General features: G+C 29.8%; 5 protein-coding genes and 10 non-coding genes across 15 annotated transcripts; 9 read left to right on the top strand and 6 right to left on the bottom strand.

Annotated features, from left to right (window-relative positions):
- The first annotated feature begins 4,884 nt into the window (after positions 1–4,884).
- TRNAL-UAG lies at positions 4,885–4,964 on the top strand. Its single transcript has one exon. It is a non-coding gene; the product is annotated as a tRNA-Leu (tRNA).
- Positions 4,965–8,755: 3,791 nt separating this feature from the next.
- TRNAL-UAG lies at positions 8,756–8,835 on the bottom strand. Its single transcript has one exon. It is a non-coding gene; the product is annotated as a tRNA-Leu (tRNA).
- Positions 8,836–11,533: 2,698 nt separating this feature from the next.
- Positions 11,534–11,613, top strand: TRNAL-UAG. Its single transcript has one exon. It is a non-coding gene; the product is annotated as a tRNA-Leu (tRNA).
- A 3,791-nt stretch (positions 11,614–15,404) lies between these two features.
- Positions 15,405–15,484, bottom strand: TRNAL-UAG. Its single transcript has one exon. It is a non-coding gene; the product is annotated as a tRNA-Leu (tRNA).
- Positions 15,485–18,182: 2,698 nt separating this feature from the next.
- On the top strand, positions 18,183–18,262 carry TRNAL-UAG. The gene has a single exon. It is a non-coding gene; the product is annotated as a tRNA-Leu (tRNA).
- Positions 18,263–22,053: 3,791 nt separating this feature from the next.
- On the bottom strand, positions 22,054–22,133 carry TRNAL-UAG. The gene has a single exon. It is a non-coding gene; the product is annotated as a tRNA-Leu (tRNA).
- A 2,698-nt stretch (positions 22,134–24,831) lies between these two features.
- TRNAL-UAG lies at positions 24,832–24,911 on the top strand. The gene has a single exon. It is a non-coding gene; the product is annotated as a tRNA-Leu (tRNA).
- A 3,791-nt stretch (positions 24,912–28,702) lies between these two features.
- On the bottom strand, positions 28,703–28,782 carry TRNAL-UAG. The gene has a single exon. It is a non-coding gene; the product is annotated as a tRNA-Leu (tRNA).
- A 2,698-nt stretch (positions 28,783–31,480) lies between these two features.
- Positions 31,481–31,560, top strand: TRNAL-UAG. Its single transcript has one exon. It is a non-coding gene; the product is annotated as a tRNA-Leu (tRNA).
- Positions 31,561–35,351: 3,791 nt separating this feature from the next.
- TRNAL-UAG lies at positions 35,352–35,431 on the bottom strand. Its single transcript has one exon. It is a non-coding gene; the product is annotated as a tRNA-Leu (tRNA).
- Positions 35,432–39,184: 3,753 nt separating this feature from the next.
- Positions 39,185–42,376, top strand: LOC106343457. Its single transcript, XM_013782678.1, has 11 exons — positions 39,185–39,466; positions 39,558–39,683; positions 39,752–39,820; positions 39,889–39,993; positions 40,386–40,440; positions 40,986–41,059; positions 41,270–41,353; positions 41,437–41,577; positions 41,674–41,739; positions 41,818–41,927; positions 42,012–42,376. The coding sequence occupies exons 1-11, from the start codon at positions 39,377–39,379 to the stop codon at positions 42,178–42,180; spliced, it is 1,089 nt and encodes a 362-aa protein (XP_013638132.1). The 5' UTR covers positions 39,185–39,376; the 3' UTR covers positions 42,181–42,376.
- A 10,130-nt stretch (positions 42,377–52,506) lies between these two features.
- LOC106343141 (adenine/guanine permease AZG1) lies at positions 52,507–54,781 on the top strand. The gene has a single exon (XM_013782277.1). It carries the CDS (start codon positions 52,793–52,795, stop codon positions 54,515–54,517), a length of 1,725 nt encoding a protein of 574 aa, XP_013637731.1. The 5' UTR covers positions 52,507–52,792; the 3' UTR covers positions 54,518–54,781.
- Positions 54,782–57,010: 2,229 nt separating this feature from the next.
- LOC106292619 (phosphoglucan phosphatase LSF2, chloroplastic) lies at positions 57,011–58,827 on the top strand. Its single transcript, XM_013728238.1, has 4 exons — positions 57,011–57,371; positions 57,916–58,121; positions 58,200–58,370; positions 58,452–58,827. Exons 1-4 carry the CDS (start codon positions 57,092–57,094, stop codon positions 58,653–58,655), a joined length of 861 nt encoding a protein of 286 aa, XP_013583692.1. The 5' UTR covers positions 57,011–57,091; the 3' UTR covers positions 58,656–58,827.
- Positions 58,828–62,827: 4,000 nt separating this feature from the next.
- On the bottom strand, positions 62,828–64,342 carry LOC106292572 (superoxide dismutase [Mn] 1, mitochondrial). Its single transcript, XM_013728184.1, has 6 exons — positions 64,016–64,342; positions 63,761–63,807; positions 63,540–63,665; positions 63,394–63,450; positions 63,202–63,279; positions 62,828–63,108 (listed from the first exon to the last, which is right to left on the bottom strand). Exons 1-6 carry the CDS (start codon positions 64,308–64,310, stop codon positions 63,016–63,018), a joined length of 696 nt encoding a protein of 231 aa, XP_013583638.1. The 5' UTR covers positions 64,311–64,342; the 3' UTR covers positions 62,828–63,015.
- Positions 64,343–64,521: 179 nt separating this feature from the next.
- LOC106292801 (reticulon-like protein B16) lies at positions 64,522–66,095 on the top strand. Its single transcript, XM_013728457.1, has 5 exons — positions 64,522–64,873; positions 65,132–65,312; positions 65,386–65,527; positions 65,624–65,693; positions 65,788–66,095. The coding sequence occupies exons 1-5, from the start codon at positions 64,729–64,731 to the stop codon at positions 65,952–65,954; spliced, it is 705 nt and encodes a 234-aa protein (XP_013583911.1). The 5' UTR covers positions 64,522–64,728; the 3' UTR covers positions 65,955–66,095.
- The last annotated feature ends 5,994 nt before the right edge of the window (positions 66,096–72,089 follow it).

The raw sequence follows: 72,089 nt of genomic DNA on the forward strand, positions 1-72,089 counted from the left end.
TTTCACTGTAAATGTTACATATTATATCTAAAACTATATGTACACATTAAAGTTCAATTTCATTATCTTTAAAACTATTTGACCATAATTTTTTATAGCTATCATATAAATAAGTAACAAATTCTTATATTAGTCACATATTTTCTAAATCTAGATAATATATTGGCACATTGATTTAAAAGTAATTCAAATCAAGTAGCAGAGAGCACTAAACCGTTTATGTGACTTTGTTTTGAGAAATGAATACATCATGCGTGCTTGAAAGCTTGTTTTTATAAATATAACATACACATAAAAATATGGTACATAAGATCGTATTTGATACATTCTTTTTTTTTTTTGTAAAACATACTTCTTTAAAAAAATATAAATCTCTTCATTGTTAACATAATAAAAAAAAACATAAATTTATTAAAATGAGATTATGATAATTTAAATTTAACTGAAATATTTTAATATTTGACATCTAAAATAAATATTAAATCCAATATAACAATTAAATAATTGATGGAAATTTTTGTATGTCCAGATAGAAACTAATCACACTATCCCTTCCCTGATTATTTTTTTTTTCAAATCAAATTCTATTTCATCGAAGCTTGAATTCCATCTGTTTTCTATATAATAAATCTGGAAAAATTTGACTTTCATCTATTTAAATAAATTTTTAGATATCATTTTGAAATGTAAAATGTGTTTACCTTTTTCCACAAAGTTTTTGACGCTGGGAATGGCTTCATGGTTTTGGTAATAATGCTCTGATCTTGCACATTGTTGTGAAATATTAAGGCTAAAAAATGTACTATGATAAAATCTTCAACTTGGATCGTGTAGAAAGAATCATGGAAAATTGATTTCCGAATAAAAGAAGAATGGACTTTTAAAAAGATCTTTGCCACACTCAAACCAAACTAAAACAACAAAGAAGCTGAAACTATTGAGAAAAAAAAGAAAGAGAAACAATAAATCGAGGAGATGGAGCAGTTCACGTAGGGAGTTTGAAATCTTTTTCTTTTGAACGTGTCGGACAGTAAAAGCGGTTGTTTGAGAAAAAATAGGATTCTTTTTTTTGATAACTTTAGATTTCCTTAGATACATAATTATTTGAAACTAAAAAAATGTTTTTTTAATTTTGTAATACAATAACACATGTCAAAATTTTGTTGGCTTGGTGATTTGTGCTTTAGTATATAAGAGATTATGGAGTTTTACTAAATTAATTGACAAAAAATATAACAATTTCCATATACCATGAAAGAGAGTTTAACATACATTAATACAAATTTAGAATGTCGTTAGAAAATTTAGATCAAAAATAAAAATATAAGCTTTATTATATAGAGCGTTTAACGTAAAACTCAATATTTTCGTAGGGGTTAGTTAACAAATAGATTTTGAGAAAGAATAAAAAAATATAACAAAATTGCTTTAATACATAGTTGCCTCCTGTACTAATATATGATGATGGTCAAAGAGGTTTGGAACCTTTGTTGTCTCCATTTCTCTAGATAATAGCGATATTATAATAGTTAGTCCACTAATTTAGGGAGTATATGAAGTTTTACTAAATTAATTTATAAAACATTGAATGATGCTCATTTACCATGAAAGAGAGTTTAACATAAATTAATACAAATGTAGAATATGATTATAAATTTTAAAACAACACTAAAGATTATAGGCTTCAGTATATAAAGTGTTTACCAAAAACTCAATATTTTTGTAGGGTTGCATAATCATGCACTAACATATGATGATGTTCAAAGAGGTTTGGAGCCTTTGTTGTCTCCGTTTTTCAAGAAAATAGTGATTTTATTGTTGTTATTCCATCGATTTAGAGAGTATTATGAAGTTTTACTAAATTAATTTATAAAAAAATTATAACGATTCCCATATACCATGGAAAAGAGCTAAAATACATTAATACAAATGTGGACTGTTGTTAGAAATTTTAAAACAACACTAAAGATTATAGGCTTCAGTGTATAAAACATTTACCAAAAACTCAATATTTTCGTAGGGATTATTAGTTAACACGTTGTGAATTCCGTATTTTTGAAAAATAATACGACAATATTGTTTTAATGCATAGTTGCATCCTGCACTAACATATGATGATGTTCAAAGAGGTTTGGAGCCTTTGTTGTCTTTATTTTTCAAGAGAATAACGATTTAATGGTGGTTATTCTACCAATTTATGGAGTATTATGAAGTTTTACTAAATTAATTAATAAAAAATTAAAAATATTTCCATTTATCACGAAAGAGAGTTTAACATACATAAGTACAAATGTAGAATGTGGTTAAATTTTTTAAAACAACACTAAAAAATATATGCTTCAGTATATAGTGCGTTTAACGTAAAACTCAATATATTCGTAGCAATTTATACATAGATTTGGAGAAAAATTCAAAAAATATGAAAATATTTTTTAATGGATAGTTGCATCCTGTACTAACATATGATGATGTTTAAAGAGGCTTGGAACCTTTGTTGTCTCTATTTTTCAAGAGAATATCAATTTTATAGTGCTTATTCCACTGATTTAGATAATATTATGAAGTTTTACTAATTAATTGATAAACAAATTAGAATGATTATAATATATTATGAAAGAGAGTTTAATATACATTAATACAAATTTAGAATGTCGTTAGAAAATTTAGAATAACAATAAAAAATATAAGCTTCAGTATATAGAGAGTTTAACGTAAAACTCAACATTTTCGTATGGGTTAACACATAGATTTTGAAAAAAATTCAAAAAATATAACAATATTGCTTTAATACAAAGTTACCTCCTGTACTAATATACGATGATGGTCAAAGAGGTTTGGAACCTTTGTTGTCTCAATTTCTCTAGAGAATAGAGATTTTATAATAGTTAGTCCACTAATTTAGGGAGTATATGAAGTTTTACTAAATTAATTGATAAAAAAATTGAACGATTCTCATTTACCATGAAAAAGAGCATAAAATACATTAATACAAAAGTAAAATATGGCTAGAAATTTTAAAACAACACTAAAGATTATGCTTCAGTATATAAAACATTTCCCAAAAACTCAATATATTTCGTAGGGGTTAACACATAAATTTTGAGAAAATTTCAAAAAATACGACAATATTGTTTTGTGTATAGTTGTATCATGCACTAACATATGGTGATGTTCAAAGATGTTTAGAGCCTTTGTTATCTCTGTTTTTCAAGAAAATAGTGATTTTATTGTGGTTATTCCATCGATTTATGGAGTATTATGAAGTTTTATTAAATTAATTGATGAAAAATTATAACGATTCACATATACCATGAAAGAGAGCTTAAAATACATTAATTCAAATGAGAAATGTGGTTAGAAATTTTAAAAAGACACTAAAGATTATAGGCTTCAGTATATAAAACATTTACAAAAAAACTCAATATTTTCGTAGGGGTTGTTAGTTAACACATAGATTTTGAGAAAATTTCAAAAAATATGACAATATTGTTTTAATGCATAGTTGCATCCTGCACTAACATATGATGATGTTCAAAGAGGTTTGGAGCCTTCGTTATCTCTATTTTTCAAGAGGATAGCTATTTAATAGTGGTTATTCCACCGATTTAGAGAGTATTATGAAGTTTTACTAAATTAATTGATAAAAATTAAAACAATTTTCATGCATCATGAAAGAGAGTTTAAGATACATTAATAAAAATTTAGAATGTGGTTAATTTTTTTGAAACAACACTAAAAAGTATATGCTTCAGTATATAGTGCATTTAACGTAAAACTCAATATATTCGTAGCAATTTATACATAGATTTGGAGAAAAATTCAAAAAATATAATTTTTTTAATGGATAGTTGCATCCTGCACTAACATATGATGATGTCTAAAGAGGTTTGGAACCTTTGTTGTCTCTATTCCTCAAGAGAATATCGATTTTATAGTGGTTATTCCACTGATTTAGATAGTATTATGAAGTTTTACTAATTTATTTAGATAGTATTATGAAGTTTTACTAATTAATTGATAAAAAAATTAGAATGATTCTCATATACCATGAAATAGAGTTTAACATACATTAATACAAATTTAGAATATCGTTAGAAAATTTAAAACAACAATAAAAAATTTAAACTTCTGTATATAGAGCGTTTAACGTAAAACTCAACATTTTCCTAAGGGTAACACATAAATTTTGAGAAAAATTCAAAAAATATAACAATATTGCTTTAATACATAGTTTCCTCAAGTACTAATATATGATGATTTTTAAAGAGGTATTGAACCATTGTTATCTCCATTTCTCTAGAAAATATCGATTTTATAATGGTTAGTCAACTAATTTAGGGATTATACTAAGTCTTACTAAATTAATTTATAAAACAATTGAACAATGCTCATTTACCATGAAAGAGATTTTAGCATACATTAATACAAATATAGAATATAGTTACAAATTTTTCTTCAGTATATAAAGTATTTACAAAAAACTCAATATTTTCGTAGAGGACACATAGATTTTGAAAACAATTCAAAAAATATAACTATATTGCTTTGATATCTTGCATATTTCTAATGTTTTATCCATTCACCCATGTGCATTTTGATCATATAGATTAGGATTTAGCCATGTTTAGGTTGCATTTTGCATGCATGAGTCCTTATCAGGTATTGGAGTGCCACATGGAGTTCTTGGAGACATTTGGGTGCAATTGGAGTCCCAAAGAAGTGTTTAAAGTGATTATTGGGCGAGCACCTTACCGGAGCGACCAGTCCGGAGCGATTCCGTCAAGTCACTCTGATCTCCCTATCAGAGCGACCTTACCAGAGCGACTTTAAAATTTGAATCTCGACGATTGAGTAAAAACTTGTTAGTATTATTTTGAACAAGTTGCCGCTATGGTGAAATTGGTAGACACGCTGCTCTTAGGAAGCAGTGCTAGAGCATCTCGGTTCGAGTCCGAGTAGCGGCATAATATCTTATAAAAGAGATATTATAAGTTTTATAATCAAATTAATACCCGACTTGTTTTCTAAAATCGGGTAAAACCTAGTATTAATTTATTAATTTTTAACAAATTTTTTATGATTTTTTCAATTTTAGAGCATATATTAACTCATATATCTTTTTCGGTCGTTTCAATTGTACTACTAATTTATTTTTTAACTTTATTAGTTAATTTAGATGAAATCATAGGATTTTTTGATTCATCAGATAAAGGAATCGTAATTACGTTTTTTGATATAACAGGATTATTATTTACGCGTTGGATTTATTCAGGACATTTTCCATTAAGCAATTTATATGAATCATTAATTTTTCTTTCATGGGCTTTTGCAATTATTCATATAGTTTCCTATTTTAATAAAAAAAAAAAAAATCACTTAAACGCAATAACTGCGCCAAGTGCTATTTTTATTCAGGGTTTTGCTACTTCAGGTCTTTTAAACAACATGCCTCAGTCTGCAATATTAGTACCAGCTCTCCAGTCCCAGTGGTTAATGATGCACGTAAGTATGATGATATTAGGCTATGGCGCTCTGTTATGCGGATCATTATTATCAATAGCTCTTCTAGTCATTACATTTCGCAAGGTCGGATCTACTTTTTGGAAAAATAATATGAAAAATAAAATGTTATTAAATGAATTATTTTCTTTTGATGTACTTTACTACATAAATGAAAGAAATTCTATTTTACTACAACAAAATATTAATTTTAGTTTTTCTAGAAATTATTATAGATATCAATTGATTGAACAATTAGATTATTGGAGTTTTCGTATTATTAGTCTCGGATTTATCTTTTTAACCGTCGGCATTCTTTCAGGAGCTGTATGGGCTAATGAAACATGGGGTTCATATTGGAATTGGGATCCGAAAGAAACCTGGGCATTTATTACTTGGACCATCTTCGCAATTTATTTACATATTAAAACAAATAGGAATGCTCGAGGTATAAATTCTGCAATTGTGGCTTCGCTAGGTTTTCTTTTAATTTGGATATGCTATTTTGGCGTCAATCTTTTAGGAATAGGTTTACATAGTTATGGTTCATTTACATCGAATTAACTAAAACATTAAAAAGAAAAGAATCCAAATAAAAAAAATAGCATCTATATATAACTTCATATAAGTTAAGAAATCTAATTTAGTTTTAGTAGTAAATCATCAAGAACCTTTTGAATCAAGTAGTACAATGATTCAAAAGGTTCTCACAATACAAAAAGCAAAGACTTCTTATTATAATTCAATTTAATGTTTTTTTTTATTTCCTGAAAACTATCCATAAAAATAATTAGATAAAATGGATTCGACCTTGTCACTTGCTAATGAGAGCACAAAATCAGGATAAATCCCAATACCAATTATGGGTAGAAGAATAGAGATTGAAAGAAATAACTCTCGGGGTCCAGAATCAAAAAAAGAAAAGTTTTTGGCATTAATTAACTTGTATCCATAGAACATTTGACGTGACATAGATAATAAATATATAGGAGTTAATATCATTCCAATTGCCATTACAAAAATAATTAAAATTTTTGAAATTAAGAAATATTTTTGGCTGGTAATTATTCCAAAAAAAACGATTAATTCTGCAACAAAACCACTCATGCCCGGTAATGCAAGGGAAGCCATCGATAAGATAGTGAACATTGTAAATATCTTTGGAATGGAGATAGCCATTCCACCCATTTCATCAAGATAAACAAGCCGGATTCTATCATAACTAGTTCCTGCCAAGAAAAAAAGTGCAGCGCCAATAAATCCATGAGAGATTATTTGTAAAATAGCTCCATTAAGCCCAGGATCCGTTATAGAACCAATACCTATAATTATAAAACCCATATGAGATACAGAAGAATAGGCTATTCTTCTGTATCTCATATGGGTTTTATAATTATAGGTATTGGTTCTATAACGGATCCTGGGCTTAATGGAGCTATTTTACAAATAATCTCTCATGGATTTATTGGCGCTGCACTTTTTTTCTTGGCAGGAACTAGTTATGATAGAATCCGGCTTGTTTATCTTGATGAAATGGGTGGAATGGCTATCTCCATTCCAAAGATATTTACAATGTTCACTATCTTATCGATGGCTTCCCTTGCATTACCGGGCATGAGTGGTTTTGTTGCAGAATTAATCGTTTTTTTTGGAATAATTACCAGCCAAAAATATTTCTTAATTTCAAAAATTTTAATTATTTTTGTAATGGCAATTGGAATGATATTAACTCCTATATATTTATTATCTATGTCACGTCAAATGTTCTATGGATACAAGTTAATTAATGCCAAAAACTTTTCTTTTTTTGATTCTGGACCCCGAGAGTTATTTCTTTCAATCTCTATTCTTCTACCCATAATTGGTATTGGGATTTATCCTGATTTTGTGCTCTCATTAGCAAGTGACAAGGTCGAATCCATTTTATCTAATTATTTTTATGGATAGTTTTCAGGAAATAAAAAAAAACATTAAATTGAATTATAATAAGAAGTCTTTGCTTTTTGTATTGTGAGAACCTTTTGAATCATTGTACTACTTGATTCAAAAGGTTCTTGATGATTTACTACTAAAACTAAATTAGATTTCTTAACTTATATGAAGTTATATATAGATGCTATTTTTTTTATTTGGATTCTTTTCTTTTTAATGTTTTAGTTAATTCGATGTAAATGAACCATAACTATGTAAACCTATTCCTAAAAGATTGACGCCAAAATAGCATATCCAAATTAAAAGAAAACCTAGCGAAGCCACAATTGCAGAATTTATACCTCGAGCATTCCTATTTGTTTTAATATGTAAATAAATTGCGAAGATGGTCCAAGTAATAAATGCCCAGGTTTCTTTCGGATCCCAATTCCAATATGAACCCCATGTTTCATTAGCCCATACAGCTCCTGAAAGAATGCCGACGGTTAAAAAGATAAATCCGAGACTAATAATACGAAAACTCCAATAATCTAATTGTTCAATCAATTGATATCTATAATAATTTCTAGAAAAACTAAAATTAATATTTTGTTGTAGTAAAATAGAATTTCTTTCATTTATGTAGTAAAGTACATCAAAAGAAAATAATTCATTTAATAACATTTTATTTTTCATATTATTTTTCCAAAAAGTAGATCCGACCTTGCGAAATGTAATGACTAGAAGAGCTATTGATAATAATGATCCGCATAACAGAGCGCCATAGCCTAATATCATCATACTTACGTGCATCATTAACCACTGGGACTGGAGAGCTGGTACTAATATTGCAGACTGAGGCATGTTGTTTAAAAGACCTGAAGTAGCAAAACCCTGAATAAAAATAGCACTTGGCGCAGTTATTGCGTTTAAGTGATTTTTTTTTTTTTTATTAAAATAGGAAACTATATGAATAATTGCAAAAGCCCATGAAAGAAAAATTAATGATTCATATAAATTGCTTAATGGAAAATGTCCTGAATAAATCCAACGCGTAAATAATAATCCTGTTATATCAAAAAACGTAATTACGATTCCTTTATCTGATGAATCAAAAAATCCTATGATTTCATCTAAATTAACTAATAAAGTTAAAAAATAAATTAGTAGTACAATTGAAACGACCGAAAAAGATATATGAGTTAATATATGCTCTAAAATTGAAAAAATCATAAAAAATTTGTTAAAAATTAATAAATTAATACTAGGTTTTACCCGATTTTAGAAAACAAGTCGGGTATTAATTTGATTATAAAACTTATAATATCTCTTTTATAAGATATTATGCCGCTACTCGGACTCGAACCGAGATGCTCTAGCACTGCTTCCTAAGAGCAGCGTGTCTACCAATTTCACCATAGCGGCAACTTGTTCAAAATAATACTAACAAGTTTTTACTCAATCGTCGAGATTCAAATTTTAAATAAAGAAGCTAATTTAATGGAATTTAAAATTGATTTTATTACTAAAAAAATGCTTTTTCTAAAAATTAAAACTTCTCCAAAATCCTTAGAAATTTTAACTAAAATTTGCCTAAGTTGCTCAAGAAAAATGAAAAACAACAATTGTCAAAATATCTATTTTCATGCATCTTTTTATATTGTACAAACATAATATTTTTTGATCGCTTAAAAAAAATATCATATATTATTACTTATTAGTATCTAATATTCACTTAATTGTGGATAGATACTTTTATAACTTTGATTCCAAGTAAAGAATATAAGAATTAAGAGAAATAATAATTCCTAAAGGTATAAAGTGCAAAATTTTTGACTTAAATTAATTTAAAGAACCTGTTGATTTCGCTAAAAGATCTTGTATTTCCTAGTTAAGAGGAAATACAAGATCTTTATTTATTTTTTTATTGATGGGGAAAGTAATAACCCCCCCTTTTTTTTACAAAATCAATAGGAATCTTTCGTATATTTCGTATATATATATATTATCTTTTTTTTTTTATTTTGGTTCCTATAGATTTTTTTAATTTATATGTATTCTAAAAAATTGGTTTTTACGTTAGGCTAATTCTAATGATTCTAGTGTTTTTTATTTATTTTGTTGTACAAAAAAACTTTTTGAATTACCTGTAGAAAGTGATTTCCCTAAAGAAAAAGCTTTCAACGATGTCCAATATCCCTTCCTTTTCCAAATTTTTTTACGAATACGCTTTTTCGAGATAGAAGTACGTTTTTTTGGAACTGCCATTCAAAAATGAAAAAAGTTTTTCAGTGGTATAATTGGATGTCAAAGACATTTATTATTCTATTCTTTCGTACTCCATATTGAGTAATTTTTTTATTTTAAATTTTATTATATATTATTTTTCAAACAAAACAGACATTCAAAAGTTTAAAACCCAACTATTTTTTCCCTTTTTCTTGAAAAATTTTTTGTATTTAACGTTTTAAATCCGTATGAGAGTGCTCATTTAATTAATCTATACTGATAGATTTAGATTATATTAGAAAAAAATTTTATTAAATTTCTTCACTTCATATGTAAAAAAAAATATCGATTATAATAATATTTCTTGAAAAAAAAGCTCACTTAGTGTACTGGAAGACAATAACTAAATTCCATAATTCAATAATAATTCTAAATAATCAAACCCAAATAACTTTTTTTTATACTTAATATTAAGTATTTTTTTGTCGTGTAAATCTTTGTTCTATTCTTAATATATGTATATAAATTATTGTAATACGGAATTATAATTCACTTTTACAATAATTTATATACATATATTAAGAATAGAACAAAGATTTACACGACAAAAAAATACTTAATATTAAGTATAAAAAAAAGTTATTTGGGTTTGATTATTTAGAATTATTATTGAATTATGGAATTTAGTTATTGTCTTCCAGTACACTAAGTGAGCTTTTTTTTCAAGAAATATTATTATAATCGATATTTTTTTTTACATATGAAGTGAAGAAATTTAATAAAATTTTTTTCTAATATAATCTAAATCTATCAGTATAGATTAATTAAATGAGCACTCTCATACGGATTTAAAACGTTAAATACAAAAAATTTTTCAAGAAAAAGGGAAAAAATAGTTGGGTTTTAAACTTTTGAATGTCTGTTTTGTTTGAAAAATAATATATAATAAAATTTAAAATAAAAAAATTACTCAATATGGAGTACGAAAGAATAGAATAATAAATGTCTTTGACATCCAATTATACCACTGAAAAACTTTTTTCATTTTTGAATGGCAGTTCCAAAAAAACGTACTTCTATCTCGAAAAAGCGTATTCGTAAAAAAATTTGGAAAAGGAAGGGATATTGGACATCGTTGAAAGCTTTTTCTTTAGGGAAATCACTTTCTACAGGTAATTCAAAAAGTTTTTTTGTACAACAAAATAAATAAAAAACACTAGAATCATTAGAATTAGCCTAACGTAAAAACCAATTTTTTAGAATACATATAAATTAAAAAAATCTATAGGAACCAAAATAAAAAAAAAAAGATAATATATATATATACGAAATATACGAAAGATTCCTATTGATTTTGTAAAAAAAAGGGGGGGTTATTACTTTCCCCATCAATAAAAAAATAAATAAAGATCTTGTATTTCCTCTTAACTAGGAAATACAAGATCTTTTAGCGAAATCAACAGGTTCTTTAAATTAATTTAAGTCAAAAATTTTGCACTTTATACCTTTAGGAATTATTATTTCTCTTAATTCTTATATTCTTTACTTGGAATCAAAGTTATAAAAGTATCTATCCACAATTAAGTGAATATTAGATACTAATAAGTAATAATATATGATATTTTTTTTAAGCGATCAAAAAATATTATGTTTGTACAATATAAAAAGATGCATGAAAATAGATATTTTGACAATTGTTGTTTTTCATTTTTCTTGAGCAACTTAGGCAAATTTTAGTTAAAATTTCTAAGGATTTTGGAGAAGTTTTAATTTTTAGAAAAAGCATTTTTTTAGTAATAAAATCAATTTTAAATTCCATTAAATTAGCTTCTTTATTTAAAATTTGAATCTCGACGATTGAGTAAAAACTTGTTAGTATTATTTTGAACAAGTTGCCGCTATGGTGAAATTGGTAGACACGCTGCTCTTAGGAAGCAGTGCTAGAGCATCTCGGTTCGAGTCCGAGTAGCGGCATAATATCTTATAAAAGAGATATTATAAGTTTTATAATCAAATTAATACCCGACTTGTTTTCTAAAATCGGGTAAAACCTAGTATTAATTTATTAATTTTTAACAAATTTTTTATGATTTTTTCAATTTTAGAGCATATATTAACTCATATATCTTTTTCGGTCGTTTCAATTGTACTACTAATTTATTTTTTAACTTTATTAGTTAATTTAGATGAAATCATAGGATTTTTTGATTCATCAGATAAAGGAATCGTAATTACGTTTTTTGATATAACAGGATTATTATTTACGCGTTGGATTTATTCAGGACATTTTCCATTAAGCAATTTATATGAATCATTAATTTTTCTTTCATGGGCTTTTGCAATTATTCATATAGTTTCCTATTTTAATAAAAAAAAAAAAAATCACTTAAACGCAATAACTGCGCCAAGTGCTATTTTTATTCAGGGTTTTGCTACTTCAGGTCTTTTAAACAACATGCCTCAGTCTGCAATATTAGTACCAGCTCTCCAGTCCCAGTGGTTAATGATGCACGTAAGTATGATGATATTAGGCTATGGCGCTCTGTTATGCGGATCATTATTATCAATAGCTCTTCTAGTCATTACATTTCGCAAGGTCGGATCTACTTTTTGGAAAAATAATATGAAAAATAAAATGTTATTAAATGAATTATTTTCTTTTGATGTACTTTACTACATAAATGAAAGAAATTCTATTTTACTACAACAAAATATTAATTTTAGTTTTTCTAGAAATTATTATAGATATCAATTGATTGAACAATTAGATTATTGGAGTTTTCGTATTATTAGTCTCGGATTTATCTTTTTAACCGTCGGCATTCTTTCAGGAGCTGTATGGGCTAATGAAACATGGGGTTCATATTGGAATTGGGATCCGAAAGAAACCTGGGCATTTATTACTTGGACCATCTTCGCAATTTATTTACATATTAAAACAAATAGGAATGCTCGAGGTATAAATTCTGCAATTGTGGCTTCGCTAGGTTTTCTTTTAATTTGGATATGCTATTTTGGCGTCAATCTTTTAGGAATAGGTTTACATAGTTATGGTTCATTTACATCGAATTAACTAAAACATTAAAAAGAAAAGAATCCAAATAAAAAAAATAGCATCTATATATAACTTCATATAAGTTAAGAAATCTAATTTAGTTTTAGTAGTAAATCATCAAGAACCTTTTGAATCAAGTAGTACAATGATTCAAAAGGTTCTCACAATACAAAAAGCAAAGACTTCTTATTATAATTCAATTTAATGTTTTTTTTTATTTCCTGAAAACTATCCATAAAAATAATTAGATAAAATGGATTCGACCTTGTCACTTGCTAATGAGAGCACAAAATCAGGATAAATCCCAATACCAATTATGGGTAGAAGAATAGAGATTGAAAGAAATAACTCTCGGGGTCCAGAATCAAAAAAAGAAAAGTTTTTGGCATTAATTAACTTGTATCCATAGAACATTTGACGTGACATAGATAATAAATATATAGGAGTTAATATCATTCCAATTGCCATTACAAAAATAATTAAAATTTTTGAAATTAAGAAATATTTTTGGCTGGTAATTATTCCAAAAAAAACGATTAATTCTGCAACAAAACCACTCATGCCCGGTAATGCAAGGGAAGCCATCGATAAGATAGTGAACATTGTAAATATCTTTGGAATGGAGATAGCCATTCCACCCATTTCATCAAGATAAACAAGCCGGATTCTATCATAACTAGTTCCTGCCAAGAAAAAAAGTGCAGCGCCAATAAATCCATGAGAGATTATTTGTAAAATAGCTCCATTAAGCCCAGGATCCGTTATAGAACCAATACCTATAATTATAAAACCCATATGAGATACAGAAGAATAGGCTATTCTTCTGTATCTCATATGGGTTTTATAATTATAGGTATTGGTTCTATAACGGATCCTGGGCTTAATGGAGCTATTTTACAAATAATCTCTCATGGATTTATTGGCGCTGCACTTTTTTTCTTGGCAGGAACTAGTTATGATAGAATCCGGCTTGTTTATCTTGATGAAATGGGTGGAATGGCTATCTCCATTCCAAAGATATTTACAATGTTCACTATCTTATCGATGGCTTCCCTTGCATTACCGGGCATGAGTGGTTTTGTTGCAGAATTAATCGTTTTTTTTGGAATAATTACCAGCCAAAAATATTTCTTAATTTCAAAAATTTTAATTATTTTTGTAATGGCAATTGGAATGATATTAACTCCTATATATTTATTATCTATGTCACGTCAAATGTTCTATGGATACAAGTTAATTAATGCCAAAAACTTTTCTTTTTTTGATTCTGGACCCCGAGAGTTATTTCTTTCAATCTCTATTCTTCTACCCATAATTGGTATTGGGATTTATCCTGATTTTGTGCTCTCATTAGCAAGTGACAAGGTCGAATCCATTTTATCTAATTATTTTTATGGATAGTTTTCAGGAAATAAAAAAAAACATTAAATTGAATTATAATAAGAAGTCTTTGCTTTTTGTATTGTGAGAACCTTTTGAATCATTGTACTACTTGATTCAAAAGGTTCTTGATGATTTACTACTAAAACTAAATTAGATTTCTTAACTTATATGAAGTTATATATAGATGCTATTTTTTTTATTTGGATTCTTTTCTTTTTAATGTTTTAGTTAATTCGATGTAAATGAACCATAACTATGTAAACCTATTCCTAAAAGATTGACGCCAAAATAGCATATCCAAATTAAAAGAAAACCTAGCGAAGCCACAATTGCAGAATTTATACCTCGAGCATTCCTATTTGTTTTAATATGTAAATAAATTGCGAAGATGGTCCAAGTAATAAATGCCCAGGTTTCTTTCGGATCCCAATTCCAATATGAACCCCATGTTTCATTAGCCCATACAGCTCCTGAAAGAATGCCGACGGTTAAAAAGATAAATCCGAGACTAATAATACGAAAACTCCAATAATCTAATTGTTCAATCAATTGATATCTATAATAATTTCTAGAAAAACTAAAATTAATATTTTGTTGTAGTAAAATAGAATTTCTTTCATTTATGTAGTAAAGTACATCAAAAGAAAATAATTCATTTAATAACATTTTATTTTTCATATTATTTTTCCAAAAAGTAGATCCGACCTTGCGAAATGTAATGACTAGAAGAGCTATTGATAATAATGATCCGCATAACAGAGCGCCATAGCCTAATATCATCATACTTACGTGCATCATTAACCACTGGGACTGGAGAGCTGGTACTAATATTGCAGACTGAGGCATGTTGTTTAAAAGACCTGAAGTAGCAAAACCCTGAATAAAAATAGCACTTGGCGCAGTTATTGCGTTTAAGTGATTTTTTTTTTTTTTATTAAAATAGGAAACTATATGAATAATTGCAAAAGCCCATGAAAGAAAAATTAATGATTCATATAAATTGCTTAATGGAAAATGTCCTGAATAAATCCAACGCGTAAATAATAATCCTGTTATATCAAAAAACGTAATTACGATTCCTTTATCTGATGAATCAAAAAATCCTATGATTTCATCTAAATTAACTAATAAAGTTAAAAAATAAATTAGTAGTACAATTGAAACGACCGAAAAAGATATATGAGTTAATATATGCTCTAAAATTGAAAAAATCATAAAAAATTTGTTAAAAATTAATAAATTAATACTAGGTTTTACCCGATTTTAGAAAACAAGTCGGGTATTAATTTGATTATAAAACTTATAATATCTCTTTTATAAGATATTATGCCGCTACTCGGACTCGAACCGAGATGCTCTAGCACTGCTTCCTAAGAGCAGCGTGTCTACCAATTTCACCATAGCGGCAACTTGTTCAAAATAATACTAACAAGTTTTTACTCAATCGTCGAGATTCAAATTTTAAATAAAGAAGCTAATTTAATGGAATTTAAAATTGATTTTATTACTAAAAAAATGCTTTTTCTAAAAATTAAAACTTCTCCAAAATCCTTAGAAATTTTAACTAAAATTTGCCTAAGTTGCTCAAGAAAAATGAAAAACAACAATTGTCAAAATATCTATTTTCATGCATCTTTTTATATTGTACAAACATAATATTTTTTGATCGCTTAAAAAAAATATCATATATTATTACTTATTAGTATCTAATATTCACTTAATTGTGGATAGATACTTTTATAACTTTGATTCCAAGTAAAGAATATAAGAATTAAGAGAAATAATAATTCCTAAAGGTATAAAGTGCAAAATTTTTGACTTAAATTAATTTAAAGAACCTGTTGATTTCGCTAAAAGATCTTGTATTTCCTAGTTAAGAGGAAATACAAGATCTTTATTTATTTTTTTATTGATGGGGAAAGTAATAACCCCCCCTTTTTTTTACAAAATCAATAGGAATCTTTCGTATATTTCGTATATATATATATTATCTTTTTTTTTTTATTTTGGTTCCTATAGATTTTTTTAATTTATATGTATTCTAAAAAATTGGTTTTTACGTTAGGCTAATTCTAATGATTCTAGTGTTTTTTATTTATTTTGTTGTACAAAAAAACTTTTTGAATTACCTGTAGAAAGTGATTTCCCTAAAGAAAAAGCTTTCAACGATGTCCAATATCCCTTCCTTTTCCAAATTTTTTTACGAATACGCTTTTTCGAGATAGAAGTACGTTTTTTTGGAACTGCCATTCAAAAATGAAAAAAGTTTTTCAGTGGTATAATTGGATGTCAAAGACATTTATTATTCTATTCTTTCGTACTCCATATTGAGTAATTTTTTTATTTTAAATTTTATTATATATTATTTTTCAAACAAAACAGACATTCAAAAGTTTAAAACCCAACTATTTTTTCCCTTTTTCTTGAAAAATTTTTTGTATTTAACGTTTTAAATCCGTATGAGAGTGCTCATTTAATTAATCTATACTGATAGATTTAGATTATATTAGAAAAAAATTTTATTAAATTTCTTCACTTCATATGTAAAAAAAAATATCGATTATAATAATATTTCTTGAAAAAAAAGCTCACTTAGTGTACTGGAAGACAATAACTAAATTCCATAATTCAATAATAATTCTAAATAATCAAACCCAAATAACTTTTTTTTATACTTAATATTAAGTATTTTTTTGTCGTGTAAATCTTTGTTCTATTCTTAATATATGTATATAAATTATTGTAATACGGAATTATAATTCACTTTTACAATAATTTATATACATATATTAAGAATAGAACAAAGATTTACACGACAAAAAAATACTTAATATTAAGTATAAAAAAAAGTTATTTGGGTTTGATTATTTAGAATTATTATTGAATTATGGAATTTAGTTATTGTCTTCCAGTACACTAAGTGAGCTTTTTTTTCAAGAAATATTATTATAATCGATATTTTTTTTTACATATGAAGTGAAGAAATTTAATAAAATTTTTTTCTAATATAATCTAAATCTATCAGTATAGATTAATTAAATGAGCACTCTCATACGGATTTAAAACGTTAAATACAAAAAATTTTTCAAGAAAAAGGGAAAAAATAGTTGGGTTTTAAACTTTTGAATGTCTGTTTTGTTTGAAAAATAATATATAATAAAATTTAAAATAAAAAAATTACTCAATATGGAGTACGAAAGAATAGAATAATAAATGTCTTTGACATCCAATTATACCACTGAAAAACTTTTTTCATTTTTGAATGGCAGTTCCAAAAAAACGTACTTCTATCTCGAAAAAGCGTATTCGTAAAAAAATTTGGAAAAGGAAGGGATATTGGACATCGTTGAAAGCTTTTTCTTTAGGGAAATCACTTTCTACAGGTAATTCAAAAAGTTTTTTTGTACAACAAAATAAATAAAAAACACTAGAATCATTAGAATTAGCCTAACGTAAAAACCAATTTTTTAGAATACATATAAATTAAAAAAATCTATAGGAACCAAAATAAAAAAAAAAAGATAATATATATATATACGAAATATACGAAAGATTCCTATTGATTTTGTAAAAAAAAGGGGGGGTTATTACTTTCCCCATCAATAAAAAAATAAATAAAGATCTTGTATTTCCTCTTAACTAGGAAATACAAGATCTTTTAGCGAAATCAACAGGTTCTTTAAATTAATTTAAGTCAAAAATTTTGCACTTTATACCTTTAGGAATTATTATTTCTCTTAATTCTTATATTCTTTACTTGGAATCAAAGTTATAAAAGTATCTATCCACAATTAAGTGAATATTAGATACTAATAAGTAATAATATATGATATTTTTTTTAAGCGATCAAAAAATATTATGTTTGTACAATATAAAAAGATGCATGAAAATAGATATTTTGACAATTGTTGTTTTTCATTTTTCTTGAGCAACTTAGGCAAATTTTAGTTAAAATTTCTAAGGATTTTGGAGAAGTTTTAATTTTTAGAAAAAGCATTTTTTTAGTAATAAAATCAATTTTAAATTCCATTAAATTAGCTTCTTTATTTAAAATTTGAATCTCGACGATTGAGTAAAAACTTGTTAGTATTATTTTGAACAAGTTGCCGCTATGGTGAAATTGGTAGACACGCTGCTCTTAGGAAGCAGTGCTAGAGCATCTCGGTTCGAGTCCGAGTAGCGGCATAATATCTTATAAAAGAGATATTATAAGTTTTATAATCAAATTAATACCCGACTTGTTTTCTAAAATCGGGTAAAACCTAGTATTAATTTATTAATTTTTAACAAATTTTTTATGATTTTTTCAATTTTAGAGCATATATTAACTCATATATCTTTTTCGGTCGTTTCAATTGTACTACTAATTTATTTTTTAACTTTATTAGTTAATTTAGATGAAATCATAGGATTTTTTGATTCATCAGATAAAGGAATCGTAATTACGTTTTTTGATATAACAGGATTATTATTTACGCGTTGGATTTATTCAGGACATTTTCCATTAAGCAATTTATATGAATCATTAATTTTTCTTTCATGGGCTTTTGCAATTATTCATATAGTTTCCTATTTTAATAAAAAAAAAAAAAATCACTTAAACGCAATAACTGCGCCAAGTGCTATTTTTATTCAGGGTTTTGCTACTTCAGGTCTTTTAAACAACATGCCTCAGTCTGCAATATTAGTACCAGCTCTCCAGTCCCAGTGGTTAATGATGCACGTAAGTATGATGATATTAGGCTATGGCGCTCTGTTATGCGGATCATTATTATCAATAGCTCTTCTAGTCATTACATTTCGCAAGGTCGGATCTACTTTTTGGAAAAATAATATGAAAAATAAAATGTTATTAAATGAATTATTTTCTTTTGATGTACTTTACTACATAAATGAAAGAAATTCTATTTTACTACAACAAAATATTAATTTTAGTTTTTCTAGAAATTATTATAGATATCAATTGATTGAACAATTAGATTATTGGAGTTTTCGTATTATTAGTCTCGGATTTATCTTTTTAACCGTCGGCATTCTTTCAGGAGCTGTATGGGCTAATGAAACATGGGGTTCATATTGGAATTGGGATCCGAAAGAAACCTGGGCATTTATTACTTGGACCATCTTCGCAATTTATTTACATATTAAAACAAATAGGAATGCTCGAGGTATAAATTCTGCAATTGTGGCTTCGCTAGGTTTTCTTTTAATTTGGATATGCTATTTTGGCGTCAATCTTTTAGGAATAGGTTTACATAGTTATGGTTCATTTACATCGAATTAACTAAAACATTAAAAAGAAAAGAATCCAAATAAAAAAAATAGCATCTATATATAACTTCATATAAGTTAAGAAATCTAATTTAGTTTTAGTAGTAAATCATCAAGAACCTTTTGAATCAAGTAGTACAATGATTCAAAAGGTTCTCACAATACAAAAAGCAAAGACTTCTTATTATAATTCAATTTAATGTTTTTTTTTATTTCCTGAAAACTATCCATAAAAATAATTAGATAAAATGGATTCGACCTTGTCACTTGCTAATGAGAGCACAAAATCAGGATAAATCCCAATACCAATTATGGGTAGAAGAATAGAGATTGAAAGAAATAACTCTCGGGGTCCAGAATCAAAAAAAGAAAAGTTTTTGGCATTAATTAACTTGTATCCATAGAACATTTGACGTGACATAGATAATAAATATATAGGAGTTAATATCATTCCAATTGCCATTACAAAAATAATTAAAATTTTTGAAATTAAGAAATATTTTTGGCTGGTAATTATTCCAAAAAAAACGATTAATTCTGCAACAAAACCACTCATGCCCGGTAATGCAAGGGAAGCCATCGATAAGATAGTGAACATTGTAAATATCTTTGGAATGGAGATAGCCATTCCACCCATTTCATCAAGATAAACAAGCCGGATTCTATCATAACTAGTTCCTGCCAAGAAAAAAAGTGCAGCGCCAATAAATCCATGAGAGATTATTTGTAAAATAGCTCCATTAAGCCCAGGATCCGTTATAGAACCAATACCTATAATTATAAAACCCATATGAGATACAGAAGAATAGGCTATTCTTCTGTATCTCATATGGGTTTTATAATTATAGGTATTGGTTCTATAACGGATCCTGGGCTTAATGGAGCTATTTTACAAATAATCTCTCATGGATTTATTGGCGCTGCACTTTTTTTCTTGGCAGGAACTAGTTATGATAGAATCCGGCTTGTTTATCTTGATGAAATGGGTGGAATGGCTATCTCCATTCCAAAGATATTTACAATGTTCACTATCTTATCGATGGCTTCCCTTGCATTACCGGGCATGAGTGGTTTTGTTGCAGAATTAATCGTTTTTTTTGGAATAATTACCAGCCAAAAATATTTCTTAATTTCAAAAATTTTAATTATTTTTGTAATGGCAATTGGAATGATATTAACTCCTATATATTTATTATCTATGTCACGTCAAATGTTCTATGGATACAAGTTAATTAATGCCAAAAACTTTTCTTTTTTTGATTCTGGACCCCGAGAGTTATTTCTTTCAATCTCTATTCTTCTACCCATAATTGGTATTGGGATTTATCCTGATTTTGTGCTCTCATTAGCAAGTGACAAGGTCGAATCCATTTTATCTAATTATTTTTATGGATAGTTTTCAGGAAATAAAAAAAAACATTAAATTGAATTATAATAAGAAGTCTTTGCTTTTTGTATTGTGAGAACCTTTTGAATCATTGTACTACTTGATTCAAAAGGTTCTTGATGATTTACTACTAAAACTAAATTAGATTTCTTAACTTATATGAAGTTATATATAGATGCTATTTTTTTTATTTGGATTCTTTTCTTTTTAATGTTTTAGTTAATTCGATGTAAATGAACCATAACTATGTAAACCTATTCCTAAAAGATTGACGCCAAAATAGCATATCCAAATTAAAAGAAAACCTAGCGAAGCCACAATTGCAGAATTTATACCTCGAGCATTCCTATTTGTTTTAATATGTAAATAAATTGCGAAGATGGTCCAAGTAATAAATGCCCAGGTTTCTTTCGGATCCCAATTCCAATATGAACCCCATGTTTCATTAGCCCATACAGCTCCTGAAAGAATGCCGACGGTTAAAAAGATAAATCCGAGACTAATAATACGAAAACTCCAATAATCTAATTGTTCAATCAATTGATATCTATAATAATTTCTAGAAAAACTAAAATTAATATTTTGTTGTAGTAAAATAGAATTTCTTTCATTTATGTAGTAAAGTACATCAAAAGAAAATAATTCATTTAATAACATTTTATTTTTCATATTATTTTTCCAAAAAGTAGATCCGACCTTGCGAAATGTAATGACTAGAAGAGCTATTGATAATAATGATCCGCATAACAGAGCGCCATAGCCTAATATCATCATACTTACGTGCATCATTAACCACTGGGACTGGAGAGCTGGTACTAATATTGCAGACTGAGGCATGTTGTTTAAAAGACCTGAAGTAGCAAAACCCTGAATAAAAATAGCACTTGGCGCAGTTATTGCGTTTAAGTGATTTTTTTTTTTTTTATTAAAATAGGAAACTATATGAATAATTGCAAAAGCCCATGAAAGAAAAATTAATGATTCATATAAATTGCTTAATGGAAAATGTCCTGAATAAATCCAACGCGTAAATAATAATCCTGTTATATCAAAAAACGTAATTACGATTCCTTTATCTGATGAATCAAAAAATCCTATGATTTCATCTAAATTAACTAATAAAGTTAAAAAATAAATTAGTAGTACAATTGAAACGACCGAAAAAGATATATGAGTTAATATATGCTCTAAAATTGAAAAAATCATAAAAAATTTGTTAAAAATTAATAAATTAATACTAGGTTTTACCCGATTTTAGAAAACAAGTCGGGTATTAATTTGATTATAAAACTTATAATATCTCTTTTATAAGATATTATGCCGCTACTCGGACTCGAACCGAGATGCTCTAGCACTGCTTCCTAAGAGCAGCGTGTCTACCAATTTCACCATAGCGGCAACTTGTTCAAAATAATACTAACAAGTTTTTACTCAATCGTCGAGATTCAAATTTTAAATAAAGAAGCTAATTTAATGGAATTTAAAATTGATTTTATTACTAAAAAAATGCTTTTTCTAAAAATTAAAACTTCTCCAAAATCCTTAGAAATTTTAACTAAAATTTGCCTAAGTTGCTCAAGAAAAATGAAAAACAACAATTGTCAAAATATCTATTTTCATGCATCTTTTTATATTGTACAAACATAATATTTTTTGATCGCTTAAAAAAAATATCATATATTATTACTTATTAGTATCTAATATTCACTTAATTGTGGATAGATACTTTTATAACTTTGATTCCAAGTAAAGAATATAAGAATTAAGAGAAATAATAATTCCTAAAGGTATAAAGTGCAAAATTTTTGACTTAAATTAATTTAAAGAACCTGTTGATTTCGCTAAAAGATCTTGTATTTCCTAGTTAAGAGGAAATACAAGATCTTTATTTATTTTTTTATTGATGGGGAAAGTAATAACCCCCCCTTTTTTTTACAAAATCAATAGGAATCTTTCGTATATTTCGTATATATATATATTATCTTTTTTTTTTTATTTTGGTTCCTATAGATTTTTTTAATTTATATGTATTCTAAAAAATTGGTTTTTACGTTAGGCTAATTCTAATGATTCTAGTGTTTTTTATTTATTTTGTTGTACAAAAAAACTTTTTGAATTACCTGTAGAAAGTGATTTCCCTAAAGAAAAAGCTTTCAACGATGTCCAATATCCCTTCCTTTTCCAAATTTTTTTACGAATACGCTTTTTCGAGATAGAAGTACGTTTTTTTGGAACTGCCATTCAAAAATGAAAAAAGTTTTTCAGTGGTATAATTGGATGTCAAAGACATTTATTATTCTATTCTTTCGTACTCCATATTGAGTAATTTTTTTATTTTAAATTTTATTATATATTATTTTTCAAACAAAACAGACATTCAAAAGTTTAAAACCCAACTATTTTTTCCCTTTTTCTTGAAAAATTTTTTGTATTTAACGTTTTAAATCCGTATGAGAGTGCTCATTTAATTAATCTATACTGATAGATTTAGATTATATTAGAAAAAAATTTTATTAAATTTCTTCACTTCATATGTAAAAAAAAATATCGATTATAATAATATTTCTTGAAAAAAAAGCTCACTTAGTGTACTGGAAGACAATAACTAAATTCCATAATTCAATAATAATTCTAAATAATCAAACCCAAATAACTTTTTTTTATACTTAATATTAAGTATTTTTTTGTCGTGTAAATCTTTGTTCTATTCTTAATATATGTATATAAATTATTGTAATACGGAATTATAATTCACTTTTACAATAATTTATATACATATATTAAGAATAGAACAAAGATTTACACGACAAAAAAATACTTAATATTAAGTATAAAAAAAAGTTATTTGGGTTTGATTATTTAGAATTATTATTGAATTATGGAATTTAGTTATTGTCTTCCAGTACACTAAGTGAGCTTTTTTTTCAAGAAATATTATTATAATCGATATTTTTTTTTACATATGAAGTGAAGAAATTTAATAAAATTTTTTTCTAATATAATCTAAATCTATCAGTATAGATTAATTAAATGAGCACTCTCATACGGATTTAAAACGTTAAATACAAAAAATTTTTCAAGAAAAAGGGAAAAAATAGTTGGGTTTTAAACTTTTGAATGTCTGTTTTGTTTGAAAAATAATATATAATAAAATTTAAAATAAAAAAATTACTCAATATGGAGTACGAAAGAATAGAATAATAAATGTCTTTGACATCCAATTATACCACTGAAAAACTTTTTTCATTTTTGAATGGCAGTTCCAAAAAAACGTACTTCTATCTCGAAAAAGCGTATTCGTAAAAAAATTTGGAAAAGGAAGGGATATTGGACATCGTTGAAAGCTTTTTCTTTAGGGAAATCACTTTCTACAGGTAATTCAAAAAGTTTTTTTGTACAACAAAATAAATAAAAAACACTAGAATCATTAGAATTAGCCTAACGTAAAAACCAATTTTTTAGAATACATATAAATTAAAAAAATCTATAGGAACCAAAATAAAAAAAAAAAGATAATATATATATATACGAAATATACGAAAGATTCCTATTGATTTTGTAAAAAAAAGGGGGGGTTATTACTTTCCCCATCAATAAAAAAATAAATAAAGATCTTGTATTTCCTCTTAACTAGGAAATACAAGATCTTTTAGCGAAATCAACAGGTTCTTTAAATTAATTTAAGTCAAAAATTTTGCACTTTATACCTTTAGGAATTATTATTTCTCTTAATTCTTATATTCTTTACTTGGAATCAAAGTTATAAAAGTATCTATCCACAATTAAGTGAATATTAGATACTAATAAGTAATAATATATGATATTTTTTTTAAGCGATCAAAAAATATTATGTTTGTACAATATAAAAAGATGCATGAAAATAGATATTTTGACAATTGTTGTTTTTCATTTTTCTTGAGCAACTTAGGCAAATTTTAGTTAAAATTTCTAAGGATTTTGGAGAAGTTTTAATTTTTAGAAAAAGCATTTTTTTAGTAATAAAATCAATTTTAAATTCCATTAAATTAGCTTCTTTATTTAAAATTTGAATCTCGACGATTGAGTAAAAACTTGTTAGTATTATTTTGAACAAGTTGCCGCTATGGTGAAATTGGTAGACACGCTGCTCTTAGGAAGCAGTGCTAGAGCATCTCGGTTCGAGTCCGAGTAGCGGCATAATATCTTATAAAAGAGATATTATAAGTTTTATAATCAAATTAATACCCGACTTGTTTTCTAAAATCGGGTAAAACCTAGTATTAATTTATTAATTTTTAACAAATTTTTTATGATTTTTTCAATTTTAGAGCATATATTAACTCATATATCTTTTTCGGTCGTTTCAATTGTACTACTAATTTATTTTTTAACTTTATTAGTTAATTTAGATGAAATCATAGGATTTTTTGATTCATCAGATAAAGGAATCGTAATTACGTTTTTTGATATAACAGGATTATTATTTACGCGTTGGATTTATTCAGGACATTTTCCATTAAGCAATTTATATGAATCATTAATTTTTCTTTCATGGGCTTTTGCAATTATTCATATAGTTTCCTATTTTAATAAAAAAAAAAAAAATCACTTAAACGCAATAACTGCGCCAAGTGCTATTTTTATTCAGGGTTTTGCTACTTCAGGTCTTTTAAACAACATGCCTCAGTCTGCAATATTAGTACCAGCTCTCCAGTCCCAGTGGTTAATGATGCACGTAAGTATGATGATATTAGGCTATGGCGCTCTGTTATGCGGATCATTATTATCAATAGCTCTTCTAGTCATTACATTTCGCAAGGTCGGATCTACTTTTTGGAAAAATAATATGAAAAATAAAATGTTATTAAATGAATTATTTTCTTTTGATGTACTTTACTACATAAATGAAAGAAATTCTATTTTACTACAACAAAATATTAATTTTAGTTTTTCTAGAAATTATTATAGATATCAATTGATTGAACAATTAGATTATTGGAGTTTTCGTATTATTAGTCTCGGATTTATCTTTTTAACCGTCGGCATTCTTTCAGGAGCTGTATGGGCTAATGAAACATGGGGTTCATATTGGAATTGGGATCCGAAAGAAACCTGGGCATTTATTACTTGGACCATCTTCGCAATTTATTTACATATTAAAACAAATAGGAATGCTCGAGGTATAAATTCTGCAATTGTGGCTTCGCTAGGTTTTCTTTTAATTTGGATATGCTATTTTGGCGTCAATCTTTTAGGAATAGGTTTACATAGTTATGGTTCATTTACATCGAATTAACTAAAACATTAAAAAGAAAAGAATCCAAATAAAAAAAATAGCATCTATATATAACTTCATATAAGTTAAGAAATCTAATTTAGTTTTAGTAGTAAATCATCAAGAACCTTTTGAATCAAGTAGTACAATGATTCAAAAGGTTCTCACAATACAAAAAGCAAAGACTTCTTATTATAATTCAATTTAATGTTTTTTTTTATTTCCTGAAAACTATCCATAAAAATAATTAGATAAAATGGATTCGACCTTGTCACTTGCTAATGAGAGCACAAAATCAGGATAAATCCCAATACCAATTATGGGTAGAAGAATAGAGATTGAAAGAAATAACTCTCGGGGTCCAGAATCAAAAAAAGAAAAGTTTTTGGCATTAATTAACTTGTATCCATAGAACATTTGACGTGACATAGATAATAAATATATAGGAGTTAATATCATTCCAATTGCCATTACAAAAATAATTAAAATTTTTGAAATTAAGAAATATTTTTGGCTGGTAATTATTCCAAAAAAAACGATTAATTCTGCAACAAAACCACTCATGCCCGGTAATGCAAGGGAAGCCATCGATAAGATAGTGAACATTGTAAATATCTTTGGAATGGAGATAGCCATTCCACCCATTTCATCAAGATAAACAAGCCGGATTCTATCATAACTAGTTCCTGCCAAGAAAAAAAGTGCAGCGCCAATAAATCCATGAGAGATTATTTGTAAAATAGCTCCATTAAGCCCAGGATCCGTTATAGAACCAATACCTATAATTATAAAACCCATATGAGATACAGAAGAATAGGCTATTCTTCTGTATCTCATATGGGTTTTATAATTATAGGTATTGGTTCTATAACGGATCCTGGGCTTAATGGAGCTATTTTACAAATAATCTCTCATGGATTTATTGGCGCTGCACTTTTTTTCTTGGCAGGAACTAGTTATGATAGAATCCGGCTTGTTTATCTTGATGAAATGGGTGGAATGGCTATCTCCATTCCAAAGATATTTACAATGTTCACTATCTTATCGATGGCTTCCCTTGCATTACCGGGCATGAGTGGTTTTGTTGCAGAATTAATCGTTTTTTTTGGAATAATTACCAGCCAAAAATATTTCTTAATTTCAAAAATTTTAATTATTTTTGTAATGGCAATTGGAATGATATTAACTCCTATATATTTATTATCTATGTCACGTCAAATGTTCTATGGATACAAGTTAATTAATGCCAAAAACTTTTCTTTTTTTGATTCTGGACCCCGAGAGTTATTTCTTTCAATCTCTATTCTTCTACCCATAATTGGTATTGGGATTTATCCTGATTTTGTGCTCTCATTAGCAAGTGACAAGGTCGAATCCATTTTATCTAATTATTTTTATGGATAGTTTTCAGGAAATAAAAAAAAACATTAAATTGAATTATAATAAGAAGTCTTTGCTTTTTGTATTGTGAGAACCTTTTGAATCATTGTACTACTTGATTCAAAAGGTTCTTGATGATTTACTACTAAAACTAAATTAGATTTCTTAACTTATATGAAGTTATATATAGATGCTATTTTTTTTATTTGGATTCTTTTCTTTTTAATGTTTTAGTTAATTCGATGTAAATGAACCATAACTATGTAAACCTATTCCTAAAAGATTGACGCCAAAATAGCATATCCAAATTAAAAGAAAACCTAGCGAAGCCACAATTGCAGAATTTATACCTCGAGCATTCCTATTTGTTTTAATATGTAAATAAATTGCGAAGATGGTCCAAGTAATAAATGCCCAGGTTTCTTTCGGATCCCAATTCCAATATGAACCCCATGTTTCATTAGCCCATACAGCTCCTGAAAGAATGCCGACGGTTAAAAAGATAAATCCGAGACTAATAATACGAAAACTCCAATAATCTAATTGTTCAATCAATTGATATCTATAATAATTTCTAGAAAAACTAAAATTAATATTTTGTTGTAGTAAAATAGAATTTCTTTCATTTATGTAGTAAAGTACATCAAAAGAAAATAATTCATTTAATAACATTTTATTTTTCATATTATTTTTCCAAAAAGTAGATCCGACCTTGCGAAATGTAATGACTAGAAGAGCTATTGATAATAATGATCCGCATAACAGAGCGCCATAGCCTAATATCATCATACTTACGTGCATCATTAACCACTGGGACTGGAGAGCTGGTACTAATATTGCAGACTGAGGCATGTTGTTTAAAAGACCTGAAGTAGCAAAACCCTGAATAAAAATAGCACTTGGCGCAGTTATTGCGTTTAAGTGATTTTTTTTTTTTTTATTAAAATAGGAAACTATATGAATAATTGCAAAAGCCCATGAAAGAAAAATTAATGATTCATATAAATTGCTTAATGGAAAATGTCCTGAATAAATCCAACGCGTAAATAATAATCCTGTTATATCAAAAAACGTAATTACGATTCCTTTATCTGATGAATCAAAAAATCCTATGATTTCATCTAAATTAACTAATAAAGTTAAAAAATAAATTAGTAGTACAATTGAAACGACCGAAAAAGATATATGAGTTAATATATGCTCTAAAATTGAAAAAATCATAAAAAATTTGTTAAAAATTAATAAATTAATACTAGGTTTTACCCGATTTTAGAAAACAAGTCGGGTATTAATTTGATTATAAAACTTATAATATCTCTTTTATAAGATATTATGCCGCTACTCGGACTCGAACCGAGATGCTCTAGCACTGCTTCCTAAGAGCAGCGTGTCTACCAATTTCACCATAGCGGCAACTTGTTCAAAATAATACTAACAAGTTTTTACTCAATCGTCGAGATTCAAATTTTAAATAAAGAAGCTAATTTAATGGAATTTAAAATTGATTTTATTACTAAAAAAATGCTTTTTCTAAAAATTAAAACTTCTCCAAAATCCTTAGAAATTTTAACTAAAATTTGCCTAAGTTGCTCAAGAAAAATGAAAAACAACAATTGTCAAAATATCTATTTTCATGCATCTTTTTATATTGTACAAACATAATATTTTTTGATCGCTTAAAAAAAATATCATATATTATTACTTATTAGTATCTAATATTCACTTAATTGTGGATAGATACTTTTATAACTTTGATTCCAAGTAAAGAATATAAGAATTAAGAGAAATAATAATTCCTAAAGGTATAAAGTGCAAAATTTTTGACTTAAATTAATTTAAAGAACCTGTTGATTTCGCTAAAAGATCTTGTATTTCCTAGTTAAGAGGAAATACAAGATCTTTATTTATTTTTTTATTGATGGGGAAAGTAATAACCCCCCCTTTTTTTTACAAAATCAATAGGAATCTTTCGTATATTTCGTATATATATATATTATCTTTTTTTTTTTATTTTGGTTCCTATAGATTTTTTTAATTTATATGTATTCTAAAAAATTGGTTTTTACGTTAGGCTAATTCTAATGATTCTAGTGTTTTTTATTTATTTTGTTGTACAAAAAAACTTTTTGAATTACCTGTAGAAAGTGATTTCCCTAAAGAAAAAGCTTTCAACGATGTCCAATATCCCTTCCTTTTCCAAATTTTTTTACGAATACGCTTTTTCGAGATAGAAGTACGTTTTTTTGGAACTGCCATTCAAAAATGAAAAAAGTTTTTCAGTGGTATAATTGGATGTCAAAGACATTTATTATTCTATTCTTTCGTACTCCATATTGAGTAATTTTTTTATTTTAAATTTTATTATATATTATTTTTCAAACAAAACAGACATTCAAAAGTTTAAAACCCAACTATTTTTTCCCTTTTTCTTGAAAAATTTTTTGTATTTAACGTTTTAAATCCGTATGAGAGTGCTCATTTAATTAATCTATACTGATAGATTTAGATTATATTAGAAAAAAATTTTATTAAATTTCTTCACTTCATATGTAAAAAAAAATATCGATTATAATAATATTTCTTGAAAAAAAAGCTCACTTAGTGTACTGGAAGACAATAACTAAATTCCATAATTCAATAATAATTCTAAATAATCAAACCCAAATAACTTTTTTTTATACTTAATATTAAGTATTTTTTTGTCGTGTAAATCTTTGTTCTATTCTTAATATATGTATATAAATTATTGTAATACGGAATTATAATTCACTTTTACAATAATTTATATACATATATTAAGAATAGAACAAAGATTTACACGACAAAAAAATACTTAATATTAAGTATAAAAAAAAGTTATTTGGGTTTGATTATTTAGAATTATTATTGAATTATGGAATTTAGTTATTGTCTTCCAGTACACTAAGTGAGCTTTTTTTTCAAGAAATATTATTATAATCGATATTTTTTTTTACATATGAAGTGAAGAAATTTAATAAAATTTTTTTCTAATATAATCTAAATCTATCAGTATAGATTAATTAAATGAGCACTCTCATACGGATTTAAAACGTTAAATACAAAAAATTTTTCAAGAAAAAGGGAAAAAATAGTTGGGTTTTAAACTTTTGAATGTCTGTTTTGTTTGAAAAATAATATATAATAAAATTTAAAATAAAAAAATTACTCAATATGGAGTACGAAAGAATAGAATAATAAATGTCTTTGACATCCAATTATACCACTGAAAAACTTTTTTCATTTTTGAATGGCAGTTCCAAAAAAACGTACTTCTATCTCGAAAAAGCGTATTCGTAAAAAAATTTGGAAAAGGAAGGGATATTGGACATCGTTGAAAGCTTTTTCTTTAGGGAAATCACTTTCTACAGGTAATTCAAAAAGTTTTTTTGTACAACAAAATAAATAAAAAACACTAGAATCATTAGAATTAGCCTAACGTAAAAACCAATTTTTTAGAATACATATAAATTAAAAAAATCTATAGGAACCAAAATAAAAAAAAAAAGATAATATATATATATACGAAATATACGAAAGATTCCTATTGATTTTGTAAAAAAAAGGGGGGGTTATTACTTTCCCCATCAATAAAAAAATAAATAAAGATCTTGTATTTCCTCTTAACTAGGAAATACAAGATCTTTTAGCGAAATCAACAGGTTCTTTAAATTAATTTAAGTCAAAAATTTTGCACTTTATACCTTTAGGAATTATTATTTCTCTTAATTCTTATATTCTTTACTTGGAATCAAAGTTATAAAAGTATCTATCCACAATTAAGTGAATATTAGATACTAATAAGTAATAATATATGATATTTTTTTTAAGCGATCAAAAAATATTATGTTTGTACAATATAAAAAGATGCATGAAAATAGATATTTTGACAATTGTTGTTTTTCATTTTTCTTGAGCAACTTAGGCAAATTTTAGTTAAAATTTCTAAGGATTTTGGAGAAGTTTTAATTTTTAGAAAAAGCATTTTTTTAGTAATAAAATCAATTTTAAATTCCATTAAATTAGCTTCTTTATTTAAAATTTGAATCTCGACGATTGAGTAAAAACTTGTTAGTATTATTTTGAACAAGTTGCCGCTATGGTGAAATTGGTAGACACGCTGCTCTTAGGAAGCAGTGCTAGAGCATCTCGGTTCGAGTCCGAGTAGCGGCATAATATCTTATAAAAGAGATATTATAAGTTTTATAATCAAATTAATACCCGACTTGTTTTCTAAAATCGGGTAAAACCTAGTATTAATTTATTAATTTTTAACAAATTTTTTATGATTTTTTCAATTTTAGAGCATATATTAACTCATATATCTTTTTCGGTCGTTTCAATTGTACTACTAATTTATTTTTTAACTTTATTAGTTAATTTAGATGAAATCATAGGATTTTTTGATTCATCAGATAAAGGAATCGTAATTACGTTTTTTGATATAACAGGATTATTATTTACGCGTTGGATTTATTCAGGACATTTTCCATTAAGCAATTTATATGAATCATTAATTTTTCTTTCATGGGCTTTTGCAATTATTCATATAGTTTCCTATTTTAATAAAAAAAAAAAAAATCACTTAAACGCAATAACTGCGCCAAGTGCTATTTTTATTCAGGGTTTTGCTACTTCAGGTCTTTTAAACAACATGCCTCAGTCTGCAATATTAGTACCAGCTCTCCAGTCCCAGTGGTTAATGATGCACGTAAGTATGATGATATTAGGCTATGGCGCTCTGTTATGCGGATCATTATTATCAATAGCTCTTCTAGTCATTACATTTCGCAAGGTCGGATCTACTTTTTGGAAAAATAATATGAAAAATAAAATGTTATTAAATGAATTATTTTCTTTTGATGTACTTTACTACATAAATGAAAGAAATTCTATTTTACTACAACAAAATATTAATTTTAGTTTTTCTAGAAATTATTATAGATATCAATTGATTGAACAATTAGATTATTGGAGTTTTCGTATTATTAGTCTCGGATTTATCTTTTTAACCGTCGGCATTCTTTCAGGAGCTGTATGGGCTAATGAAACATGGGGTTCATATTGGAATTGGGATCCGAAAGAAACCTGGGCATTTATTACTTGGACCATCTTCGCAATTTATTTACATATTAAAACAAATAGGAATGCTCGAGGTATAAATTCTGCAATTGTGGCTTCGCTAGGTTTTCTTTTAATTTGGATATGCTATTTTGGCGTCAATCTTTTAGGAATAGGTTTACATAGTTATGGTTCATTTACATCGAATTAACTAAAACATTAAAAAGAAAAGAATCCAAATAAAAAAAATAGCATCTATATATAACTTCATATAAGTTAAGAAATCTAATTTAGTTTTAGTAGTAAATCATCAAGAACCTTTTGAATCAAGTAGTACAATGATTCAAAAGGTTCTCACAATACAAAAAGCAAAGACTTCTTATTATAATTCAATTTAATGTTTTTTTTTATTTCCTGAAAACTATCCATAAAAATAATTAGATAAAATGGATTCGACCTTGTCACTTGCTAATGAGAGCACAAAATCAGGATAAATCCCAATACCAATTATGGGTAGAAGAATAGAGATTGAAAGAAATAACTCTCGGGGTCCAGAATCAAAAAAAGAAAAGTTTTTGGCATTAATTAACTTGTATCCATAGAACATTTGACGTGACATAGATAATAAATATATAGGAGTTAATATCATTCCAATTGCCATTACAAAAATAATTAAAATTTTTGAAATTAAGAAATATTTTTGGCTGGTAATTATTCCAAAAAAAACGATTAATTCTGCAACAAAACCACTCATGCCCGGTAATGCAAGGGAAGCCATCGATAAGATAGTGAACATTGTAAATATCTTTGGAATGGAGATAGCCATTCCACCCATTTCATCAAGATAAACAAGCCGGATTCTATCATAACTAGTTCCTGCCAAGAAAAAAAGTGCAGCGCCAATAAATCCATGAGAGATTATTTGTAAAATAGCTCCATTAAGCCCAGGATCCGTTATAGAACCAATACCTATAATTATAAAACCCATATGAGATACAGAAGAATAGGCTATTCTTCTGTATCTCATATGGGTTTTATAATTATAGGTATTGGTTCTATAACGGATCCTGGGCTTAATGGAGCTATTTTACAAATAATCTCTCATGGATTTATTGGCGCTGCACTTTTTTTCTTGGCAGGAACTAGTTATGATAGAATCCGGCTTGTTTATCTTGATGAAATGGGTGGAATGGCTATCTCCATTCCAAAGATATTTACAATGTTCACTATCTTATCGATGGCTTCCCTTGCATTACCGGGCATGAGTGGTTTTGTTGCAGAATTAATCGTTTTTTTTGGAATAATTACCAGCCAAAAATATTTCTTAATTTCAAAAATTTTAATTATTTTTGTAATGGCAATTGGAATGATATTAACTCCTATATATTTATTATCTATGTCACGTCAAATGTTCTATGGATACAAGTTAATTAATGCCAAAAACTTTTCTTTTTTTGATTCTGGACCCCGAGAGTTATTTCTTTCAATCTCTATTCTTCTACCCATAATTGGTATTGGGATTTATCCTGATTTTGTGCTCTCATTAGCAAGTGACAAGGTCGAATCCATTTTATCTAATTATTTTTATGGATAGTTTTCAGGAAATAAAAAAAAACATTAAATTGAATTATAATAAGAAGTCTTTGCTTTTTGTATTGTGAGAACCTTTTGAATCATTGTACTACTTGATTCAAAAGGTTCTTGATGATTTACTACTAAAACTAAATTAGATTTCTTAACTTATATGAAGTTATATATAGATGCTATTTTTTTTATTTGGATTCTTTTCTTTTTAATGTTTTAGTTAATTCGATGTAAATGAACCATAACTATGTAAACCTATTCCTAAAAGATTGACGCCAAAATAGCATATCCAAATTAAAAGAAAACCTAGCGAAGCCACAATTGCAGAATTTATACCTCGAGCATTCCTATTTGTTTTAATATGTAAATAAATTGCGAAGATGGTCCAAGTAATAAATGCCCAGGTTTCTTTCGGATCCCAATTCCAATATGAACCCCATGTTTCATTAGCCCATACAGCTCCTGAAAGAATGCCGACGGTTAAAAAGATAAATCCGAGACTAATAATACGAAAACTCCAATAATCTAATTGTTCAATCAATTGATATCTATAATAATTTCTAGAAAAACTAAAATTAATATTTTGTTGTAGTAAAATAGAATTTCTTTCATTTATGTAGTAAAGTACATCAAAAGAAAATAATTCATTTAATAACATTTTATTTTTCATATTATTTTTCCAAAAAGTAGATCCGACCTTGCGAAATGTAATGACTAGAAGAGCTATTGATAATAATGATCCGCATAACAGAGCGCCATAGCCTAATATCATCATACTTACGTGCATCATTAACCACTGGGACTGGAGAGCTGGTACTAATATTGCAGACTGAGGCATGTTGTTTAAAAGACCTGAAGTAGCAAAACCCTGAATAAAAATAGCACTTGGCGCAGTTATTGCGTTTAAGTGATTTTTTTTTTTTTTATTAAAATAGGAAACTATATGAATAATTGCAAAAGCCCATGAAAGAAAAATTAATGATTCATATAAATTGCTTAATGGAAAATGTCCTGAATAAATCCAACGCGTAAATAATAATCCTGTTATATCAAAAAACGTAATTACGATTCCTTTATCTGATGAATCAAAAAATCCTATGATTTCATCTAAATTAACTAATAAAGTTAAAAAATAAATTAGTAGTACAATTGAAACGACCGAAAAAGATATATGAGTTAATATATGCTCTAAAATTGAAAAAATCATAAAAAATTTGTTAAAAATTAATAAATTAATACTAGGTTTTACCCGATTTTAGAAAACAAGTCGGGTATTAATTTGATTATAAAACTTATAATATCTCTTTTATAAGATATTATGCCGCTACTCGGACTCGAACCGAGATGCTCTAGCACTGCTTCCTAAGAGCAGCGTGTCTACCAATTTCACCATAGCGGCAACTTGTTCAAAATAATACTAACAAGTTTTTACTCAATCGTCGAGATTCAAATTTTAAATAAAGAAGCTAATTTAATGGAATTTAAAATTGATTTTATTACTAAAAAAATGCTTTTTCTAAAAATTAAAACTTCTCCAAAATCCTTAGAAATTTTAACTAAAATTTGCCTAAGTTGCTCAAGAAAAATGAAAAACAACAATTGTCAAAATATCTATTTTCATGCATCTTTTTATATTGTACAAACATAATATTTTTTGATCGCTTAAAAAAAATATCATATATTATTACTTATTAGTATCTAATATTCACTTAATTGTGGATAGATACTTTTATAACTTTGATTCCAAGTAAAGAATATAAGAATTAAGAGAAATAATAATTCCTAAAGGTATAAAGTGCAAAATTTTTGACTTAAATTAATTTAAAGAACCTGTTGATTTCGCTAAAAGATCTTGTATTTCCTAGTTAAGAGGAAATACAAGATCTTTATTTATTTTTTTATTGATGGGGAAAGTAATAACCCCCCCTTTTTTTTACAAAATCAATAGGAATCTTTCGTATATTTCGTATATATATATATTATCTTTTTTTTTTTATTTTGGTTCCTATAGATTTTTTTAATTTATATGTATTCTAAAAAATTGGTTTTTACGTTAGGCTAATTCTAATGATTCTAGTGTTTTTTATTTATTTTGTTGTACAAAAAAACTTTTTGAATTACCTGTAGAAAGTGATTTCCCTAAAGAAAAAGCTTTCAACGATGTCCAATATCCCTTCCTTTTCCAAATTTTTTTACGAATACGCTTTTTCGAGATAGAAGTACGTTTTTTTGGAACTGCCATTCAAAAATGAAAAAAGTTTTTCAGTGGTATAATTGGATGTCAAAGACATTTATTATTCTATTCTTTCGTACTCCATATTGAGTAATTTTTTTATTTTAAATTTTATTATATATTATTTTTCAAACAAAACAGACATTCAAAAGTTTAAAACCCAACTATTTTTTCCCTTTTTCTTGAAAAATTTTTTGTATTTAACGTTTTAAATCCGTATGAGAGTGCTCATTTAATTAATCTATACTGATAGATTTAGATTATATTAGAAAAAAATTTTATTTAATTTCTTCACTTCATATGTAAAAAAAAATATCGATTATAATAATATTTCTTGAAAAAAAAGCTCACTTAGTGTACTGGAAGACAATAACTAAATTCCATAATTCAATAATAATTCTAAATAATCAAACCCAAATAACTTTTTTTTATACTTAATATTAAGTATTTTTTTGTCGTGTAAATCTTTGTTCTATTCTTAATATATGTATATAAATTATTGTAATACGGAATTATAATTCACTTTTTCTGTATCTGCATAAAATCAAAATTTTTTTTAGTAGTAAAAAAAAAAAAAAAAGACAAATCGTTTTTTTTACAGTAACTTAGTAATATTAGTTAATAACTTCTAATTTTTTGATTTGAATATATTTCTTTTCAAAGGTTTATGAAGGATTATACTAATTCGAAAAAATTTCTATTTAAGTTTGAAAAAATGCGCTTTTTTATTATCCCCTTTGAAAAAATATATATATATATATATATACAAACCAGTGAATAAGAAATAAAAAATTTAAGAATAAAATAAAAAGGGTTTTTTATTTTATGGAACATACATATCAATATTCATGGATCATCCCTTTCATTCCACTTCCAGTACCTATTTTACTCGGAGCTGGACTTCTACTTTTTCCGACAGCAACAAAAAACCTTCGACGTATGTGGACGTTTCTGAGTATTTTTTTGTTAAGTATAGTTATGATCTTTTCGCTCTATCTATCTATTCAACAAATTTTTCTAAGTTGCATTCATCAAAATGTATGGTCTTGGACCATAAATAATGCATTTTCTTTTGAGTTCGGTTACTTTATTGATCCACTTACTTCTATTATGTCAATATTAATTACAACTGTTGGAATTTTGGTTCTGATTTATAGTGATAATTATATGTCTCATGATCAAGGATATCTGAGGTTTTTTGCTTATATGGGTTTTTTTAATACTTCAATGTTAGGATTAGTTACTAGTTCTAATTTGATCCAAGTTTATTTTTTTTGGGAATTAGTTGGAATGTGTTCGTATTTATTAATAGGTTTTTGGTTCACACGACCTATTGCAGCGAATGCCTGTCAAAAAGCTTTTGTAACCAATCGTGTAGGGGATTTTGGTTTATTATTAGGAATTTTAGGTCTTTATTGGATAGCTGGCAGTTTCGAATTTCACGATTTGTTCGAAATATTCAATAATTTAATATTAAATAATAGAATAAATCTCTTATTCCTTACTTTGTGTGCATTTCTATTATTTGTGGGTCCTATTGCTAAATCTGCACAATTTCCTCTTCATGTATGGTTGCCGGATGCCATGGAGGGCCCTACTCCTATTTCGGCTCTTATACATGCTGCTACTATGGTAGCAGCGGGAATTTTTCTTGTAGCTCGTCTTCTTCCTCTTTTTATAGTTATCCCTTCTATAATGTATATAATATCTTTGATAGGTATAATAACAGTACTCTTAGGAGCCACTTTAGCTCTTGCTCAAAAAGATATTAAGAGAGGTTTAGCCTATTCTACAATGTCTCAACTGGGTTATATGATGTTAGCTCTAGGTATGGGGTCTTATAGATCCGCTTTATTTCATTTGATTACTCATGCTTATTCGAAAGCTTTATTGTTTTTAGGATCTGAATCCATTATTCATTCAATGGAAGCTATAGTTGGTTATTCTCCTGATAAAAGTCAGAATATAATTCTTAAGGGTGGTTTGACAAAACATGTGAAATTAAAATGAATTTCCTTGTAAATTAATATAAATATTATAATATTTTATGCTTATATAAACTTCATATATACTCCCTCCTTTCCTAAAAGATCCATGTTATAGTTTTTTCACACTTATTAAGAAAACATTTAAAATTGTATTTTCCAATACATTATTTTCCTTAATTAGCTATTTTCAGTAACTTTTAACCAATGAAATTTTATTAAACACAATTGTATTTTTTGAAAAGTACAATTTTTCATTAATTAATGTCTTGAAAATGTAAAAAATGTATCTTTTTAAAACAAATTTTTTTTCTAAAAAATGGATCTATAAGGAACAGAGGGAGTATCATATATGTATCATCATACAATTAATCGTATTTTATATGTACCATTATATAAATAATCACATATATCTTATATATTTTAAAATTTAATGTAAAATATAAAAATCATAATTTAAGTTGGTGTTTGAAATTGAGCTTTGTATTGTAATTTTTTTATATATATTGAAAACATTTTTTATAATGGTTACTGGAAAATATCTTAGTAAAAATTAATTTTTGAATATATGTATATTTTTGAATCAATTTTAAATTATTATTTTGATTTGAAATACGTATATCAAGTTCAAATTTTGTTTATGATTATTTTATAAAAAAAATGTTTTTAGGTAATTAGATTGAATCATTTTTCGTATATTTTAAATCTGATCCAGATAGATAGTTTCTCATAATATAATGGATTTCTAATTTTCTTAATAAGAGAAACCCATTATTTATTTTTTCCGTAATATAAACACTTTGATATAGGTCAATCAAATAAATTGAACAGAGATGTTTATGGGCCAACCAAATAAACGACATAATTTTGTGAACATGGGCCTTATAGGGCCCAAATCATGAGTTTTGTTGTTTATATAAGATAAATGTTACACTGGATAATGTGTCGTGTGTTATCATCCTCCGTCTCTCTTCCACCAGAAGCAGACGTTTGTTGTTGTTCTCTTGGCTCCAAACGTATGAACCAGAACAAAAGGCTTTTTCGATACTTCCGTGTTGCAAACCCTAGATTATATCTCCAATCAATCTCGTGATTTAGAAGAAACGCTAAACCGATCATCATTATCATGGACTGCTCATGCAGAACTCGCCCTTCCTCTCTCCTCATCTCTTCCGAACCGTCTCTTCGCTTCCCTCCCTCGAATCTCAGCTTACTGGTGTGTATAAGCATCTAAAGTTCAAGGCTTTTGATTCAAAATTATCAATTATGTGAATTGGGATTTAAAGTTTTGGCCTTTTTGTAATCAGGTGCCCAAAGAAGCGAAGCTGGTGAAGCAGCAGCGAATGGTAGTGAGGAGTTGTTCTTCTGGGTCTGCTCAAAACGGCGACGTTGATGGGTTTTCTTTAAAGCCAAACAAACTCTTTGTGCAAGAGGTGAGTTTTCATGGCTTTTTTTTGTAGTTGAGAAGAGGGAAAAGTTGATCACTTTGTTGGATTCTTAGGCGATTGGAGCTGAGTATGGAGAAGGGTTTGAGACTTTTAGGCAGGATGGTCCTCTTAAAGTCGATGTGGTAAGAGCTATTTATATGTTTATAAGTCTTTTCTTATGTAAGGTAGGTAACATGTGGTTTGCTTGTAGGATTTCTGGAATGAGAAACTGCAAGATGGGTTTCTTCAAAGGATACGTTACGCAATGAAACCAGATGAAGCCTATGGACTTATCTTCTCTTGGGACAATGTCGTGGTAATTGTTTCGACTTCCATCTTTATGTTTTGCAAGTTAGTTAGTGGAAGTGTTTGTAGTTGTAGCTACGATAGCTTTCCTCTCCTGGTGGAGTATATGAGGGTTTTGTCTTATAAGTCTATTGGTTTTTAGTTTGTTTAGATGATACTGAGTGCCCCCTATTATTTGGTAAATCTCAAAAGTTGTAAATAGATTTGCATGGCCATACTAGTTTTGGGACTGTTTTAGATAAGCTTTCTTTTTCTTCTTGTATTGTATGGCACGAGGATCGTCTTTGAAGTAGCAAGTAATTGCTTTATTAGATGATGTTTGCATGGTCAATGGTTACTAGTTTTGCGTTCTGAAGAAGTTGGAATTTCTCAATTTTTCCATTTATGGTTCTTATTTTGTAGGCTGATACTCGAAGTTTGAAGTTGGATGCTTGGAAGCAGCTAGCTGCCGAAGAAGGTAAGCTTTTATCCTCTCCTGCTTTTGTTTTTACCCAATTATAATCTATTTTCTTTTTGCATATACGTGAGTGGAAAGAGATGTCGTGCAATAGCTGCTTTTAGTACTTCCCATGCCTTTTAAGGAATGTCTCGAGAGATAGCAATGAACTCAGCATTAGGTTATCTGCATTTAGGCCGTCATTGTCGGTTCTGCGTTTTCTTTTGACGTCTTAATGTTATAGTAGTGTGTGATTCCATCAATCCAACTCACTTCCTTTAGTGTTTAGTCGTCTTTTTGCTTTTCCACTTTGCAAAATGAAAATCTTCATTTGAAACAATTAAGCCAGCCTTTGTCTATATAAACCTTTGGATGGGTCATTGCAGTATCAAGTTGCCTAATTTACGTAGTAGACTTCTGATAGATGAATTGTTCTGGTGAGATAACCTGGTGTGTTGGGCTCTTTTGCTAGTATGTAAAAACGTCAGAAGCATTAAATTATATCTTACTGATATTTAATAGTCAAGTTCTCTAAGTAGATATATGTACTTTAAATTGTTTGGCAGGAAAAGAAATTGCGGAGGAGAATGACATTCAAAGACTGATGCTTTATGCTGGCGCTGACCATGTGCTTAGTAAGGTTGGTGATTTATAGCAGTCATTTTCTTGCATATATAGTTTAAGCAAACCAATGATATGAATATTTCTTGTATATTCAATCCCTTCACTCATGGTATTGTTTTGATATTTTTTTAGTCAGCCATAACGAGCTCTATGTTTCTGCTAGATTTTATATGAATGTTATCATAAGGAAATGTATTTAACTGATGGATGATTCCAAATGTTTCAGGTCTTGTTTTGGGAAAAGACGCAAAGCAAGATCGATACATTGAAACTCAAGCTATCAGAAATATACTATGATAATCTTCTCAGGGTAAGGACTTTCTTTATCAAATGTTTGTATTACTAGAAATGCATGTTTGTTCCCTGAGTTATTTTCACTATCGACATTTCCAGCTCACAGAACCAAAGGAAGGACTTAAAGATTGGCTCGACGCTGTCACAAATGCTCGCATTCCCTGTGCTGTTGTCTCAAATCTTGATCGAAAGAACATGATGAATGCTCTTGAACGGATGGGGCTTCAAAACTATTTCCAGGTCAGTAATAAATAGCTTTTAGAGAATCATCTTACTTTTTATCAGGTAAATGGCTTGCTTATATCTGCTGACACTTGTCTTCATCCTCCGTTTCAGGCTGTGGTTTCCGAGGAAGATGGTATGGAATCTATAGCTCATAGGTTTCTTTCTGCTGCTGTGAAGGTACTGTTAATAATTCAAATATGAATACTAACCAATTTTTCTGAAAAAATGTTGAAAAGTTTTAAAACTTTGGTGCAGTTGGATAGAAAACCTTCCAAATGTGTTGTGTTTGAGGATGATCCAAGGGGTATAACAGCTGCTCATAACTGTACTATGATGGCGATTGGATTAATCGGTGCTCATAGAGCGTAAGTAATCTAGTTTACTGTTTTTGAGGATCTAGATACATTTCCAGCATCTAACTTTATTTTTTTTTTTAAACAAATATGCAGGTATGATCTGGTTCAGGCTGATCTTGCTGTTGGAAACTTTTACGAGCTATCAGTGATAAACCTCAGAAGGTTATTTGCAAACAAAGGCTCTACATTCATGGAGCACGAGAAGCAAATCATAGAAAAATCGCCGCCCAAAAGAAAGCTAACCATTGATACCATATTCTAAAGGCATTGGATCGTGGTATATAGTAGTTAGGTTTAGGTTCTTGTCGTTATGGTTTTATATGTTTGACATTATATGTTTAAATACTAGAAGAAGAACCGTATTGATTGAGTTAAATTCATAGCTTATTATCGCTGTTTCTCTGGTATATATGGATTCTTCAAGATCAATGTTTATATCTCCTTGCGTTTTTGTGCCATTTTGGTTGTGTACATTTTTCCTGAGAAAGTGGACCCAAGAAAACATTCTTGGGGAGCTTTGGTGATAATAGCATCAGTGGTGAGCTGTTGAAACGAATCAGATACCTTTAAAGTAAAAACCCCGAAAAGACAAAAACTAGAACAGTGACTGTTCAGGCGAAGTGATGAAAGCTGAAACAACCATATTATATGCTGAAAAAGATGTATAACATTATCTAAAGTTCTAAACTAGTACATTTAATATTTTTCTGTAACAATCTAAAACTGTTTTTATAAGTCGTTGTATTCATCATGATGATTTATATAAGGATATTAACTTTTTGATCCAAGTGCGTTAGGGCAGTTCAAGTTCTCTCTTGCTCTGTCTCCTTGTGTAAAAGATTATGGCTACAAAATCTTGAATTTACTAATTTCTAACAAATGATTTATAATGGTCGAAGTAGCATATATATTAGGTCGGATATACAAGAGAATAGTTAGAGAATAAATAAAAAAAGAGATTGTCCTTTTGTGAAATGGATAAATGGAGCATTTTGATTAGTTCCAAGTAAAACCTAAAAGGGCCTTTGATTCAAATTGCAAATTTGATTGACATGTGCCCTATTAATTGTACTCCACAGAATCGCATAAAACACACAACTTTTATTAAAGTATGTATCACTCCTGTTATTTAGATTTTTTTTTTTTTCCCAAATTGAAATTTTATTGAACCACTGGGCCTAGCCCACGGCCGAGGCCCAAGACCACTCGCTTACAACCCACAAAACCCAAGAAAGACATGGGCAACAGAAAAAACCGGCCGAAGCCCAAATAAGACACATGGCCCAAGGCCCACAAACGCTGCGCCGTGGTTGCTCTGGACGCGCGGAAAGGAAGCAGAGCAGAACACGTGCTATGATCTGGATGATCCGCCCTCCACGTGTCGCTCGCCTCAACTTAGTCGCCCAATCCACGCACAGCCACCGACGCTTTCCACCGTCACAACTATTCGCCGGAGCTCCGAACCTAAAGAGCCTCCGCGCCATCGGATTTCTACGCCGCCTTGTCACCCCGCAGGAGAGTTCAATCGTTGAACGAGATCTCTTCCGCCTATGAACCACCGGAAACCCTAGACAAGAACGACGAGAACTACCGCTAACCTTCTCTTCAAACAAAAGAAACAGTCGCCGGAGATCTTCTTCTTGAGATCTTAACCGTTAAGATTCTAATTGTTCAATAATGAATATATTTAATTCATTTCCGCATTTTATTGGCAGGGATTTTAAAAACGGAAAAGAAAAGTGGGGACACTTTTTTATGTTTTGTTACTAATCATAATCAGAATGTTCTTTGAGAGACTTCTTATCCTCGTTCCATTATGCATAGCTTAAACTTGTAATGATTAGATCTCTAAAGTTGTTCTAATGTCCCAACTGTCATTAGCCAAGAGCATGATTAATGAGGGTTTTTAGGGTGGAGTTCTTAGCGGAATATAAGAAACCGTCTCTTAACTTTTAACTAAAAAAACTAAGAATTGGTTCTTAAATATCTTATTCAAGAGCCGGTTCTTAGTTTTTTAGTTAAAAGTTAAGAGACGGTTTCTTATATTCCGCTAAGAACCTCATCCTAAGAACCTCTCATTAATCATGCTCTCGAGGCTTTCTTGCTAAAGCGTTCTTTTTATGCACTGAACAACAGTTTCAGACATTGTTTAGCTGAGTGAAATTGGTTTTGTTTTGGGTTGAACTCAAGTTTAGTTTTCTAGCCAAAAAATCAATAAAAATGTTATAGATCTTTTATACTTTTATGTTTTGTCTCCTTATATAATAGCAAGCTAAACATATAACCCAAGATAAAATTCCAATAGAATATTGACTTTATGAAACTAGTTCGAATTAGACATCACTAGAAGTGTACAAAATTTTAACAAGCTTGTGTTATAACATGTAACTCCCTTCCTTATAAACCCTAAAGTGATCCAAATGATTTAAGAAAAACAAATTCCATGTAATAGATCTTTAGTCTTTTATTTCTGGATAATAATAATATGAAGTTCTCATCCAACAAGAGAATTTTTTTGTCCTGAAAAGTAGATTCAATATAGTGGTTTCCTAAAGTAAAAAATGAAACTAACTTCAGTTATAACAAATTAACGACACGTTTCTGTAAAACACACTTTAGAAAAAAAAAGGAGGTGCAAATAAGAAAGTTAGGAATATGAAATTTGTATTCACCCAGTTGGATCTTAGCTTTTATTTATCTTAATTTGTTCTCATATTAAATTAAGTGGGTGTGATTGTAATGCGACTTTTGGACGAATTTGTACAAAAGAAGTTTTGGGTCCACTTCACCCCAGCTAGCAAAATGTTGATTTTGACACATTAGTGATAATATAGAAAATTAATGAATTAAAATGCTGATCATCCAACTTTTTTTTTTTGTTTTTTTTTGCTTTAGATCATCCAACTATTATGATTAACAATCTGTAAAACATGTTTTAAATATATATATATATATATATATATGTTATCTTTAGATGCAATTATGTTAGTACTGAATTACTAATAGATCGAGTTTCACTAAGTTACGTATATCTGGATGAAATGAAACGAAGATGGATAATCTTTGAACGAATTATTGTGCTGCGCTCGTCTTTTTCTTTATATGTTGATTAAAATATACATGATCACATATACTTTTCAAAGAAAGTGATCTTCGGTCAAGTAAGTAATTCAACTAACACACAAGAGGACAAGATGTTGCTTGTGTTGCCTACACACTTTAGAGAAAATGGGACAAAAGTCTACACCTGATTATTATCGAAATCTTGAAAAGTTAGTATTTTCTTACGATCGACTCATTACAATTTTTAAAACACCTTAACCTTGTTTTAGCCGTATACTATTAATGAAAAAAATCGAATCAGAGCTATGTAATATGGTGTGGCCAATACATCATTTCTTATTTCAAATGTGCACTAAAATATTAATGATTAGCCAGTGAGAACACAATTTTAATACATTTTTAGTGGGGTTTAGAAATAAGAGAACACAAGAGTGGAAAAAGTAGAGGCCAACACTTCGCCACTAATCACATTGGTTTGGCCAACTCCATCATTAAAAAGTTAAAATCTCTCCACTGATCTAACTTTCTTAACCTCTCCCAAATCCACTGCATCTAATCATACATATTTTAAAATCATTTCATATGCTTATCATACTAATCAAGTAATGGATTCAACCATTTACCAATAATCGCTTAAATACCTCAATAAACACATATATTATATGCACTATACATGGTCTTGTAGATACTGAACTTCGAAAGTTATGAATCAAGTTGAATGAGCAGTTTGATCACCAATTGCATCCTACAATTTTGATACAAAAAGTTCCAATGCTAAGTTATGTTTTGATATACCTCTTTCTATGGAATATTTTGTTGAATAAAAATCTAAGTAGATATCATTTTTGTAGTTAACTATACAAATCAAAAACTAAAGGTAAGATACAACAGTAGTATAGTATAGATAATTGATTGAAAATTAGTAACCGAGGAAGATTCATATGGTTAGTGCCTTGTTGGTTGTCGAAATCATGTGGAAGCGAACAAAAATCTGACAGCGCAAAAAGACTGGTCGAACGATACTTTTCCATGAAACTTTCATTCAATTCATTTCTTATTTTCTTATTTTCTTAATTTCTATTTACATTTTTTGCGTGTGCATATAGTTTTTTTTTGTTTCAAAATAAGACTTTATACAATTCCTCCTAAGAACATACAATGCTGTATGAATTATTTTCGAGGAAGGACCCACTAATTTAAGATCCATTTTGTTACTTATCCAATAGATAAAGAACCGAAAGAAAATAAATATATTTGTAAGTTGGATGCAAAGTGGAAACATGTCCAAGTGTGCTCCTTTTTACCGACCCAAAAACTATATTAAGTCTGGGTGGTCGGTTTATAAATGTTTTGCTTTCTAGTCTTAATTTGTTAGCATTTACTATAAAACTAACATAATGTTTTATACAATATTTTTTTGAATCTATGATACGAAAGTCATACATCTATCTATCATCGGTGCAGCAAAAATAATCGACCAAAAATAGCGTGCAACTGAAAAACTTTAAGCAAAAAAAAATACAAAAAAATAAAGGATATTGCATGTTGTCATACTGTCATGCACCCAAAACGTTGGGGCCATAATTTTTTTAACCGTAATATTACTGTTTAACACATTATTTTCTTATTAGCTGCTAAAAATTCTTACCCAACAAATGATAACTAATTAAAGACAAAATGGTAGACAGAGATTAATAGGTGGTAAATGATATATACATGGCTATAAATTGAACTATGAGGAATCAATTCTTATAATAATATTAATATTGACTGTATCACTTACACATATATCTTATCTCTCTTTGTTTCTCTTAAAAACATCTCTTATCTCTAGTGTCTCGTCTTAGTATCGATCAATGCCTGTAAAGAATGATTCTAATTCACAAAGAACACACCTTCTGCTCGCTATATGCGAGACCTTGATGGTCTCTTGGTTCAATATTACAATATTCCATCTTCTAAATCATTTCACTGACATATCTTTTAGATAATCAAAAGTTTAATTTGAGTGCTTTCTACTAAAAAGCCATAACTCGTCAGCGAATTTTAAATGATAAAAATACTGGAGATTTATTTTTATTCCAGCTAGTATAGTCGATTTTCTGTTTTTGTTTTAATAAATAGTACAATCGAAACCAACCTTTAAGTTGTGTGGATGAGATAAAAACAGACAAGGTGGAGCCGTTGAATTATGATACGAGAAACATAAACATGTTTGAACTTTTACCAAAAAAAAAAATTGAAATGGTTGTAAAGTAGTTGAATTGCATTTATTAATTGCAAACTTATAACTCCAAAGGCAAAATGACTGCCGAATGAGGGCATCTCCTCACGTGAAGTCGGCCACCACCAATCCATATTCCAATAATTGATATAATTTCACAAACCAAATACTAGTAGTATTGTTGTTATTTATCAGACTGTATTACTTTAGTTAAGAAATATACACATGCGTATTCAAATATGAACTGAGATGGTAGAAACGAAGTATTTAAAACATTCTATAATAAGTCTAGGGTTTGTGTAGAGTCTATAATAAGTCTAGGGCTTATATTAAAATATATATGTGTTGCGATAAGAAGTCCGACTTGTGAGGAGGTTAACAAGGCGAAATAACACATGATTTTTGAACATACAATTTAAAAGTATAACTCCTAACTAGAATAGGTACACACCAAAATGTATGCATCTTATAGTCCACTAATATATTACATGTAAAGGCACAAATAGAATAGGTATATACAATCACTTGCTTGTCATCTGACATTCAATTGCTGTAAAACTTACCTAAATTTATGTATGCGTCCATCTTTTTAATTTCTCGTCGTTTATTTCACGATGTACTGAGTTAGACTTAGACATGACTTGGTTTTGAACACTTTCTATGCACACACCATGTCTAGTTGCTTTGGTATTGTTGCATCTGTGGACATGTTCTTAATACATAAAAGCCTCAAGGGCGACTACAAATCCAATTATCTTTACTACTTGATCTTTGATTAACCTTCAAAATGAGGATTTGAAGGTGGTTACTCCAACCATAAATTTTCAAAAAAAAATCTTTAAAATTTTATTTATATGCATTATAGTCATTAGAGTAATATTTATAAAAAAAAGTAACTATAAAGACAGAAAAAAAAAAGATAGTCTGAGGTTGTGAATAGTGAAATTAACATCAAAATTCGAGGTTTCATTATTCACAACTTCAAAATTTGAAGATTTGAAATTGAGTTGGAGATGCTGTAATGTTAATGTTAGAACGTTAGTTTCTTGACGAAAATATATAGTGGTATAATATATATGAGTTATAATTTATAAGATAACAGTCAGACCCAAACAATAAATAGCATGGCACTCGTAACAAAGACACATGAATGAATGGCCCCGACACGATACTCGACCTCCAAATCTTCATATTAATTTCTCTCGTTCAAGATATGTCTGTACCATCTACATCAAGATCAAAATTTCAAATATTATAGGATTAACTCAACCTAGTGGAGAAGTAACTACACCACGTATTAAAATCAGTTCTATATATGCGCAGTTATTTTTTCCCTTACGTACTACCCCTGGCGTACTACAAACCATTTATTGATGTTGATAATTGATTATACGAATATAAATCGACAAAATCATTTATTGATAAAGAGTAATTTACCTTTATGTTTATGTCCACGTGTTGTTGAAAAAAATAAAATGTACTGCTCCGAATTTTGTTTTCTGATTTCTTGATCAATGTAACGTCTATTTAGATCATGCCCATGTTTGACAAAAAAAAAAGAAGAAGATCATGCCCATGAATGTTATATCGAGGCTGGCATACATATCATACCATGCAGTTAATTGAAAATATTGATTTAACGCATAGTGATTTAAAATTTAAGACTATATATTGATATGTATAGTCTAGTGTTTCACACTTTCATCACTGGTTTGTACTCTAATGATGTTAATGCATCACCATTATAATGTAAAATCTGGTAATTATGTATGCATAACAACCACAAAAGTTAAGATGAAGATCTTTTAGTTTATGCATTTTCGGGATTCACTAGAATTTTAGCGTAGTTTTATGACATTTTATTTTAGATACAGCACCACTAAATAATCCCTCAAGCCTACTCGATTATTGCCGATATATTTGACTTCCCATCAACAAATGGAGTTAAAAATTGACTAAAACGATCATCCACTTAAAAAACAAATGATCAGTTCTTATGATATTAACTTTATTCCAATCGTATTAAGTCGTTGTACATTTTAATGCAAAAATACAAAACAACGTTTTATTCTGCAATATATCATTTTCATAAACATAAACTGAGAGGCAAAACAGTCAGCTGGTCAACAAATACGAGCTGTTAGTTAGTAAAGAAGTTGTTCACACTTGAAAATTGTAGCCAAGTTTATAACGTTTCCTCTTTTAGCCGTAGTTGCACATATGCATACACACAACGTAATCATTTTAATAAACGAACTAGATTAAAGACTCGCGCCTTGCGCGAAATAAATATTGTATATATAAATTATTTTACATATTATATGTTCTTTTATATATTATAAAATAATATATATATTGGATAATGAAAAAACCAGTAACTATTATGTATATAATTAAATTGGTGTGAATACGTAAATAAATTTTATTAATCCAAACGATAATTTTTTCTATTTTCTATTTTATATAATTAAATTTACATAATATATACATAGATAAATAGTATATTTTTTAATATTGATATATTGTTAAATGATGTGTTCTAATTATTTGTATCATTTATAACAAAAAAAATAAATCGCTGATAACGAATTTTCATTGTGCAATGTTTTTGAAAGTTTTAGTAATTTATAATTTTTATAAACATTCAATGCAAATTTTAAATTTTAAATATTAAGTTGTCAGTATTTTTTCAAAGATTTTATCAGAAAAAATTGTTCAAAGCAAATTTTAAAATTAAAATCTTTATGTATTTTCTATGGTATATAGTTTAATTAAAAGATATTAATATATATATGAGACTTTCTACATACATGATTTTGTAATAATTTATATCTTTTTTTTTTGCATCGTAATTATTTATATCTTATGATAAAAAATAATTAAATCATGGATCATAAAAAAATTCAATGTAAAACTTTTTAAGAAGTTCAAAATATAACATATACGGAAAAATCTAAATTTTTATTATAATATATGAGACTTTCTACTTACATAATTTTGTAATAATTTGTATATTGTCATAAAAAAAAAAAAATCACGGATTATAAAAATTTCAATGTGAGACTTTTTAAAAAACTCAAAATATAACATATACGAAAACTCTAAATTTTTATTATATGGTTAATGTGATTGCTTAATTTATTTTAATAACTTAAAGTTAAACAAAAATGATAGAGAATACACTAATTTGTATCAAATCTTTATTATTCAAAATCATTAATTGTCATGTATATTTTAGTCACATTAGACAATTCCGTAAAATTTTATTCAAGAAAAGAATTGAGAATATTAATAATTAATTTATGGTTAGCTTAATCAAAAATTTATTATATATTTTGATGAACCGATCTATTTCTCGTATGAATCATTGTGGTGATGACACTTGGTTACCTCAAATGTTGTAATGCTTCTCTTTTAATATATAGAAGGAATTTATTATATATTTTGATGAACCGATCTATTTCTCTAATGATTCTAATAATTGTGGTGATGACACTTGGTTACCTCAAATGTTGTAATGTTTCTCTTTTAATATATAGGGGATCACCAGAGTTGTTCATATTGAACCGTGTTAGTTTTCTATAAAACTGAAAAAAAAAAAAAAATACAAGCTAAAAAAATGGCAAAGTTATACCAGCATTAGACCACACACACGGTATTTTCTCGGTTAATTTGTGTTCTTTTTGAATTGATCATTTAAATTTACTAAACACAAATTCATGTTTGAGTTATTCGATTATATCATTTTGCCATCTATACAACACGAATAACCACATTAGACGTTTTCAAACAACCTTTTTTATTAAAACGAAAAGTTACTATTAGTCAATACTTAACTCTATTAATCTCGTTTATTTATATCGCAAAAGCTAACGCACTCTATACATTATTATTTAATGAACAAAGATAAGTGATGGAATTCACTAATCTACCTACAGTACACGAGATCAAGGCAGATGACTCAACTTGCAACACACACCATTTAAAAAAAAAAAATGCACATAATCTAGAATTATATAATATTCTCTTTCAAACTTCAAACGTAATCGTATACTAACTAAGTATTTGACTAAATTATCAAAAAACCTAAGTATTTGACTAATCACGCAACAGTTAAGTTTCTACTATTTTAAATACGCATTGCATTTAACTTGTTGAGTTCACACCACATATTGCTGACTTAATACGTATTCAAAATATCAGTTACAAAAAAAAAAAAAATATAAATAAATTGACACTTGTCTTAAAATACTTCTAAACAAAACAAAACAAAATAATACTAATTTCGTTTCACAAATAAAATATAATATACAAATATAAATGTTAAAAAAACAGTTTCACAATAATAAAAATTTGTGTGTGTGTTTTAGTATAATTTTCAATAATAGTAAACTATATTTAAAAAATCAGTTTATTAAATTAATATTAGTTTAATTTTGTTAAAATTGATAATGTTAAAAACTGATAACATTATATATTTAATATAATGTTAAAAACTGATATATTTTTAACCACACAAACGTGGTGGTCAAGTGTTACGGTGAGTTTTGAAATGTGCTAAGTACCTTGGGTTCAAAACCTACTAAAACTAAGATTTACTCGTTTGTGTAGATTGGTGACATGAGTATCTAATTCTCATTGCGCAAGCTTCTAGAGGATTAGTCGGTTAGGTTTCGATCCACTGAACACTCCCGAGTTATAAAAAATATTTATTTTCTTTTTTTTAGATATTTTTTTGTTCAACAAAAAAATATTTTTTGGAATTTTCAAATATTTGTAATCAGTATTAATAAATTTTAAAAATACTAATTAAGAATATATGGAAATTAATTAAATATTATTAATTGATAACTATTCGAAATTGTATAGTAATTTAAGTAAACATGTTTATTATATTTTAATTTGTTACGAAAAAATATAAGGAAATATAACTTTTAGAAACAGAAAGAAATACAGAACAAATAAAAAAATACTTTAAATAATATATACATTTCGGGGGTGATTGGTAGTTGTTGTAGGTGTTATCCACAACCCTATTTATTTCTAAAGCACCAAATTCAGAGCAATCAAACTTTAAATTTTTTTTTGAAACCAAAGCTCTTGAAATAACCTACAGCTGTACAAGTGCTCTGCAAAGCCAAATATCCAAAGCAATTTTTTAGTGATTTCTATAAAATTCTACGGTAATAAAATCTAAAGCCACATCAAAAAGTTTACAGATTTTTGTCTACACCAAAATTTTTAAATCTACGGCCATTACCAATCAGACCCTTCATTTCTAATCACAAAAAGATCAACAATAAAAAGATTATATTACAAAACTAGAATAAAAGGGCATAACGAAGAAACGTGGACACATGGTTGCATACGAAGATACTTCTCTTCTAAAGATCCCCTTCATCTTTACTAGAATCTTTCCTGTTTCTCTAATCATATCCATAAACTAACTCTCTCTCTCTCTCTCTCATATATACAGTGATGATATGTACTTATATATATAAGCAACCCTGTTCGCTTCACTAAATTACAAAACCAGGAAAGAAGAAAAAAAAGTTTTTTTTCGCATTTCTCCTGTGATCTCTTTCTAATGGAGCAAGAACTACCTTTTAGTACCAGAACCAAGCCCAAGCTACTAAACCGACTCAACGCTTACGTCGGTTCAAGCCGAGTTGGCAAACGGTTCAAACTCGCCGAACGGAATTCAACTTTCACGACGGAGCTCCGCGCCGGTACGGCGACTTTTCTCACCATGGCCTACATCCTCGCCGTGAACGCCTCCATCTTATCTGACTCCGGCGGCACCTGCTCTGTTTCCGACTGCGTTCCCCTCTGCTCAAACCCAACGATCCCACCTTCCCAGTGTACCGGACCGGGTGTCCGACTCATCCAACCGGACGTAACGTGTAAATTCGACCCGGTTAACCCCGGTTACGCATCGTGCGTGGAAGGAATCCGAAAGGATCTAATCGTCGCCACCGTGGCGGCGTCTCTGATCGGGTGCGTGATCATGGGGCTGATGGCGAATCTCCCTCTAGCTCTAGCTCCGGGGATGGGAACAAACGCGTACTTCGCTTACACCGTCGTCGGTTTCCACGGATCCGGTTCAATCTCGTACCAAACCGCTCTCGCCGCGGTTTTCATCGAGGGATTAATATTCCTCTTCATCTCCGCCGTAGGCTTCAGAGCGAAGCTAGCGAAACTCGTCCCTAAACCGGTCAGAATCAGCTCCTCCGCCGGAATCGGACTCTTCCTCGCCTTCATCGGTTTACAGAACAATCAAGGACTCGGTTTAGTCGGTTACAGCCCTTCCACTCTCGTCACTCTCGCCGCGTGTCCAACCACGTCACGAGCTTCGTTAGCTCCCGTTATAACGTCGGCTAACGGAACCGTCAGTTTGATCCCCGGAGGATCCGTTTCGGGAGATATCATGTGCCTCCACGGACGCATGGAGAGTCCCACCTTCTGGCTAGGCATCGTCGGGTTCGTGATCATCGCCTACTGTCTGGTGAAGAACGTGAAAGGAGCGATGATCTACGGGATCGTCTTCGTAACGGCCGTCTCGTGGTTCCGTAACACCGAGGTAACGGCGTTTCCCAACAACCCCGCGGGAGACGCGGCTCACGAGTATTTCAAAAAGGTCGTTGACGTCCACGTCATCAAGCACACGGCGGGAGCGTTGAGCTTCTCGGGGATAAGCGAAGGGCATTTCTGGGAAGCGTTAGTGACTTTCCTCTACGTGGATATTTTGGACACGACGGGGACGCTCTACTCCATGGCGAGGTTCGCCGGGTTCGTCGACGAGAGGGGAGACTTCGCGGGGCAGTACTTCGCGTTCATGTCCGACGCGTCCGCGATCGTGATCGGATCGCTTCTCGGAACGTCTCCGGTGACGGTTTTTATAGAGTCGTCGACGGGGATACGGGAGGGAGGGAGGACGGGGCTGACGGCGATCACGGTGGCGGTTTATTTCTTACTGGCGATGTTCTTCACGCCGCTGCTGGCTTCGATTCCGGCGTGGGCGGTCGGGCCGCCGTTGATACTGGTGGGGGTGATGATGATGAAGTCGGTGACGGAGATCGATTGGGGGGATATGAGGGAGGCGATTCCGGCGTTCGTGACGATGATTATGATGCCGTTGACGTACTCGGTGGCGTACGGGTTGATCGGAGGGATAGGGACGTATGTGGTGTTGCATCTGTGGGATTGGGGAGAGGAAGGGATGGTGAGATTAGGGTTTTTGAAAAGGAAAGTTGAAGAAGAGGATAACAGCAATGGAGTTGCCAAAATTAGCGAGACTCATACGTCCGTTTAGTTTGTTTGTTTTTTTAATTCTTCTTTTTCACATTTTTGTTACTATTGATTTGTACAAGTGAGTGAGTGGATTGTTTATTTGTATCTCTTGTAGATTTTTAAATGGGAAAGTGTAAAAATGGGGGGAAATAATCTCGACAAGACTTTTCATGTTCAGAAAGAAAATTATATATTAGGATAGTACAGAAATAAATACTGTATATGAATACTCCAATAGTTAGTTTTGAAAATTATATAATGGAAAGTTGAGTTTTGGTTTTTGAAATGATTAGTTTTGGTTACTCCAATAGTAACAAAATCAAACATTCATATATGAATACTGACCTCCCAAGAAAAACATTCATATATGAATATTAGTGAGTACTAGTATTAGAGCATGATTAACTCGGAGTTCTTAGAGCAACTCTATCCATTAGAATTCCTAATGGGCTTTGATGATTAAATTAGTAGGTTTAAAGGTGATATGAGAAGTTAAGAACTTTGGTTAGTTGAAATAATTTTTTCTTCCTCTAATGAGAGAATCCAATGGAAAAACCCCATAGAGGTTCTTAAATATTTTTTTTTTAAAGTTGAATTATATGGATTTGATAACATAAAAATTTAAATAAAAATGACATAAAGCTAAAAATCAAAAGATACAACTACAAATCATAAAGCTATTCAACTCAACATCTGTCTAGTGATTAGGTTGTTTTGTATATAGTCATTTACCTCCAATTCTGAAGCTTTCTCATCAAGTACACTCATTGCTTCATCAGGTTGAAGCACTGTAAAATCAGGAACTCCACTCTGCAACACAGACAAATCAATAAGAATGAAATTCAAACCGAAGCAGCGCAGAAGTTTCTTGTTGTTACCTTGAACACGCTTGCTATAAGAGGAGCTCACTACAATTTCGTCAAAGGCACATTTAATCTATGGGAGCTCGATTTCAAGATCACTCCTGCTTATGCCTTCTCTTGAACATATACCTGCTGTTTTTCTCACAAAACAAAAAGCTTTGATTCATATTTTTCTTCTTTCTCATATGTTGATTCTGGTCTCAACTTCTTTTCTTGTTTCAAACTTTCAACTTTTGCTGCTTCTGTTTCGAAAAGATGTAAACAATAAAACTATCAACAACATTTGAATCTTTTTTAATTGCAATCAAGAAAGACCCATAAATATGGGGATTATATATCTCTGTGTGAATGAAAAAACTTCTCAGCATCATCTGCAAAAGAGAAGTTGAGAAACAGATTAATCATGTACTTACTACAAAAACCATCATACAAAGACTCTCATTAGAGTTTTTTTCACACATAAGTATAATGGGGGAATCAAAAAGAGTTACCCTTCGGTGTAATCAGACTGGAGAAGATCCATATATGTGTCCCATTTGTTCCCAATCACCTACGATTCATAAAGCTCGAAACTTTATCGTAATAAAGAAAAATTGTAATTCTAGAGACTATCAAAATTTCCTCTAATAAACGAAATTAAATGAGAAACAAACCTTTTCACAAGTAAAGCAACGAACTGGGATGATCATCGTCGAGGAACGATGTGATAAGCGACAGAGAGACGACGACCGTTGGTGGAGGATGAGGAGAGGTCGGCGGTGTCGAAGTCAGTGGGGATGAAAATGGTAGCAGAGAGAGGGATGCCGACTTGGTCTTCGACGGCGAAGAGGAAATCGGAGCGCAATCGCTGAAGTCGCCAAAAGGAGAGAGATACATTAATGAGGTCCAATACCAAACAGACACGTAAGGGTTCCTTACCAATTCTAAAGAGACCATTTTAAACAGCAGTTCTCTGTTTTTTCTGCCTTTTTCATTTATTTTTATTTATTTTTTTGCTTAAAACCTGTGCTAAGAAACACTGATGGAGGTGGTCTTAGGATGAGGTTTCTTAACTTCCGCTAAGAACCCCACTTTAAGAACTCCGGGCTAATCATGGTCTTAGGTATATAATCACAACTCAATTCTAACAAGAACTTCATTGAGAAGGAAGAAACCTTGGTCAGTGGCAGACTGGTAGGTTCAATACAGAACCAGGAAAAAAGAAGCAAAAACCAAGGGACGAGTACAAAATTACTCGTATGATGAGTGACGACTCGTGAAAGCTGGTAACAAAAGCCTAATATTTGACAGAACCAAAATGACTTATGTGTGTGTGTGATCACAGTTATAATTTAGTACTCGCAGAAGCACTTGCTGTGTTGACTCACTGCCATCTTCTTGATCTGCTTCCATATCATTATCTCTGTACCTTTGCAAAAGCAAATTGAATAGATTCAGATTAAGGTTCATTATATTACACATTTCACTCAGCTGTTAACTCTTCTAAAGCAAACACACGCTTTTAAGATTTGAGGAGGAATTTAAATTTACATGTCAATCAGGCTTATCTAATGGGCCAGAATCTAATAATGAAAGCCCATAAACGAAAAAGGCCCAATAGAAATAAAACATCGTTTTCGTCCGTGCGAAAGGTTTGTGTATTATTTGTAAAACGTGATATTCTCTGCAGATTCCCAATGTTGCATCACAGAGACGAAGAACAAGTGATAGAGAGAGACTGAGAGAACAAAACGATGAGTGTCGTTGGAAGCAAGAGCTGTATTTTCTCCCTTTCGAGCCACTTCCGAGAAAATGACAAATCTTCCCGGCTCAATTCGATTAATAAACCATCGATTGATCCAAGAAGATTCCCAAGAAATCTGGGAGTTACCTGCAAAATCTCAGGGAGAAATGGAGCCGAGGAGATTCCAGGGAAGAATGGGGTTTCTCTCAGCTCCAAGAACAAGATGGAAGATTACAATACAGCTATGAAGAGACTGATGAGGAGCCCATATGAATATCATCATGATCTCGGTACGAATATGCCCAAAAAAATTCTGACTTTCAGACACGATCTAGTTAGTTTCTTGTTTATCAGTAATAAAAATTGTTCCTTTGAATCTGTGATTAAGTGTTGGAGTATAACTAATACTCCCTCTGTTCCTAAAAGATTTGTATTCTAGTTTTTTCACACATTTTAATAAAACACATTAAATTTGCATATTTTTTTGTGTTTATTTTTTCCCCATAATTTTAAGCCAATAAGAAATCAATTAGTGCAATTAAGTTTTTTGAAGTTTGCAATTAGTTAATAAAACATGTATTGAAAATATAAAAAATGGATCTTTTTGAAACAAAATTTTTCTCTATAATATGTATCTTTAAGGAACGGAGGGAGTAGTAAGTTTAATTAGACTAAAGCTGCCTTTAGGGAGGTTATGGTTTCTTAACCTTAGATTAGGACAAATCTATACTACATTGGTCTTAATGCTATTTTGGAAAGTGTTTCTAACTATGGATGTGAGAATGTTTCTAAAAATTGTTTTTTTTTGTTGGGTCTTTGATCTGTTCTTTTAAGGCATGAACTATACATTGATAAGAGACGAACTGATCGTTGGGTCACAGCCACAGAAGCCTGAGGATATAGACCACTTGAAGAAAGAAGAGAACGTTGCTTACATACTTAACTTGCAACAAGACAAAGACATCGAGTATTGGGGAATCGATCTTGACTCCATTGTCAAAAGATGTAAAGACCTCGGAATCCGTCACATGAGAAGGCCCGTAAGAGAAACATTTCCCAACGTTTTCAACCTGTGAATGCTAAATGTTTAATCAGTTTGATTTCTTGTTTATGATTAGGCTAAAGACTTTGATCCACTTTCGTTGAGAAGCCAGCTTCCGAAAGCTGTGTCTTCTTTGGAATGGGCAGTGTCAGAAGGTAAAGGAAGAGTTTACGTGCATTGCACAGCCGGATTGGGAAGAGCTCCTGCGGTTTCTATTGCTTATATGTATTGGTTCTGTGACATGAACGTAAGTTTTTTTAAAAAAGTCTTACTCAGCTTCACTTCCAAGTAGTTTTTTAATGATCTGATTCTGTGTGTTTCGAAACAGCTGAACACCGCTTATGACGCATTGGTGTCAAAGCGTCCGTGTGGGCCTAACAAAGGAGCTATACGTGGGGCTACATATGATCTGGCTAAGAATGATCCGTGGAAAAAGCCCTTTGAGAGTCTCCCTGAGAACGCATTCGAGGATATTGCAGATTGGGAGAGGAAGCTGATTCAAGAACGTGTTAGGGCCAACCGTGGAACCTGAAGATCTTTAGAGCTTATGTATGGTTTCGGAATAAAAAAAATCTACATTCTATATATTGTAAAGCTGCTTATGACTACAACACCGTGTCAACACATATACTGCTAGTTAAAATACCTTGTTCCCATGTGGTTCTTTTCTTCTCATGGTCTACAAAGCATGAGGTATTGGTCAAGACTTTGCGCTAAGTTTACCAAAATTCACACTTTATTCTGGATTTTAATGAAGTGTTTTATAGTAATCATAACATTATTTCAACAAAATTAGTGATGGGATATTGGGAGAATTTCCATATAGCAGACGTTGGCTCATGTAAATAAACAAATGTTCCATTTCTGACTTTGAAATTAATCTGTGGTTTCAGGCCTATTGACCCATAGCTTATTTGCTTTTTGGCCCAGCAACCACGTACAAACTTGGTTTCAGAATTTCTATCAATCCCCTATATATTAATTCAGAAGCATTTGAAAAATTAGAACCTTAATTTTGTATTAATTAAAAAAAACCTCAAATTTTAGGTGGCACTCTAAATGCCTTCTAAATTCCATTTCAAAAAATTCTAGAGCATTTAATATAAAGTATAGTTTAATCTAATGGTGTCACATTATTCCATAATTATATAACACTAGAGAACATTATATTAACCTAAAATATATGAAGTGTGTATTCTTTCCTTAAATAAAAGCTACATAATTACCTAATATGATTTACATATATACGGGAATTAATGATTATGAATAATAAAGATTTGATAACAATTTTTGCATCCTTCTTCATTTTTGTTTAAATTTATATTATTAAAAAAATTTAAAACGACTTTAAATTACAAAAATGTAAGTTTTCCTTAAGTATACGACTAAAAACATTAAAATGACATGTATCAATTCGATGGTTGATTTGAAAGCTTTCACAACCATATGGAAGATAAAATTCAAAATAATTCAACTGTGAAAACAATACTGTTCATTTTTTTCAAGAATGTATTCGATGGAAAAAATAAGGTTTTTATGTCATAATTTGTTTAATATCCAATCCGATCAACCCATGATGTATTAATTATAGTTTTGTTCCATTATTTTTAATAAAAATTGATCCGATCCATCGGAAAAAAATTATATAATAACAAAAAAAATATTTTATATATATAAATAAAATGATCACATATATAAAAAAAAACTATCGATAATATATACAAGTAAACTCACCCTTATCCCAGTATTGTACTAATATGTCTGCTTTCTACGCTCAAAAAGTCATATTTTAATTTTTAACTATATCTTGAGCAAGAGCAACCATAAAGTCAAATAACTTTATCAAAAATCCCATAAAGTCAACAAAATTCCACCGCAATATCCAATAGATGACATTCGTGTTATCTACAACCAAAGTTCAAATTTGGCTGAGCTAATGAAGGAGACAAAAGTTGCATGTTCACACACACGTTATGACGTTAGTAATATGTGTCAAAGTGTCAGTGCATGTCAGCATTTATGTGTGTACTTGATGCGTGTGACGGTGAGAGTGTGATCGTGTGGGGGAGGCTTGGGGAACAAGAAGAAGCAGGGACGCGGTCAAAAGTGCCGGTGCTTCGGCCTTTAATGGTAGTAGTTGGATACGCCATTCATGAAATAAAGTGCATGATTATCTCCTTTTAATTTGTTCTTATTTAATATGTGTGCATTGATTTAAATGGACAAATACTTTTGACCTTTCCAACTATTGTTTTTACTCATATGAAAATGATTGTATAGTTGATAATCTCATACGACAAAATATACGGTCCCACATTCTTGTTAGTATTATAATCGGTGGTGAAACTCGTGAATGTTATTCTTTTTTTAAAATCAAACTCGTGAATGTTATTCAAACTTTCAATATAAAACATGCACTATAAAAATATCGGTAAGGTAACTCTTAAATCATCTCTCCAAAAGAAACTCTATAAAATATATAGTTTTTTTCTTTAAAAAGAAACTTTAAAACTTCAAATTTAAAGTTTTAAAAAATAAAACTTTATATTTGGAGTTTAACTACTAAAAATAAAATTTTATATTTGGAGTTTTACATTTATGATTGATTATTAAGTATTTTTTCATTTATTGTTTTAATCCTTAAAACTTTTGTATATCATAAATATTTCAAATTTTTTTTTATAAATACAAATTTTACACATAAAATTAAATATATATTTTTAAAAAATTATAATATATTTTAAAACTAGAACTAGCAAAAAAAAATTACAAAAGAAATTTAGTAATTTTTTTAAAAAAGATAAATGAATACATAGCTATTATACATATTTAAATATTACAACAATATTAATATTGTCGAAACAAATTTGTGCAACTGAAGATAAAACATTAAAGAACTAATTTTATGAAATAATTTGGTATTTTGCTCGTAGTTTAATATTTAATTATCTATTTCTATTTATAATTTTATATTTTAGTGTAAGGTTTTATTAATTAATATTATTGTAATATTTTTATATATGTGCTAGTTATTTATAATTTTTTTATAGATTCATATTATTTATGATAAATATAAAAACTATAGTTTAAAATAAAAATAATTTTGAAGTTAAATATAAAATTTTGCTTTTAGAGAATAACACCTTGAATATTCAAATATAAAGTTTCGAAAACTATAAAATATAGAGTTTTTTTTTAGATGTTCTTAAAAATTCCTAGACATTTATGGCGTGTATTAACTATTTTGAATTGTTAACCGAATCATTTATCGTTTGCTTAATTCAGCCATTATACGTTTATATATAATTTTAAAAAGGATAAAACTCAAAATAAACAAATAATAATAAAATGATATTTTAGTTGGACCGTAAACTCGAAAGGACTGCTTCATCTTTCAACTCTACTTGTGAGCCCCCGACACTTGCCGCGTACGTTTTTCCAACTCTCTTTGACTTTTCTATGCTCGAACACTCTGTCTATATATGCGCTAAACTCTCTCTTTGATCTTTCACCCAATTTCATATCTCAAACAAAGTAGACTCATTACAATTTACAACAACAAAAAAATCTCTTCCAACCCCAACAAGATTCTTGAAAAATGGTGAAAAGCTGCAGATCTTTGCTCTTGATTCTCCTCCTCATCTCGGTCTCTCTATCGACGGCAAGAGTCTTACCAGGAGAGTTTCTTCCGGTCATCGTATCAAGAGAGATAACTCCTGATACCAAGGCGGTGGTGGGCTGCGGAGGCGAGGCGGTGGAGATAAAAACAGAATATTCTTTTATGCCTGAAGTCTTCGCCGGAAAGTTTGGCTCATTGGTGTTGAATGCTCTTCCCAAAGGTGGTCGTCCAGCGTCTGGGCCCAGCAAGAAAAGTCATGACGTCATGACTTAATTCGATGATGTTCTTTGTCTGATCTTGTTGATTTTTCCTGTCCGAATTATTCTTTTCCTATTCTTTGACTATACTTTTGAATAGAAAATCTTGTAAATGTTATATTCAGACATTACAGTAGAGAGTTTTAGATTCTATTTGGTGTTTTTGAATTGAAATGATAAGAGTTTTAGATTCTATTCGGTCTTTTTGAATTGAAATGATCAAGAATGTTAGATTATCTTGTATCGATCTATCAATACTTTTTTGATAAATATTAATCAGCTTTACATTTTCTATAATTATTTGACCAAAAAGGTCGTTAATAAACGCGCATATAATCGAGCCGAACAGGACATTTAAAATGAAAATATGTAGTTTCTGGGTGGGTAGCTGTATGTTGGTCTAGTTCCAAGAAGGAGCTCACATCTTATACTACAATATAAAAATCAGAAGGGGCCCCTCCACCCAGTAAAAACAGAAGGGCCCCCAAGGCGTAAAGATCGGGTTGTGTGGATTATATAAATGTGTTGCAGTTAAGTTAATTTACCTCATTCATCTCTAGTTAAGACTTCAATGATCTCTCTTGAGCAAATCACATTTAATGCTTAAAAGTAGAGCTCATTCATCACTACCAAGATTCTTTAAAATTACAGTTTTTAAATTCAATTTTTTTTTTACAGTTTTGCTTTCCATCTTTTGATTGATTACAACGTACGTAGAGAAAATGAACTCTTACAATTTGAACGTGGCGATGAGCTCTCTTGTATTTGTGGGAGTTTCTTTCAGTTTCAATTTGAAAGTTTATCACAAATGCTGCTATAGAGCAAAAAGAATATGAACATCGCAGAAAATTTTATTCTAGGAAATTCTTTTGGAAAACGTGTATTATTGCAACCACACATTGAGCCAACTCAAAGACCAAAGAGATACATTGTAAAGTTTGTTTCAGACAACCTTATAAAAACAAAGCCGAGCCGGGAACTGTATCCTCTCTTTATGTTGTTATCTTATAACGAACTCACTTGCATTCACTCTCATAAACTTCGCTTGCGTATTTCCAGTTGATCACTTTCCACACGTTCTTCAGATAATCCGGCCTCACATTCTTGTACTGCAAGAGTTAAAATAGTGATTAAAAAGTTGATTAAATTCGTAATCCTATAAGCTAACTCACTACTTTTAAAGGGATAACAAGTGTTGTTACCTGCAAGTAGTAGGCGTGTTCCCAAACATCTATACCCACCAGAGGAACCAAGCTTGCTCCTTTTGTCACAAGTGGATCCTGAGAGATCAAACAGTCTTGTTCACATTAAATCCATCAAAACCACATCTATTTATAAATATTAAGATCGTGGGCAAATCTAAAACCTTCTGAACAAATTGATATCATGGATACCTGATTGGCGGTTGTGTCAACCACAAGCTTCTTAAGTTCTTTGTCTAAACCGAGCCACTGGAATCAATCAAGAGAAAGAGTCAATGACCATGGTTATAAGTGAAGCAGCAATGTAACATAAGAAAAGGTGAAACAGGAATACTAACCACCCATCCCGAGCCTTGCAGAGCAGCACCTTCAGCACTCATCTTTTTCACCAAACCTTCAAGAGAGCCAAAGTGAGTGTCAATGGCTCCACCAAGTGCTCCCTTCGGTGGCTCTCCACCACCTTGCTGTTATACGTTACAAAACACACACACAAACAACATTAAGCACAAAACATTTAAACAGTAACAAACAGAAAGAAACTCTTAAAACACAAACTCACATTGACAGGAGCAAGATTCTTCCAGAAAATCGAATGGTTCACATGACCTGCAACAACAAATATAAAACCATATGAGTTTAAGAACAAAAAAACATTCCTTTCCCCATTGAGGAAACATTAAAAACCAAAACTTTAATCAAAAGGCGGTAACTTTTATAACACCCTAATCTGCAATCCGACCAATCACAAACCAACTAGACAGAACACAACAAATTCAAGATCAGAAATAAAAGAAGAAAATGTCAAAAAAAGCACCTCCGCCGTTGAACTGGATGGCGCTATGCAGCTTGACGACAGTGGAAGCGTCTCCCTTGTTCACGGCCTGATCAAGCTGCTCGAGGGCATTGTTGTAATTAGTGACGTAAGTCTGGTGATGCTTCTGGTGGTGAATCTGCATAATCTCGCCGCTAATCGCCGGCTCCAGCGCGCTGTAATCATAAGGGAGATCAGGAAGCGTGAAGGTCTGGATTCCTCTGAAACCCAGAAGCTTAGAAGACGTCTCCTTTAGGCCGGATAGGGTTCTTGTGCTCAATACAGAACGAATCGCCATTGTTGATAGATGATAATAATAGAGAGAGAGAGAGAGAGTCACTGTTTGTCACATAGTGATAAAGTAACAGTCATGACACGTAGATGGGCCGAGAAATTGGGCCAGTGAGCCCAAAGGCCTTCCGTAATTGTTTTTTTTTTTTATTAATTCTGACAGCTTAAAAGTTTTGTTCGAGGAAAGAATAATATAGTATGAATTGACAATGGTGATGATGATGACGACGACGACGACGAAAGAAATGAAGAAAGTTTGACTATAAGCGGAGAAGTTGAATTTGGTTCTTCCTTCGTCGTTCTCCGATCAAATCTACATTCCTTACCCCCCAGAAACTCCGAGATCGCAGATTCTTAAGGCGGCGATACTTAATTCTTTTGATCAGTAGTAAATTGGCATTCGGAAAGTGGGAGAATTGGCTTGAATGAGGGTTCTGGACTTTCCGATGGACAGTTCGAGTGACATCGAAGGTGATTCCGAGGGGAGAAATGAAGGAGGAGGATCCACGTCGGATTATCGATTGCTGGGTCGGCAAGTTACGGTTCATCAGTTCATGGGCGGTGGCAAAGGCGAGTCCTTTCTCTGTATTGGGTTGTTTTCCGATGAGGATTAGGGTTTAGGGTTTCTGATTTCGCCAAGTTGTGGCATTTATTATAGTACAAGATTGAATTTTTGGCAGGTGAAAGTTAGGTTAGTGTTGGGTCTTGAATGATAACTAGATGGATTCGATTTCTCGGCTTGTTTTGTGAAGTTCTTAGATAAGTGACACACACTCCAACCATTTTTTTTTTTTTTTATGTATGGGCTTTTGTTCTTTGATCATGCAGCTGCTGACTTGCTCTTATGGAGGAGAAGAAACCATTCCTTGGGGGTTCTCGTTTTATCAACCGCGGCTTGGCTTACTTTCGAGCTTTCTGGATTGCCTATCTTATCTGTTTCTTCAGATGTGTTACTGATTGGGATCATAATATCATTCGTCCATGCACAGGTTTCTTCTTTTAGGAATAGGTGCGCACTAGTTCTCACCACTCTACATAACTAGTTACTGTTTTATGTGACTGATCACTACTTGTTTAAGCAGACAGGCGGATTCGTTACCAGAGCTTGTTTTATCCGAGGAAATGGTTAATAGTACTGCAGCTTCCTTCCGTGTAAAACTCAACCACTTGCTTGTAATGGCTCATGATGTTACAGTTGGCAACGATTTTCGCCTCTTCTTCAAGGTTATTAAGCCAAAACCCCTTTCATGAAACTCACATTGGGCTTTATTACATGTGTTAACAACAGACCAGTCTTGACTGTGTTTCTCTGTGTAGCAGGTGGTGATTTGTCTGTGGCTTCTCTCTGCCATTGGTAGCTATATTTCCTTCTGCACTCTTGTTTATATCGGTTAGTAACTTACCCCATTTGATTTGCTTGTTGTTCTTGCTTTTTAAAACCAGATTTGCTGTTTCAAAACTCAGTGGTTTTATGGTGTGGACAGGGACCATCTTATCTGTTACAATACCGGCTTTGTACAGCAAATATCAAAGGAAAGTAGACAAGTGTTGCGGGTTGATTCACAGGCAATTGTCTCATCAATACAAGTTAGTTGACGAAAATGTTATAAGTAAACTCTCGTGGAGCTTATCCAAGGATAAAGACTCCTGAGCTTTAACTTCGGTGATTTTGAAAATGCTTTTACTCTTCCATTTCACTAGTTTGGGTTTCTTCTAGTTTACCATTGTGTTATGTAACTAAAAGACGATATCAAGGATGAATATATAAAGATGGTTTCATTGTTCAACTAAATTAACTGTCTCCACTCTGTGACAGATGCCTTGTGTACAGTCTAAACACAATAATTATTTATATAATTTGCTTGTTAACTTGTCACTTTTACCATTTATTAAAATAGAGTCAATATAAAAATCTACTATTCAAAATTCTATGTTGGATCATTTCTACATTATTTTTAAAAGATAACAACCTAAGCTTATAAATTAAATTAGAACATATATAATGTGATTTTAAATAAATAACATATCAAACTTCCTATAAAACAGGAAGTCAACCAATTAAACCCATAAAATTTAAATATATATCTTGCCGTAAGAAAAAGAATAAGAAAATTTGAATATTCTCCCATCTAATCTATTAATTTAAAGTTCTATTTTTATCTACTATTAGCAAGTCATAACAAGACTACCTAAATAAAAAGTTAATATAACATATTTGATTATTTACATTAATAATAAATCAACTATAAATTTGAATTTTATTTTTTAATTATAAAAAAATCTGTTGAGAAAGAATCTAACAAAATCTTACTTAAAATTTAAATATTTTTATAAAATAACATATTAATTAATTTTGTAATTAGTAATATAATATTGTTATAAATCAATGTTAACTAAAATTTTATTATAAAAAAGAAAATAAAAGTTATATACTATTTTTTAATAAATTATATAATTAGATTCTATATTATATTTAAATAGAAGTTCTATAAGAATTAAATATGATAAAATTATATTAAATAGGTAAATTAAGAAATTTTATTTTTTTTAATTTTTTTCATTTAAATAAATTATCACTCATCATTAAAATGAGTTAAAATTCGTAAACTATATAATATTTTTATACAAAAATAAATTTATTAACATATGTTAAACTTTTATATCTACAACTATATATTATCTTTTATTTATTTTGAAACTCTAGACAATATATTTTTTAAAATGTTTATATACAAATATATAATATTATGTAATAACCTTTAATTCATATACTATTTAAAAATATGTTATTAGAAAACTATGAAATTTTAGTGGTTCAAATCAAATTTTAATTATATTTTTTTTTTCTTAATTATAACAAAATCTGTTGAGAAAAATTTAGAAAATATCACCAAAAAATTAAATATTTTCTTATAAAATAATGTATTAATTTAGTAACAAAAACAAATTATAAATGTAATCTTCCAAACTCAAATATAGTACTGTACTTTTTCAAAGTTTACTTGACAAAATATAAATTTTGAAAATAAATATTCAAACTCAAAATGATAATATTTCAAATTTTACAAAATATTAAATCACATATAATAAAGAATAACTTTTTTAAATGCACCAGGGAAAAAAACAAACTATATATGTTGTAAAAATTAAAGCAATCGAATATTTTGTAAATATAATATCTTATATTAATAAAATTTAGTAAAATAATATGATAGATGCTACTATGTATAAAATTTACTAAAATAATAGGGCTATAATATTTAAACAAAAATTTTTTTACTTAAATTCCGTAAAATACTAAAATAATATATGTTAAAGTATATTTTTTAAACAGAGCATGCAAATATAAATTATCTTGAACATATTTATTGTCTATAATATAAATTTTAAAAATGTATTATAACAAAATGTATAAATTAAAGAAAAAAATATTTTGAAGGAAGTTTTCTATTTGATTATTTCATATTGTTATTTTATTGTATCTAACTCAAAAATATATTAGTAAGAAATTTATATTAATAACAAAGTAAAATGTATTAAAAATCACTATATATGAATAATGCTGAATAAAAAATATAAACAATAATATTATAGAGTTACATAATATATAATACTAAAATGAAAATTTTATATTTAAAACATTTGTAATAATATCTAATGCATTTATAAAATGAAAAAAATATACGCACGAACATGCGGGTTAAAATCTAGTATATATTAAATGAAAGGTCACTTTATTGATTTTTGGTGTATTACTGGTACATACATTTTGAAAAAAAAATCTTATAATTTCTATTGGTCGATTTTTTTTTAAGAAAAAAACATCACCGAGCAATATAATATCTAGAACCTACTAATATGCATTGCCAAACAGCTTAAAAGAATAAACTAACGCCGCCGTTAAAACCTGGTTGGATTCTCAGATTCTTCGAATTGAAAAAAAAAATTAAAGAGAATTTCATTGGATGATAACAAGGTTTTTTTTTCACGTATCCCTTTTGAATTTTAATTGGATTTGGGGATTAGGTTTCTGTGTGATGATATGAAGTCTTGGTTTTTAATGGTATCAGCTATGGATTGACAGATAGGGTTTCAATGGGTGACAAGTTGTTTTTTTAATGATCCACGAGAATTTACTTACATTTAGTGTTCTTGTTTGAGAGAGTTGCAAAAGATACGATCTTTTATGTCTGTTTTTGTATTGTTGGGTGAGTGATGACCTGACTTTTCCAGCTTTCAGAACTTCTTGCCTAGGAAAAAAAACAGGAGGAGAGATCATTCACATGGTTGGAGGTGTTGTGTATCTCTCCAGAGGCAGAAATTACAACTATCGCACACGTCCTCAGTACCCATTGATGCTGTGGGAACCAGCAGCTCCGGTTCATCCAAAGCTCATTCAAGAAATTCCAGAAGGATTGACCAAAGATGAAGCTCTATAGAGTTCATGGTGAAGGGCATGACACATATGCAAGTTGTGTAAGTATATCTTATTGTTAAAGCTTTAATTTTGCTCTTCCCGGTCTGTTTTGTTACTTTTGAGCATTAACTGAAGTAAATGGGAACATTAGAGCATGATTAACCATGGAGACCCATTAGGATCTCTTAATGAATATTTAAATAATAAAGTTAAGTTAAAAACTTTTATTAAGAGACGGTTAGTTTTAGTGCTCCAATGCTAGAACTCAGTTAAAGGTTCTTAAAAGACTAACCTTGAAGATGCATTTATCCTCACATTGAGACAACTAGATTTGATGGCTTCTGTAACCTTTGAAGAGCTGTTACAGCATAAGATGAGACGGCATGATGAGCTATATTTCTCCATTGTTTTCCATAGAGAGTGTTGAGCTTCACGTGAGAGCTTGTCAACTTCATTTAGTACCAACACTGCCAAAACCACAAGAATCATGAGTTTGGGACATAGATAAATACTTCTCGTAGATGATTCAAACAACTATTATGAGACCTCTTTAATGATCTCTTGAACGATGTATCTGTCCTGAAAGCCTGCATCACTTGGAGTAAGCTCCACATGATTTGTGCTTGATAACGTAGTGAGCTCCAGATCAATAGTTCTACTCCCAGCCTGCAGTGATCTGAGATTATGTTTATTTGAGAGTTTGGACAACTTGATATGGCATCTTCGTTTGTATTGTTCTTCTCTCCTACGCTGTATAAAGTTCTTATTCACCAAGCATTTTCATCACAAAGTCTTCTTCTCTCTTCTCTCATTGTCTCATTCTCTCTATTCAACAAAGTAATCACAAAACATTTTACTCTACTTCTCTCATTCTCTCATTTTAATCACAAAGCATATTAATTACAAGTTAATTTTTTTTTATAAAAAAAATTCAAATTAAGAAACTACCATTGTAGCACAATAATTAGGTGATACTTAATTAAAATTTAATAATTAAATAGTCATTAAAGTATATTTAAAAAAACTTATGAGTTTTTAGGGATAATCATGCTCTAACACTAGTTTTCCTTCATGTAAACAAGAGGAACAAAATAACCAATTTTACTCTGATTAAACAGTTATTAGCGAAAAGATGAGTGGAAAGTTTTTAACCTGATTGATATAATAATAGTATTGTTCACCTGGTGTAATAAAAGAGAGACATGGCTTATCTGTAAAAAGCTCGACCGAGTGCTGGTTAATGATATCTGGATACATCAGTTTTCTCAATGTTATAGCGTGTTTGATTCGGGGGTTGCTCTGATCATCTTAGAAGTAGAACACAAATACAGGGTGAAGAAAGTCAAAAAAGAAGACCGTTTAAATTTACGAATGCTGTGGGGAAGATGCCAGAATTCAAGAGGTTATTGGGGGAGTTCTGGGGAGAATCAGCACCGCTGTTTCAATCAACCTCAGCAATGTTCAGGCTCACAAAAAAACTGAAGATGTTTAAATATCCTCTTAGGGAGCTGAGCAAGAAGAAGTTTGGGGATTTACCTAGAAGAGTAAAAGAGGCTTTTGAGATACTATGTGAGAAGCAGAGAATCACTATGGAGAATCCTAGGGCGGATGCAATAAAAGAAGAAACAGTAGCATTAAGACGATGGCAGATGCTAGCAGAACTGGAGGAAATTTTTTTTAAGCAAAGGTCAAAGCTTCATTGGCTATCTGTGGGGGATCAAAATACAAAAGCCTTTCATAATGCAGTGAAAATAAGGGAAATCCGTAATGCTATAAATGAACTGAGAAGGCAAGATGGCACGGTGATTAGAGGAAAAGAGATTAAAGTGGAAGCAGAGAGACATTTCAACGAGTTTTTAACTCATCAGCCTTTGGATTATGAGGGGATGTCAGTGGAGGATTTGAAGGAGTTGCTATCCTATACCTGTAATGATTTGGAGCAGTTGCAGTTACAGAGGGTAGTCACAGCAGAAGAAGTGAGAAAGGTGATATTTAGTATGCCAGCAGATAAATCTCCGGGACCGGATGGGTACACCACGGAATTCTTTAACGATGCTTGGGAGGTTATTGGAAGTGATGTTACCGTTGCGGTTCAGTCCTTCTTTGTGATGGGGTTTTTACCAAAAGGGCTAAATTCAACTATACTTGCATTGATACTGAAGAAATATAAGGCTGAAGAAATGAGAGACTACAGACCTATATCATGCTGCAACGTTCTGTACAAAGCAATATAAAAAATCTTGGCAAATAGGTTGAAGGGAATCTTGCCAAAGGTTATAGCTCTCAATCAATCAGCTTTCATTAGTGACCGATTGCTAATGGAGAATCTGTTATTAGCCACAGAAGTTGTCAAAGATTACCACAAGGAAGAGATTTCGTCAAGGTGTTGTATGAAGATTGACATATCAAAAGCCTTTGACTCTGTTCAGTGGCCATTTCTACTCAACACACTCAAAGCTCTAGGGTTTCCAGACAAGTTTATTCACTGGATAAATCTATACATAAGTACTGCCTCTTTTTCTGTTCAGGTTAATGGGGAGTTAGTTGGCTATTTCCAGAGCAATAGGGGTTTACGACAAGGTTGTTCCTTATCGCCTTACCTATTCGTTCTCTGCATGAATGTCCTGTCCAAACTGATTGATAAAGCTGCGGAGAAAAAGAAGATTGGTTACCATCCAAGGTGTAAAAACATTGGATTAACACATCTATGTTTTGCTGACGATTTGATGGTTTTCGCTGATGGAGCTAAAAGATCACTTAAAGGAATTCTAGAAGTGTTTAATGAGTTTGGGAAGATGTCGTGACTTAAGATAAACTTGGAGAAGTCAACTCTGTACATAGCAGAGAGCTCAATGCAGAGTAATGAAGATCTTCTGGTTTTCCCTTTTGATAGAGGACAACTTCCAGTTCGCTACTTGGGTTTGCCGCTTCTTACAAAAAGGATGACTGTAAGTGATTTTCTACCTTTGATTGAGAAGATACGAACCAGAATCAGTACTTGGACGGGGAGGTTTTTATCATTTGGAGGTAGACTTCAGCTAATACAGTCGGTGATTACTAGTTTGGCAAACTTTTGGTTAGCAGCTTTTAGACTCCCAGCCTCTTGTCTTAGAGAAATTGAGAAGCTCTGTCCAGCTTTCCTATGGTCTGGACCAGCTTTAAATACGAAGAAGGCAAAAATCGCTTGGTCGGAAGTTTGTAGGCCAAAAGATGAGGGAGGTTTGGGTATAAGACCGCTGAAGGAGATGAATACTGTGAGCTGTTTGAAACTTGTCTGGCGGATATTATCTTCGAAAAACTCGTTATGGGTGAAATGGATCCATACATATTTGATTCGCAAAGGATCCTTTTGGACAGTGAGAGAAACGT

The sequence above is a fragment of the Brassica oleracea genome, chromosome C5 (assembly GCF_000695525.1).
Source record: "Brassica oleracea var. oleracea cultivar TO1000 chromosome C5, BOL, whole genome shotgun sequence".
Taxonomy (NCBI): domain Eukaryota; kingdom Viridiplantae; phylum Streptophyta; class Magnoliopsida; order Brassicales; family Brassicaceae; genus Brassica; species Brassica oleracea.

What these genes read in the sequence shown, in the direction of transcription:
- LOC106343457 (XM_013782678.1), top strand. Translation starts at nt 39,377, where the DNA reads ATGGACTGCTCATGCAGAACTCGCCCTTCCTCTCTCCTCATCTCTTCC. An exon ending in GGCTTCAAAACTATTTCCAG is followed by an intron (nt 41,578 to 41,673) that starts GTCAGTAATAAA and finishes CCTCCGTTTCAG; the next exon opens with GCTGTGGTTTCCGAGGAAGA. An exon ending in TTAATCGGTGCTCATAGAGC is followed by an intron (nt 41,928 to 42,011) that starts GTAAGTAATCTA and finishes ACAAATATGCAG; the next exon opens with GTATGATCTGGTTCAGGCTG.
- LOC106343141 (XM_013782277.1), top strand. Translation starts at nt 52,793, where the DNA reads ATGGAGCAAGAACTACCTTTTAGTACCAGAACCAAGCCCAAGCTACTA.
- LOC106292619 (XM_013728238.1), top strand. Translation starts at nt 57,092, where the DNA reads ATGAGTGTCGTTGGAAGCAAGAGCTGTATTTTCTCCCTTTCGAGCCAC. An exon ending in TGAATATCATCATGATCTCG is followed by an intron (nt 57,372 to 57,915) that starts GTACGAATATGC and finishes TGTTCTTTTAAG; the next exon opens with GCATGAACTATACATTGATA. An exon ending in TCCGTCACATGAGAAGGCCC is followed by an intron (nt 58,122 to 58,199) that starts GTAAGAGAAACA and finishes GTTTATGATTAG; the next exon opens with GCTAAAGACTTTGATCCACT.
- LOC106292572 (XM_013728184.1), bottom strand. Translation starts at nt 64,310, where the DNA reads ATGGCGATTCGTTCTGTATTGAGCACAAGAACCCTATCCGGCCTAAAG. An exon ending in CATCCAGTTCAACGGCGGAG is followed by an intron (nt 63,808 to 64,015) that starts GTGCTTTTTTTG and finishes TTGTTGTTGCAG; the next exon opens with GTCATGTGAACCATTCGATT. An exon ending in AACACGCCTACTACTTGCAG is followed by an intron (nt 63,109 to 63,201) that starts GTAACAACACTT and finishes TAACTCTTGCAG; the next exon opens with TACAAGAATGTGAGGCCGGA.
- LOC106292801 (XM_013728457.1), top strand. Translation starts at nt 64,729, where the DNA reads ATGAGGGTTCTGGACTTTCCGATGGACAGTTCGAGTGACATCGAAGGT. An exon ending in ATTTTCGCCTCTTCTTCAAG is followed by an intron (nt 65,528 to 65,623) that starts GTTATTAAGCCA and finishes TCTGTGTAGCAG; the next exon opens with GTGGTGATTTGTCTGTGGCT. An exon ending in CTGCACTCTTGTTTATATCG is followed by an intron (nt 65,694 to 65,787) that starts GTTAGTAACTTA and finishes TGGTGTGGACAG; the next exon opens with GGACCATCTTATCTGTTACA.